Source organism: Hippocampus guttulatus, chromosome 6, assembly GCF_054856545.1.
Source record: "Hippocampus guttulatus isolate MCC_2025c chromosome 6, RoL_Hgut_1.0, whole genome shotgun sequence".
In the NCBI taxonomy this organism is placed as follows: Eukaryota; Metazoa; Chordata; class Actinopteri; order Syngnathiformes; family Syngnathidae; genus Hippocampus; species Hippocampus guttulatus.
Window position 1 is genome coordinate 4,932,158 of NC_141266.1, and position 72,089 is coordinate 5,004,246.

Genomic DNA, 72,089 nt, shown 5'->3' on the forward strand with positions numbered 1-72,089 from the left:
TTCCAGCAGCTGGCTATGGATTACAGTTCAGTTCTCTTGTCAAGTTGTCAAGTAACCACATTAGTGCTCGTATTAATGTTTTGCACAGTAACTGTTTTACTTTTAGAATGGATTTGAATGAATTTGAAACAGTCCAAATAAAACCTCCACTTGCCCAATGCTAGCTGGGAAAGGCTCCACGTTCCCTCTGAACCTGAACAACATAGAATATATCGAAATCAACTGATGAAGACTGAACCTCCCACATGGTAATATGACATTTGTGTGAGACGCAATCTTCATCGTTGTGATGGTGCAACAACCATAAACTCATTGAATTTTGTTGAGAATCTGGATAAAAGTATGCTAGATGAACATATTTTTGCTGAATGAATGACTAAAGGGTCCAATTGAACAGGCAACATGCATCTATTTGTAATGTCATCTCCCATGAACCAGGAAGTACTTTGCCCACCAACAAATCGATGACACTTAATGGAATGCCATTCTGTTTTCCATATCATCCGAGTTACATGGAAAATCGCTTTACTCTTCTATGTATACAAGTGGATTTGAATGGCTTCATTGTCTCCCGCTTGATCTCTTTCGCATTTTTCAATTGGCTCCATGTGTCGGGCTCTAGCTGCTAGGGTTTGTGTGTACCTACACTGCACTATTTTAATAAAAAACACATCTTGTTCCAACATTGTCTTACAGGGTTTGTTGTTTTCATTTCAATAGAAACATTTGTTTTGCAGATAAGCTAAAATGGTAGACATTATTAAATTATCATTAAATAGCTGGGGATGTTAGCAGCTTTTTTGTTGTTGTTACTGTTGTAAAACAACATGCGATATTGATTCTTATTAGCCTCATTAAAAGAGGCTGGTTTAGAGAGAGAATATCTCCCTTTTGAAGTGCAAAACACCCACAATGAAATACAGTATGTTTGTAGTAGACAAGTGTTAAAAAAAAGTGCTAAATACAAAGCAGAAGCACAAATAAAATTAAATCAGGAAGTAAAAAAAATAAAAAATAAAAACCTGCTGCGATGAGCTACGGCTCTGAAGTGAGCCAGACAAAATATGGCCATTCGTGCTTCATGCACTGATGACAAAGGCAGCGCAGAGCTGCAAGAACTCACATGAATTGTATGACATATTGACCATCGACACTTCATACATACTTTGCGGAAAAATGCTTCAATTTGCAGACTCGGGGCTCTTTTTCCCAGTAGGTTGTGAGTGATTTAATTGGTGAGATGCCGATTGGACAGAGCGAACTCTGGAAAATGACATTGCAACTATTTACCAACTTTTGTTGTTTGATTTCAACCTGTTTGAGCAATTTCACCTGTGATTTGTATTTTTTCATACACTTATATTTAATAAGTGTAACGGACGTAATGAGTTTGTGAATACTGCACTTGTCACCATGGTGATGAACAAGGGACAAATTGACGGTTGCCATAATTAACAGAGTGAATTAACAACTGCATGCCTTTTATTGATGCATTTTTCTTCGCACTCCATCAAACAGGTGCCAAATAAACATTTCCATTTCTTTGTATAAGGTGAATATGAAAATGCAAAACGCTGAGTGGGTGAGAGCAATGCGCAATTGCGCACGTAGATCACTTGAGCGGAGCATTGCTCAGGAGAATCTCTATGGGTGGCAGTGTAGATACAAGTCAAACTGCACCATTTGAGGAAGAGCTACAAAATCTAAGTGGTCAACAGTGAAAGAGAGGCATCCTGTTGCATTTGGGGCTCCATACAACGATAAGAATAAGGTCACCATTGGTGGTCTTTGCACAATACTGTTCTGGAGCCAAAGATCCTCGAGAAAACATTCACACACATCTTTCGTGACAAAAACAAGAATCCCTAAGACAGATGGCATGGGTCATGACTGAGCCACCTGATAAGGTCCAAAGTATTGACACAACCCAGTCAGGCAATGAATCAATCAAAGGTTGAACTTCTTGCTTTCACCTTACAAGCCATTTGACAATTTGATTTATTTTGGGGGAAGTTGGTAAGTTGTCTGTACCAGCATCCAGACGTGTCAAATCCAGTCCAAGTCCAGAAAATAAAAACCCTGCCACAGTTTGGCTTTAACCACAGGCCCTTCTCATCAACCGATAGATAAGCGAGCTACCGGAAGCTCCCAGCATCACTTTGCACCAACACACAAAACAAGGTCTATTAAGTTATTCTTTGGTGATTTTGACATGGGAAAACATGAAAGCCCTGGCTTCAAACTCATCAAGCTGATCAACTAGAACACACATTTCGAGCCAGATCCTCTCTTCTAAAATCAGTAACCTCTGATCTCACATATACTTTTTAGAATGAATGGGTGGGGGGGGGGGGGGGGGTCCGACTGACACCTTTTACAGCTACACAAAAGGAAGAGGGACTCCATATTTTGTTCCCTTTTCACTTTTTGTAAGTTTTGGCCAGGCGTGCTCAAACATTTCTCCCTAATATTATATGTATTAGAGCAATATTGCGTCCCCCAAATTTCAAAGGCACTGCATTAAGTGAATGCAAAAGACATAACACGGTTCACACAATTCCTTTTCCAGACTAGCTCTGGGAAACATGGCTCGAGAAAATTTGATTTTGTCGAGACAAGGCAGTGAAATAGCAACTACAGAGGCTGTTCTGTTTTATTGTCTTAGCAGCCGTTTGCTCTGGTTATTTTGGCCCGAGTGTGTCTCCCGGGAGGATAGATACACCTGTTCAGAGAGTGTTAACGTGCGTGCGGTTGGAGAAGTGATTTTAGCTCTTTGTACTTTGTCTTTCATGTGTTTTTGAGCACGCTTCAAATTGTAAAATCTCACACATAAACCATATACTGTAAAAAGCGACTAAGTGCCTGGGTCAGATGGGTCAGGCAAACAGTTCTCAGCAAGGTTTTCAGTTTATTCCTTTTCTTAAGTGTCATTTTAACATTTAATCACAAATAAGCTGTTGTTAAATCAACAACACAGGAGCAACCTATTGCAACAGGCTTAAGGGACTCGTGGTGTAAGTGAGGCACATAATGGTTCGCTTTGGTGGTTTGAATGTTGCTTGCCAAATTGTTTTTTACATTTATTTTAATCGCAGTCATATGGATCTCTACCAACACCCCAAACTTGTAATTCTTCAAGCTAAGAGTACCGGTAATAGTTTGTACAATGTGCTGTCTGCTGCATTGAGTGACTCATAGAAGTCAGGCATTCAGCTTTACAGTATACTTTTGAGCATACACTTCGCTGGATAAGATTTGGCAAGCTCATTATGTTGGCCCTGTGTTCCGCCATTCATGAATGAATGTGATGTACTCACTCATATGCAAGACTTAAGAACTTAAGACACCAACAATTATCCACTAATACAACAATACTAATAACGTCCCGTTCAGAGCTATTTCTAAAATGGCATTTTTCTCAGTTCTCAGATTAAAAAATAAATAAAATAAAAACAGTCCAGTCTAAAATGACCTAAAAGTCTGTTTTAAACTTCATAGTCATGACATGGGTTCCTGTGGCTGTACGTGACTTACATGAAGCACTTGTCGCCCAACAAGCCCATGAACATTTAGTTCCTGGAAATATAAATTCCTGGTAATGCAAAGTTCCTGTGGCATAGGTGGTTGACATCTCCACCGCATCTCATGGTTCAGGGTAGTTAACGCAAATGAGACTGGTGATGTGTACAGGGGCAGGTGTTGTATTGCTGTGTTACTCATTTCACCCTATGACCCTGAAACATCATTGCAGTTAACAGAAAATGCTTCAGACAGTGACCTTTAAAGTGCAGGATTTAACGTTTAAATGTTTTTTCCTGATTTTATGTCCATTGGCTGGCAAACGGTTCAGGGTGTCCCCCGCCTACTGCCCGAAGACGGCTGGCATAGGCTCCAGCACCCCCCGTGACCCTTGTGAGGATAAAGCTGATCGGAAAATGGATGGATGGATGGACTTGCAATAGCTGAACCTATATGTAGCGTGGCATGGAACTTTTATTCACCATGTGCAATGATATAACCCAACTCAACTCAACTGTATTTATAGGTGTAATATGTGTCTTGTGACTACATCACATCATTTGTATATGTATTTGTTTTTATTTTGCCATGCTTTACTCGACTGCCTGCAGCATGGCCTGCTTTGCAAATGCATTTCCTGGATTAGTAAAGGTTTATCATCAAACTGGGCATGATAATGGCCCAATTGCAGAGACTGGAAACAAACTGGAGACTCATCAATACGAGGCAGAGGGTATCTGTTTTTTTTTTTGGAATATTGGTGGGGCCTCGAAAATAAACAAATGGTCAAAGGGTCTTGTCCTTTTTGTCCACAAAGAAGAACATGCTCCCCACGGGTGAGAACGAAGGCCGAATGATGCCTATGTCCAAGGTCTCAGAGATTTACTCCTCCATAACCTGCTGTTCCCGCCATGAACTGTTAAACAGCCGACCATTGGGAAGGGGTGTGTCATGAGGGTCTGTTTTCAGTCTGGCCAGCAGGTGGCATGAGCGGACTTCGGTACGCACCTGCTGCCAATCTGTGATTAGTAGACTCTGTATTTAAGGACTCATCTGCCGTGCACCTGTTGTCGGAGTATTGCTTCTTGCATTGCTGTTTTCTCTGCTCATAGACTATTTGGCTATTGACCTCGTCGTGTTTTGCGTTTTGTACTCTCGGTACCCCTGCTTTTTGTAAGTACGATTTTTGTTTTGTGATTTGGCTATTCGCTTGCGTGTATTTTGATACATTGTTTTTAGTTTGTATTCGCGGTCTTTATTTTTCTCCCTTGCCTTTTGTGCAAGCGCTTTTTGTTATTCGTTTTATGTTTCCTCTGGTCCTTGTTTTGACCAGCGCTTTATGTTACCTCTTTGTCGGTGCGATTATTTGCATTGAAACATATTTTTGTTACGGAGACCTTCTTTACGTCTACGTTTTGGGATCCAGACTGAACTCGGCTTGTCCGAGACGTGACAGGGGTGTACCTGGCTTGAAATCTATGATCCAATCATACAGTCTGTGTGGTGTCAAGGTGGTGGCACAGGGTTAGCCAAAAAGAGGAGTGAGGTCATGATAACAGGCAGGAATAAGGGAAAGATCCAACTCTTCTGATAGTTGTGGAAGCCAACTCGTCTTTGAGGGACTCATTTAGTCCCCCCGAAAACTCCCCTGAAGCGCCTTATCGGTGAAATGACTTTCAGCGGCAAGTGTTCAGAAGGCAACAGAAAACTCAGCCACGCTGCGGGAAACTTGTCATAGAGACATGAGCCATTGACCAGGCTCCTTATCATGGACTGGGTGGTCGAAGACCTTCCTCATCTCATCAGTGAATGTTTCATATGACGTGCGAATTCGAGACAGCCCTTCCCATTCAAAAGTGGCCCATGAAAGCAAAGAGCCTCAGAGACAGCCTAAGGAATGCGATTTTTGCTTGGTCTGTATAATATGAAACGGACTGCTGCCAACACCAGTGAAGAAAGCACAGCAGCCCCCCGGGTTGCACATGTGGTTCGTTAATAATTTGGGAAAAAGGTGAGGGGCTGCTCTGGTCGTCTGTCACTCTTCACGTGTCCTCAGTCTCAAGGGCGGTGGTAAGTTCGGGTAATGAAATGAATAGAACCTTCTTGGAGAATTGATCAACCACGGTCAAAATGACTGTGTTTCTATTGGGGAAAGGCAGAGCAGAGATGATATGGATTAACAGGTTGGACCTGGGACATCTGGGGATGGGTAGAGGTTGCAGGAAACCCCTGGCACGATGGTGACAGTGCTTCCCTCGAGACCAGATGAGACAGGTGGCGACAAACTCCCTGACATCTTGGGCCATCCGGGCCCACCACTTCCATTGCCACTGGAACTAGAATGACACACCAACTTGGAGGAATGACCCGAATGCAGGACTTAAAAAAGAGTGGACAAAATATATAAATGCACATACACACACACGCAAGACTTTGAACAATAATCGCAGTATATCACATCATTCAATTTGGGCTGACGTTAACCGGATTACATTTGTTTCAAGGTGGCACCTATTCAACTGATACCACTTTAAGAAAAGGATCAAATCACTAGAGGTGGGCCAATCCATCTGTGATCATACAAGGGAGTTGTTTCGAGAGGAGGCCCTCCTCCGACAAAAAATGATAATAAATGGGTTTGATCCTGAGCCCCGGGGAACATTTGGAATGTCTTTGAGCAAGACATTGCACCCTCTGATGCTCCTGATTTTGCGTCATCTGTTCTGTGAACGAGAAGATGGTGTTAAAGCGCTTCGAGTGCTTTGAAGGATGAACTGCACCAGGGAAAGCTACTTTACCATTGATTAGCGTAACTTTGACCATATACAGTGAAACTCCTATACAACAAAACCTACATGAGCGAAAATACGCCCTAGTGTGAAAAAAATATTCATGCATTATTAACACCATTTCCACTCTCCTGCCCCCCATACAACGAAAAAAAAACCCTATTGCGTTATATGGAATCTCTTGCCTCACGATGAGATTCACTACAATCCAACAGCGACCTCTACTGCTTCGTTCGGAAATGGTGACAGCAACCACCACACTGTTTTACACATGCGCAGTAGTCCAGGAAGTATTTGTGATTGTTAGTTTCAGACGCAGCAAGAACGATGCATTGCTAAAATGGCTACAAAATGGACCTTTGGATGTCAAGCAGCTAAGACAAGAAGAGCTCTGACGCTGGAAGAGAGGGTGAAAGTGATCAAAATAAAAGACGGAGGAAGCAAAATAAAAGACATTATCCAAGAAATTGATGTACCGTATTTTCACGACCATTCGGCGCACCGTATTTTTGGGCGCAGTCTCATTAACGGGTGCTATTTCTGTATTTGACACATAGACAAAACGCACTGTATTATTGGGCGCAGTTTTACAGTGGTAAAACATACGCCACCTTAAACATACGGCATACATGCGCGCACGCTAAAAACACGTTAGCTTGAAGCATACGGTAGCATGCCAAGACATACGGATACACGCTAAAAACACGTTTTTAAAAAGGCAACGGAAGCAAAACTGAGTTCGGGTGTATTTTATTTAGCCATCGTACAATGTACTCACGTTTTTCGATCAATCATCACCCAGAAATCCATCAAAGTCCTCATCTTCTGTATCAGAATTGAACAATTGTGCAAGTACCGGTAATCCATCAAAAACGCCGTGTTCCCTCTCGTTGTCAGAGTCACTCTCATTGCCATGTGGCTCCACAGAAATGATGCCGGCTTTGCCAAAAGCTCGAACAACAGTGCAAGCAGACACGTTCGTCCAAGCAGCCACAATCCATTTGCAAATTGTGGCGTAACTCGCCCGGCGCTGCCTCTCACTCTTTGTAAAGTTGTGTTTGCCATCGATCATCCATTGTTCCCATGCCGCTCGCAACTTTACTTTGAATGCCCGGTCGCAACTTTGCTTTGAACGCCCGATTGATGCCGATGTCCAGCGGTTGGAGTTCTTTAGTCAAGCCTCCGGGAATGACGGCAAGCTCAGAGTTCATTTGTTTGACTTGGTTTTTCACCGCTGCTGTGAAATGGGCACGCATGCCAAAAGCATAACCGATGGCTTGAAGTTTGAACTGAGCTTCGTAGGCGTGTCTCTTTGTAGAATTTATTTTCCGGGGGTTCTTAGAAACCAAAACCGAAGTTGTTTTGCAATAATGCACATAGCCACACTTTATACAGGTGTTGGTACCTGCTTGGTACCTACCCTTTAGCGTCCACTTACACGCCCACCCTTCACTCATTGGCGGACTTCTTCGCCGCATGGCTGTCCACACTCACTTCCGCCTTTTCTCTATATAAACAGCGTGTCGGCTGTCAGTCAGGTTTTGGAACTCAGTGCATACACAAGGCGCTCCGCATCATCAGGCGTCCTGTCCATTTTGGAGAAAATTTAAGACTTTTAATGGCGCCTTATAGTCGTGAAAATACGGTATGTGAAAATGAATGCTGAACGTAAATTTCGCAATTTCTTTCCCTTTTTTTCTTTCTACACTGACTATATGAAGTGTCAAATAAGTGTATGCTCATACTTATCCACTATTGGAATAAAAATAAAGAGTGCACATACGTTTGTGTGTGTTTGTGTGTGTGTGTGTGTGTGTGTGTGTGTGTGTGCGTGTGTGTGTACATCTGAGATAAAATTTGCTACAGTGAAAACCCCCCTGTTGTGAAAAATGTCTTGTTGCAAACATGATTTCGTTGTAGAGGAGCTTCACTGTCGTAATCACAGAGCACACCGCACATTCAACCCAAATGTGCAGACATTAGAATTTTCCTTGCAGTTTTTGGTGCAGACTATTATGTGACATTTGGTCAGTGTTAATCATGTGATGGATTGCCCAACATGTTAGCACTTTTAGAAAAACATTAGTTGTGAAATATATGGTTTCGAATTGAGGTTTACCACCCATGATGAAGATAAGCAAATCCTAAATCGAGAATTGTGTGTGAGAACACACATGCGCATTCAAATAATGGCACTCATATTTGCTTAAAACCAAGACTGAAACACACAGTAGAATGCTATTCGTATTATTTTGGTTTGCAAACAGTGTTATTATTGTTGTGGCAATGATAAGGGTTTATTCTTTGTCAGCGGTGTCGAAACAAGACTAAAATATAGCTCTGTAAATGTGGCTTGTGGTCATTATAGATGTAAAACGATGCTGAGTGTGAGGTGAATTATACTCCCATTTTCTCAAAGTTCCAGCCAGACAGTTCTGTGGGAAATAAAAGTGGGTGGCTAATGATGAAATGAGCAACTAAAACTGTGCAGCAAAAATTTCCCATTGAAATTATTACCAACATTAATTTCAAGTCCACATTGCATTGGTAAATTTGTTTCTTTTCAAACTGATATCATGCATGGAAAAACCAAGGACGACCTAGAGGTTAACATGTACATTTACCTTCCTGTTCAGAAGTTTGGGGTTTCGCAGCTTCGGCCTTCCTGTGTGGAGTTGAAATTGCTCTCCTTGTGGTTAAGTGGGGTGTCTTCGGGGACTCAAGTTTACTCCTATTTTCCAAAAATATGAATGTTAGATGAGTTGGGAATGGGAGTGTGCATGAACGGTTGTAAATGTGCCCTGTGAGTCGATGATGACCAGTCCAGGAAGTACACAACCCCTTATCCAAAGTCAGCTGAGATAATTTAGGCTGGTGCTTGCGCATGACGGTATAGGACAATCGGAATGAATGAATGAATGAAAAATAAGATAAGAAAAACCTTTAATAGTCTCACAATGGAGAAATTCCCACTTCACGGCAGCAAAGTTATGAGAGGAAGAAGTAGAAGAACAAAATAAATAGGAGGTGCTAAAAAGGCAGCCACTCTCGCGGCACCATCTTGAAGTCGAAATAACACAACAAAACACATAAGACACAGACAGTCGTGCAATCTTAATCACTTTTCCTGCATACACTTTTTTGTTTGAAGCAGTTATAGATGAAAGAGGAGAGGATCAAAGTGTCCTTTCACCAGTGGATCAGAGACGTCATGCTGAAAATATGCACACATCTGCTACAAGCTAAGTTTTGAAAGCCAACACGAAGCTGTAGCGTCCACTGACGAAAAAGAGATAGGCTCACATCTCCTGTCCCACGTAATCCGCTTCAACTCCAAGCCGCGTCTCCCAGTTCCACATCTGTATCGGCCCTACTGCGCTGACGCTCCTTTCTTCTCATCGTCGGTTGCTCAAGCCTTGCATCCATCCAGCCGCAGACTGTCCAACAGCACCGATCTCTCCGCTGAACAAAGAGGGGCTGTGTAAAATGCTGCCCATTACAGGCGCAAAAAAATGTAGTTGTGCGTACAATATTAACTTTTTAAATGTGTGCGTCCTGGCGCTCACATGGCTGAAAGTGACAAAAATCTTTGTGCCGGAAATGTTTCAGATTATTATTATTTTTCCTGGAACGGGGGGGATTTATTTGCATGGTACCAAACCAATCAGTTCTTTACTGATTCCTGGCACACGGGGAATCATAACCGCTACTCAACGGTATAAATTTTCAGTACCTGTACTTTTGTCTGTTATGTGGTATCCATCCATCCATCCATTCATTTTCCGACCCGCTTCATCTTCACAAGGGTCGCGGGGCGTGCTGGAGCCTATCCCAGCTGTCTTTGGGCAGTAGGCAGGGGACACCCTGAACTGGTTGCCAGCCAATCGCAGGGCACACAGAGACGAACATCCACACTCACCCTCACACCTAGGGACAATTTAGAGCGTTCAATCAGCCTGCCATGCATGTTTTTGGAATGTGGGAGGAAACCGGAGCACCCGGAGAAAACCCACACAGGCCAGGGAGAACATGCAAACTCCACACAGGAATGACAGAGCCGGGATCAAACCCTGCATGTCTGCACTGTGAGATGGACGCGCAAACCACTGGACCACTGGGCTGCCCTCCTTTTAAACTCTGGTCATAAAAACAAACAAACAAACAAAAAAGAAAGCGAATGAATGGTGGTGGCCATTTTCAAAATAAAAGTGTCAGCAGATGTGCTGCATTAAAATTAAATTTAGATTAAAAGAAAACAAGTTTTCCTTTTGCTGTGGTGCAGTATCAAAAGTTTGGGGAGAACATGCAAACTCCACACAGGAAGGCTGGAGGGGTTGCAGGGCATGCTGGAGCCTCTCCCAGCCGTCTTCGGGCAGTAGGCGGGGGACACCCTGAACCGATTGCCTGCCAATCGCGCTCACACTAACACCTAGGGACAATCAGGAGCAGGGGCGCCCAAACATTTTGGACCGAAGATCAACTTTTCGATCAGCAAACCTCCCGCGATCAACCCGTTACCATGCACGCGCACACACAACACACGCACGCCATGATGAGCAACACCTGACACGGAGGCCCGCTACGCACTTTTGCAGCCTGTTAACTATCATAGCTCACATCTACCATTTTACAGTGCTTCCCTGGGCCCTCTAGATTCCTATTCTTTGCCCGTGCCCTCGGTGAATTGTACAAGAAAACAAACTCTGAATGAGAATAATGATAACGATAAAAGATATAGCGCAACAGCTCTGATCACAAGCTGCAATTGCAGATTTACCTGCTTTATTTTATTTTATTTTTGAAAAAACTTTTTGTGAAAATCAGACTGATAGGATGGTTAGGGTGCAGTGTACATGAACACAAAAAATATATTACTAACATGCACAAAGACACACAAATGGTTGGTTGTTTTTCTCCTCTACACCCCTCGCGATCGACTGGGGACCAGTCCGCGAGCTACTGGTCAATCGCGATCGACGTAATGGGCACCCCATACACATTCTTACTCTTGCTGGTGTTGCTGCCAGTACCAGCACCACATTTTAAAGCCATTTCTATGATGGTAGCAGATGACAAGTCACAAACACAAGCAAGCGCGCCAATGCTACTTCCGCAGGAGTTGTAAACCGAATCATACATCGGAGGAACTCTTCAACCTGGAGCAAAATTTGACATTGAAATGCTTCCTCATACTGGATGTCCCTCGGTGGCCTTGTACTTTGCGTTACAGATGTTGCAAGGGACGACATCTGCGGTTCACGTCAAGAAATGGAGCCATACTTTTGAGCACTTTTTGATCCTTGTTAGTTTGTTGTGAATGTGATTGAAGCAGTGGCTGGATGGCTTCTGAATGACAGCTAGTGTGCTTGCACTGCTAACATTCCAGTGCACCATGTAAAATCTCCAACTCTTCCACTCCCGCACAGTCACACAACACACACACACACTCACACACACTCACACACACGTGCTTCGGTAGCAAAACATGGTACCGTTTGATGTTATGTGAATCTGTACTTGGTTGTACAAATTGGTCTGTACCAAAAGAAGACTCCCTATGAATACCTGTATAGTATGAATGTACTTGGATATGCTATGGTGTGGAAACAAATCAGCAACATACCCGCATTAAGGATGGGTCATTCCAGAAAAATCCGTCACCATGCCGGAGTGCTGTACGCCATGTGCTAATTATCTTGTACTCAAGATAAGCAAAACTAAGGCGCTATTTGTGGTCTTAAGAGAGGGACCAGGACCTCCACTTAGCCTGTTACCATCATGGAAGAGGACTTGAATATCGGACTGGACTGGAATATCAACAAAAGAGTAGACTTTTTCCTTGAGGAATCTCAGATCCTTCAATGAGTGTTGCAAGATGTTGACGTTCTACCTGTGGTTGCAAGTGGCATCGACTTTGCTCTTGTCTACTGCGGGAGCAGCATCAGCACCAGGGATCCCAAAGGCATCAATAAATTCATTAAGAAGGCGGGTGACATCATAGGACTGAAGATGAAGACGTGTGAGTCGGGGAGGAACCAGAGATTACTGGGCAAGTATTCACATCCGCTCCATTACCCGTTGCAGCAGCAGAGGAACTTTTTTTCCTTTTTTTTGAGTCCCTCTTCAATGCTGCTTTTGTTTTGTTTGTAATTCGCTGGTGTCCCCTAAAGCAAAAAGGATGCTTTCTCCTTGGAGGAAATCAACGGCTGGAAGGCACTCAACCTCTTGAACGTCAACAAAAAGGAAAGAGAAGTTGGAAGAGTTTGGTCCCAGTAGGGCTTGCACATCTCACCCTGTTCTCAAGTGCTCTATAAATAAAGTAGAGTCGATACAGTATCTCAAGATAATGTATCTACTATCACGTGGAAAAATAAGATATGGCCCATTTTTAATCACATGTTGAAGTTAGCTAACCTTTGCTTTAGGTGTGTGTTTCTATCATCGGTGGTTTTACAGAGTGGCAAGGGGTGGCAGCTGCCTTGAACCCACCCAGCTGCTACCCATGGCTGTCGGCAATAAATCTATCAATACGAAATTGAAAATGTTATTAGAAATGGTCCACCTTGGGCTCACAGGTCATCTCCCCACTGTTGCCCGGGCAGGTGAGGAGGGGATTCCGATGAGGCATTGGTTTCCATAGCAGACCGGTGGATCACTCGGCGTCTCGGCCTCACTGTCAAGCAGGCGCATTCAATGTGGAAGTGGGCGTTGCTGGCACGCTCGCTTGTGACAGTGCTGGTGCTGAAGAATAACCCATGGGTTGGAGGAGCTCTTGGCGGAGGCCCTCCGATGGCGGGTCATGGCTACCGATCGGTGAGTGTGGTGGAGGGGCAAGCAAGCCCATATTTGGGCAAGGAGGTCACTCATGCTGATTATTTTTGGGCTACCCAGCTTAGGGAGTCACCCCAAAGACATACGTGGGCAATTGACAAAGTGGCACAAAGCTCTGTGCAGGTGGCCCACTCCTCGGCCTAAGTGGCAGTTTACAGGGCATATTCTTGGGTTGCCCAGCTCAGGGAGTCGGCAACCTGAACTGAACATTTCCAAAGTCCCACCAAGCACCGGGCGGGACAGATTCCGCCTCGCCCCTTTATGAAGCAAAGCCACATGCATATGATCCGATTAATCGACCAATCACAACTGCTATCGAGGACTAGTAGACAAACAAAATAATCATTTGTAGCAACCATTGGTGAGAATTGTCGTTGCATAACCTACACGGACCGGGTTAGTGCTCAACATTAAGCTATGTTGTGACAGGGAACACAGAAAATGAAACCTGAATTAGAATGGTGTGCGTGTGTGTGTGTGTGTGTGTGTGTGTGTGTGTGCGTGTGTGTGTGTGTGTGTGTGTGTGTGTGTATGTACGTGAGCGTGTGTATGTGTTATAACCTCCACCTTTCCAACTGGACCTCTTGCCACCCCCTCACCACCAGTGGTTTCTATCAATGCCTTTATTTCTATCAATGCCTTTATTCTGAGTCCCAGTTACATCCACCACACTCACAACTAGGGACAAGTTTTTGAGTGTTCAGTCAGCCTGCCATGCATGTTTTTGGAATGTGGGAGGAAACCGGAGTACCTGGAGAAAACCCACGCAGGCGCGGGGAGAACATGCAAACTCCACACAGGGAGGCCAGAGCCGGAATCGAACCCTGCACCTCTGCACCGTGAGGCCGAGAGGCTAACCAGCCGACCACCGGGCCGACATCACGTGGGCTCAAACCTTCGAATATAACTGACTTTTATCTCGACCTGCACCAAACTTTAATGGGGTCTGCCCATGAGCCACCTCTCCAAAGCTCCGTTCAAATGAGGCTCATATTTCGTGAAACTACCCAAAGAGTAATAAATGTAATCTTAATCTATCATGATTCAAAGCTGACAGAGGTTAAAATAGAATTATTCTGGTCCATCCAAAACGTCAATTTTGTCCTGCAACCAGAACTTTCCTTCATAGTGTACATACATCCAAACATTTACAATATTCTTGACCTTTATGAATATAAACATGACTCATCGGAATATATTTGAATTAAATGTCATATGTATAGTGTCGCTCATTGAGCAATATGCATGGGGAATACCATTACCGCATAGCTAAACACTTTTTTTTGGTTTTGTTTTTTTTCCCTTGACATGAGTCTGTATCTAAAGCAACACACTGGTGTGTTTCTTGGCACCAACAATGTGAATATAATTCTCTTCCTCATCTCTGGCTGCAGTCCCAGAAACATACGTAGCATATGGCCGACATAACAGTGGAGCTGCGGAGCAGGGCTGACCAGAGAGAGAGGGATGAAAGGGAACTATCTAAATATGAAAACATTCTGAAACATCCTGTGATCACAAAAACACTGGACACAATTGAAGATTACAATGAAACAGACACTGTGTGATCTATTTTGGCCCGTGAACATATTCAACGTGTAGCGGCTGTATATGCTCCAAATGAATGTGGAAACTGACAGTTATTGTTCCACTGGGGATAGCTAACACCAGCATGTGTGAATGCTTCTCATGAAATGACGCAAAGCCACAAGCTCAATGACAACATTTGAAGCACACCTCTGAGTGGTGCAAAACACGTCACTTGGAAAAATTCCTCTTTGTCTTACTTTTTCTCAAAAAGTCTTATTTGGAGCTTAGAATGGTTGTAAGCTATCCAGGATAGGCAATGCTTGTCAATGCGATCAGCATGATGGATTTAAAATCAAGTGGTGAGTCAAGATAGATCTGTCATGTTTGTTAGTTCCAGTTAATTAAAACAGTTCAAAGAACAACTACTGTAAAACCGCATAAATACATTGAAACCTCGAAGGTCGAAGACACCCTGTTCCAGGTTGCTGGCCGACTTCCAGTTTGTTCGAATTTCGAAAATAACCCCCCCCCCCCCCGCCCCCAACAGGAAATACTCATAAGGTGATCATCTGTTTCAGAGTCAAACTGTCACCATCGTAAAAGCTTTGTTGAAAGTGAAGACAATATTATTTTAATGTCATATCCAACACAAAGTTTTAGACAAGGTTAAACATAAGTTAGCCACCTGTGATCAGTTCCAAACACACTGCAATTAAAACATCCAACATTAATTTTGATACCAAACGGCAACAGTGTATTCTGATGTTTGAGTCTTCTTTGGATATGAGTCTGTTTACTATTTACATAATGAAACACGTGTGGCTGGACTCGCAAATTGTGCCTAGGTCAGCAAATGACATCCGATTGAATTGGTAACTTCATGACATATTTCGGCGGCCCAGTGGTCGACTGGTTAGCGTGTCGGCCAGAGTGCGGAGGTGCAGGGTTCGATTCCGGCTCTGGCCTTCCTGTGTGGAGTTTGGATGTTCCCCCTGTGCCTGCGTGGGTTTTCTCTGGGTACTCCGTTTTCCTCCCACATTACAAAAACATGAGTGGCCGGTTAAATTGTGACTACACCACACTCCACCATAGCACAAAGCAAACAAAAGACAGAAAAACATTTCAACCAACAGTAGGAAATAATTTTGTTGTATGCATGGCATAGAATGACAATAAAGCCTTTGATTTGAAATCGGAGGCGTGATAATGCAACCTTAGTTAATATTTATTCAACAACATCACCTTTAATTATGGGCTCATCTGTGCAGAAAAAAAAATTCCTCCTATCATCTCCTTCACAGTTTTTGTCCTCTTGGGGAAAGGTAGTTTCAACAAAAGACTGTGATGGATGTGCCTGACACCTCCTTGGGGGGTAAGTTGGAGAAGATGTGTGTTGAAAAGAGTGTTGCTCAATCATAAACATTTTCCAAACCTGACCAAGTAAGCTGATCCCATGATTTGTAAGCAGTTCCTGTTGGGAATGGCAATCATAAAACCACATGGTCCCTCTTGTCTCTTCCTAGAAGCTTTGGGGCTATTGGCAGTTCCTTGAAACACCATTCGAAATGTGCAGTCTTCATATAAATGTTGCCACAAACGCTTTTCCAAACATTTCTCTCTCTCTCTCTCTCCTGAGAATTCTCTTCAGGAAACTAATAATATAGACTAATAATTCATATTGTGCTGTACATGTTAAAATAGAATGGAACATCTTTTTGTTTTCTTCTAAAGATGGTGCCATGGAGGTTTCTTCATGTGGAATCATTTACCACTGTGAAATCTAGAAGGCTGAGTGATTTCTTCACAAGACAATAACTTTTAAAAATGTTGTGTAAGCTGTTTGTTGGGAGGACTTCGGGTTGTGATTTTTTTTGTTTCTCTCTCACTTGAATGGACATGAAAGTGACCTTAAAACAAAATTTCAAAAAATAAATCAAATGATCATCTTTACAGATTACCCTCATGGCACAAACGTTTCGGAGAAACAATGGTGCATTTTCACAGTTAACGTCTAGAATATTATCCATGCACATACTGTACTGTGGCAAACTGGCCACATCTGGCAAACACACAGTACAGTCAGTGTCTGTATGTGTCAAATCGTTAGTAATGTCATGCCTGAGCTAACATGATTGACAGACTGGTGTGTTGCTTGCACAATTTTGATGAATGTGCAAAAAAAAAAAAGTTGCTTCACTGGAGACAAATCAAATATGACAGCATGAATCACACATGATTGATGATCACTGACGATGAATTCGAGCAGCTTAGTGACCACCGCCATCAACATATTTGCAATGCATAAACAAAGAACTTGACTTCATATTTTTGCACTTTGTGAACGTTGGTCTCGACAGTGGACAGCTATTAATGCAACTGGCTTGAGAGTATCTCGGTAGATTCTCAGTCATCATCAGGTCATGGAAGTCAACTGGAGTCTTGTTTGTCGCTTAAAAAGCCGGATCTCACTAAGAGGTGAAGCGTTTTACGAAGAATGCTGATTTTTCCTCAGGGTTTGTTCAAGGAAGCAAACGGTCGCAAAGACATTTGGAAAATGTTCAAAATGACAAGAAAAATGTTTTGCGACTGTTGAAACACTTTGTGAATGTCTGCCGAACGCTTTTGTGACCGTTTGCGAGCTTGAACGAACCCTGACGAGAAATCAACATTCCTTCCATTCGCAAACCCTTGCTGCCCAATGGGAAACGGGCTTTTACACCAAACAACAGTCCAGTTGCCTCCATTCAAACTTTGTCGGCTAACTTGTGAATATTCATTAGTATTTGATAACTCATCATTTACTCATTTTTATTCGGATGGGTGAACCAAATGCTTTTGTCTCAAACACTTTTTTTAAAATTCATGTGATGAATGAGTGTATATAATAATCAAACATTCCACACATTTACTTTGGTCTCAGATAGCATGCTGAAATGGGAGTTAGCATGTCTGCCTCACAATCAAGAGTTTCACGAATTATGGCTCCGGAATTCCGAGGTGATTTTTTTTTCTTATCCCCGCTCTTGTGTGGGCTTACTATTGTATTCCAAAAACATGTTTTTTTTTTTTGCCTTCCTGAAGACAAAATTGTTCATCAGTGTGACTGTAAATACCTTAATGAGGACAAGCGGTGTAGAAAATGGACAAAGGGTTAGTTTGGTGTCACATGTAAGTTATTATCAACAACAAAAAAAAATATCTGGCACATAATTTACCAGAGTCTGTCAAAACCACTTGTCATTCTCTATCGCGGGAATTTTGGAATGGTGTACATATAACCAGAAAAATGATGATTTAAGCTTGCTATTAAAACAGTCATCACATGAGACATCATCAACAGATAATGTTTATGACTGACCGTTCCACTCCAACTTTGTCCATACTGACTTTAAAAAATATTATTGGAACGTTGAGTAATGTTTAATTGTTGACTCCTCACGGCAGCTGATATCGGAAACAAATTAGTTACGTTGATACCAAAGAAGTGAAAATTCAGAACCCCATTAGTTTTTGACAGCAAACTTCACAACAAACTTTTGTTTAAGGGGTTAATTTACAATATGATCAATCAAACTGCTCGTCATTCATGAGTTCAGATTACATTTTATATCATGACTTCTCAGTGACATCCCTCAATTACTAGAATAAAATATATGTCCATTTAGTAAGCGTAGAGGAAGCAGCTGAGGTTTAAGAGAAGCCTCACGGGCCTTATAATCCCTTAACACTATGTGAAAGCTTGTTGGAAAAAAAGTCGACCTCAACATTCCAGCCAAATAAGAGTGCCATGCTCTCACCAGACATGTGATTCCAAGCGATAAAGGGCAAGATTAATGATGTGATTGTGACTCTGATTCTAGAATCAATTTTCCACTTTCAGAATTTTCCTCCATGGCTTGCTTTCACATCTGCTGAGAAAAATAAATAAATAAAATAAAAAACCTAACATGGACAGAAATGGAATAAAATGATATTCTCATTTTGTCAGGAACAAAGACAGATCCCACAATAAATCAAATCCAATTGGGAATTTGCTGGTTACTTACCCCTGTAATTCATTCGTTTTCCATCACGAACACGTTGAAAATCATCAGGGCCAAACCACACCTAGCAATCCAAACCTCAAACCCTCCTTCACTGTTCAGGTTCTGCCTTTGAGTGGCAACTGAGCCAGCAACTGTCCGCATTTAGACACGGATTGTTCCAAGACAAAACCCAAGCCTCCGTACTTTGCGCTACTACTGTAAATCAGTCCAATCTCTCAGCTTTTGTTGCTCTTCAAGCCCAAACCTACTCAGACCTAAAATGCCGCAGCTTCAGATCTGATTACATTCTTCAACAGCGATCCAAACTTCTTACTTCTATTCCTCCCTCATCCTTGCCCTGTTGACAGCTCGGCCCAGTCAAACTTAGCCTTTGCGTGTGTAAAACAGGGTGCACTTCACGAAAGGGTGATGTCAACCGGCAGCAGAGACAAGAATGTTCAACCTTTGTGTATAAGTATTGCTTGTATGCATACGAAGATGGATGTGACAGTTTTTAGCTGCTTTACACATAACCCTGCTTGGAGATGAATATCATCATGGAGTGGTAAATGGGCTTTCATTTCTTCCACGCTTTTCTACCTTCAAAGTGCTTTTCACACTGTCTGCTCATCCCCCGAGTGCCGACGCAGCATCACGAGCAAGTTTGGGTTCAGCGTCTTGCACGAGGATACGTCGACATGGGCAGCAGGGCTCACAATCAAACTCACAATCTGATGTTTTGCTGAGTCGAGTTTCCACTGCAGTACAGTAATCTAAATGAGTGCTGGTAAAAGGGTGGATTAAAAAAGTCACGTCGGGATAAAACAGGTTTGACTTTGGCAAGTTGATGCAGCTGAAAGAAGCTGGACTTCAGAGCAGCTCTGTTCTGGGCATCCAGTCTCAGACGGGGTCAAGCTTCACTCCAAGGTTTATTTCAACGGGTCTCTCAACCTGGGTTTGCGAGTCTAGCTCCGTGGCGCTGTCTAGAACCACCTCCGTTTGTTTTTTCCCGATTAAAATGTACAAAATTAAAAACCATGCATGCTTTGACCCCGTCCAAGCACACAAGTAGCTTTTTTCCCTGTTTCAAAGTGACATAAGTTTGGCAGAATAATGGAACGCGACATTATATCTACGGATGGACTTGAGCAGTAAAAAGATACGGTGAAAAAAAGTAAAGGACCATTATCCAAGTCATGTGGGTCACGATGACAAAGCTCCTTTCAACGAAGCATTTCCGTGTGCTCGGGCATTTCGGCCCACTGTGACACTTGATGCTAGCCTCTCCCAGAACAGTTTTCTGGATGTTTTGCTAAAATTATTACACGGACTGGTACATATTTCAGGTCACGGCGTGATGGACAGCCAACTGCTTGCTGTACCTGGAGTGCGAGAGGAAAAAGACAAGCAAGGGTGGTAACACAACATCACACACACGATCCTGAGGGATACACAAAAAACTGACAAATAGGCCGAACTTGAGCATTCTCCCTCCCTTATAGTCAAAGTTCGCAAAACAGATATCTCATAAAGATTGCCCTGAGTGATCTGTCCCAAAGTTTCGGAACATGGTGTTCCTGTCTGTCCAATTTCCACACATTCAGGAAGAGGTAAATCCAACAAAACAAGACGAACAAAAAGAACATGCTCTATCTGTTACAGGGAAAACACAATTTAGGATATGAAACCGGAAGTGTCCAGTAGCCACAACTTTTGAAAACAGGATTTAAACATTTTGATGAAAATATAGACTTAGCTAACCAGGTTTTTATCTGTTAGGTTTGCTGCAAATTCAAAATAAAGACTGGCCTGGGCAGAATCGGCCACCCAATTTCCACAGCGGTTGGCCTCACTGGCGTCACAGTTTGGCTAGAGCCTATCCCAGCTGACTTCAGGTAAAACGCTGGGTAAATCCTGGTCTGGTCGCCAGCCAATCGTAGGGCACATAGCCAAACAGCCACACTCACATCTATGGACAATTTAGATGATTCATTTAACCTAATGTGTATGTTTTTCTTATAGGAGAGGAAGCCCACATGGGCACAGGGAGGACCATACACACATGAAGCGGAGCCGAGATTTGAACAACAAACCTCACAAGTGTGAGGCAGATGTGCTAACCAACATTTGTTTCTTGGAATCCCTCCATTCTTCTTCCCTTCTTCCATCCTGGGCTCCTGTAACCTTGTCTTTATCTGACACTGGCATATTGATTGAGACACAGTCTCGATGAAGCACATTCTGGTAGAATTTACACACTGATGAGGTTACACCCATGTTTTCTCTGGCCCGTTCCGACTGGACATGGTGGACAGGTTTTTACCATTTTCCCATCCAATGATTTTGATGAGGGCAATTTGGAATTTTAAACATACACAGCATATAAAATGTAAACACATGAAGATGTACTGACAGATGTCACATCAAACATGCCAACTTTCCTCTGATTCCGCCCTTATATTTACACAGATTGTACTGCACTTTCACAATGGCTTTCCAAAATATTACCTAATGTCTGCACACATTTACAATTTTAGGTTTATTAGCAATATTTACTTATCCTAATTTGGCTCACATGTATGTGTCCATCCATCCGTCGGTCCATCCACTTTCTAATCCGCTTATCCTCACGAGGATCATGGGTGTGTTGGAGCCTATCCCAGCTGTCTTTGGGCAGGAGGCGGGGTACACCCTGAAGTGGTTGCCAGCCAATCACAGGGCACACATAGATGTAAACACATTCCCGCTCACACTCACACCTAGGGACAATTTAGAGTGTTCCATCAACCTGCCATGCATGTTTTTGGAATGTGGGAGGAAACCGGAGTACCCGGACAAAACCCACGCAGGCACGGTAGAACATGCAAACTCCACACTGGAATTGAACCCTGCACCTTTGCATTCTTAGGTAGGCGTGCTAACCAGTTATCCCTTGTGCCGCCTGCATGTATTCAGTTTGTGGTATCTCTCAGTCGAGGCAAATTTATCATTTTTATTTGTGTACAATCCAGTGCTCTTCAGTGATTTTTGTTCATCTTGGACTGCACAACTTGTAATTTTTAGTCTGTTCGGGGACCCTCGGAAAGGTACTAAGTCCCTCTCGAACCCAACAGTTTTAAAAATTCTGGTAAGCAAGAAAATATTAATGCGTTCTTTTCCGAAGCAAGACAGTAACTTGGCTCTGGCCGTTCACAGCTGTCCCTTGCACTGGTGTGTGTATGTGTGCAAAAACATTAATGCACATACTTATCGAAATACGATCCATAGATTTTAAGTATTTTCGTGTGAACCATTATGTATGGATAGACACTTACAGTCTTACTGACATGATGGTATCTAAAAGCATCTAAAATCACTGTAAATGACTTTTGATGCTTGCAAAGTGGGCGCACACCACTGTGTAGGAGTTTCCACCCGAACAGTGTTTCCTAGAAGACTAACAGGCTGATATGATGAGTGGTGGCCTGGCCGTTGGGCCCGAGAGCAGGGATTTTTCCCCGGCAAACTAATTCGACCCATTGATGATGTCATAAGGCAACCTTGGGTCACTGTTGTCAGGGCGATTGATAGCGTATGAACCAAGTGCCATACAGACACAGTTTAGCAATTGCATTTTACTGCACCAGGCAGTTTGTTTTAAATATGGAACGAGTCAGTAAACACAATGTTCTACTTTCCTCAAAGCCAACATGTGAAGCATTTAATGCCACCATCGACATGACTTTCACTGCTGCTTTTTTCCCGCCTCCCCGATGGACATGTGCTGATGTACTGAATATTGACAGAAGGATGCGATGATCGGGTGAGGTCTGGTCGGTGACGGACTTGTAGTGTGACGTCTCGTCCGGTCCAAGAATTCAGAATGATATTTATCTGGTAGTCTGATGACGCCACCATCGTGAATCAATAAAAACGTTGTGTAGTTTGAGAAGGCCATAAGAACTAGGCTGATTGTCACTGAAATTAGATATGAGCAGGAGGCTCCTCCCATCCACACTTCACAATTGCGACTTTGCGACTAGGCAAAAGAGACAAGACACAACAGGACGCAGAAAAATGCCCGGTTCATATTGGTTATGGTATGGCATGGCAACGGTTGGTACAATGCTTGGCCTCATCCCAGAATTTCGCCTCTTACAGTTTTAACTTTTAACAGACAACGATTTTGAAACATTTGCATGATGCTTTCAGACTTTTAGCTGAACTAATTTTGTTTCATCTTGCAAGCACATGCACATGTTTGCAAATCAGACACACGGATTGAGTGTGTTTCAAAACAATACTGGCTTTCTTTTTGCTAAAGGAACTTTAAAGGACACATGGCCAGATGTTGTCCGGTGGTTGTGTATTGTGTAGTTTTACATGCACACACACACACACACACACACACACACACACACACACACACACACACACACACACACACGCACACACTTTCCCTCAATGTGTTCCTCATTTGATCATTCAAAAAGACACACCACAGGCACACTATCTCCATTTAACAAGAAACACAGATGAATACGTTCTCTGCCCTTGGAAATACAGAATACATAGAAACCTGTGTATTCACATAGGGAAACTTCCATTCAGATCCACGTATATTAGTCATTTTCCATCATGCATGACTTTTAGGCTCCTGGAAAGTTCCACCTGTCGCTGAACCTAACCCTCAATTAAAAGAAATACTAGATATGTTACTCAATTAGTTATTATTATCATTATTATTATGATCATTATTATAAAAACCTGATGTGCTGGAGAAAAAAAAACACAAACAGCCTGCACTTGTCCATTGCCAGCACTGAAATAGCGATGTGCCCATTTTTGACTTTTGATTTTGGTGACTACTTCCTGTGGCCCAAACACGCGTGTGACTGGACTTGTGCTGACATGAAAATGAAGTTGTGTCCTTTTTTACGGCAAGCGCATGGTCACCAGTCTCGTGAAATACACCCCAAAAAGTCGACAAACCCCTGATCAAATGCCAGGTTGTTGTAAAATGAAAAAAAATTGAAAAATTGACCAAAATGAAATAATTTCAAAACTTTTTCCACTGTTTATTCGTCCTATAACCTATTATTTATTATTTTATTCACACTATTTTTCTGCCAAACTTTTTGAGAGAGGAAATAATAATAAACTGAAATTTAGTTTGCTGTACAACAGTGCACATCCATTCAAGCTCATGTTCAACACACATTTGCCACAATTAGGTGCTGTGTTGAGTCCCAAATAAATTTCAGCTGTTCTAGTAGGGCTTTCTTCATTGTGTTCCTTTCCAGCGGAAGCCTGACAATTTGGTGCTCACATTGGCTGCTAATTTGAACTGTTCATAATTCGTTCCACCTTGTTTAAGGCCTCAGTTCCATCTGACGAAAAACAATCACAAAGCATGACACAGACACCATGCTTCACTGTTGCTATGGTGTGACTTGCAGTGCCAACAACTGCTGTGATTTTAATGGCTCTATATTTTTCTGGTCATTTAAAGCTGATTTAATGCTGAATGATTTGACCAAACTATCGTCTCTCTGAATGAAGATGGACTTCCACCGCCGAACGTTGAGGTTGTCCACGGAGTATGCCTCACAGCAAATAAATAAATTTGATTGCATGGTTCATTTTGAACCGGAGCCAAGCCATGGTGTAGGGCAGGCTTTCCAGAGCCACTTTCTTAAGTGGGATTGGCACGGCACGGTATTATTTTGGTGCAGCACTGTTGTGTTTGTACCAAACATAGTGTTTGGAATTCTGGTCAAAAAGTTCAACCTTGGTTTCATCGGATCATGACAAAGTCTCCCAAACCAAAGGCGATTGCTCTAAGACTGCAAGGGAAGCTGAGCTTCTCCTAAAACGTCAAAAGATAAGTGATCAAATATATGTGTGTACATACAATTGTGTGTACATGTCATTGACTAAATATGCGCTACAACGCGCTCAACTTTTGTTCCGAATCCGCTTTTTATTACTAGTTACGACACGACTCTCTTCTCATTCATTCCCGGAGCTTCACTGTGCTTTAAACTGTGTGGATGCTGAGCGTCTACAGCGTGGATGCTGGGTGTCTAGAGAGTTCAGTGTAGGTTGTCCCAATTCATTGAAAGGAGACGAGTCATTGGATAAATGCTGGTTTTGTCCCGCCCACCGGACGCTCAGCATCTCTGGGAGTCTATGGACAGTGGGCGTTTATCGGCTGAGCTTTTCTGCATGATGATTGGATGATCTGTCTGAGGCTGAATATCTTTTTGATTGACAGCAAAATGAGCCAATCACCGATCTTATGGTGTAGGCATCCGTGGGAGCCTCTTTCAATTCTCATTCTGTTCTAAGTTGAACTGGAGACTTCTTCTAATCATCTTAACGACACTCTCTTTGTTGAAAATGACTAGCGACGAATTAATCTTTTATTTCTGGTAGGTTTAATTGTAGTTGCTGTAGTTGTAGGACACGAGTTAAGTCCCTGGAAAAGATGCCTTGTTGGTATGACAGGGTCAAAGATAATTTTCTTGAAAAGGAGCGGAGAGTAGAATTCACGTAGAAATAAACGGACACATTTTATGATGTCGGCCAAAATTGAGTTTCTCCTCCTTGACAGACCAGCATCTGCCACTGTCCCAAACATATGGGAAAATGTGTTAAACTTGAAGACATTCGACGCAACATGCTGCTGTCTAACAAGGAGTTGATTGTCAAACATGGCAATCTCTAAATCAGCTAATGTATTGGTTGATTCCTGGTTCAATTTTAATCTGGATGTAAAGATTTTGCAGTTCATATTTTGACATTTTGGGATCACGTTATCCTGCCACTAAAAATAGAATGCAACAAAGGGTTGTCAGCCAGTTGCAACAGAAGTACAGAGAGGCCCAAAGAGTCACAGAAAGGTTTGGAAGTGGATGTCCACTAAAAATGCATTGGTTCATCCATGGATCAAACACCTGTTGTGACTTTGACGTTCAACTAACTAACTAATTAAATCCCAAAGGGTCAGATTTGGCCCTAATCCTAAATTAGGATTAAAGCATTGAATATTTGAAAAAACATATATTTTGGTGTTCAGTGAACATATAGCAGTCATTTAAATGTCTAATTCATCATTTTCCAAAGAAGAAAAAGGTTCTGCAGGGTTAAAAGTTAAAATCAGGTTAGGGCGGGGGTCGGCAACACACGGCTCCAGAGCCGCACGCGACATCTAGTGGCTCCCTGGAGCTTTATAAAAAATGTTTGAAAATGGAAAGATATTTTGACAGTAGGCTAATATAGCTCAAATAGATATAGATACATGTTGCAGCTCCGAAAAAGGAGAGCTGTGGTGTGGGTTTTTTAAAACGTACACTTTATTATGCTTTTAACGGACTCGAAAAACACAGACACGTCTGCGTCCGACTCCGTGCCTTCTCTCCTCTCGTTCGACTCGAGAGGTGTTCAAAGACAGCCTCAGAAAAATGGAAATTAATGATCACTTCAATGACACTATGAAAAGCGAAAATAATGCACCAAAACAGAAAATCAAGCGAGGAAATCGCAAAATAAATTATATGGGGACGTTTGACACAACAAAGGAATAAATAACATAAACAATTCTGAGACAGTCCAGTCTCCAACATACATACAGCATGTGTTTCCTTCATTGTAAGTTTTATAGAAGGCTTTTATTTTTTTGTGCCTCCAGACATATTTGTTTGTTTGTTTTGTCCTATATGGCTCTTTCAACATTTTGGGTTGCCGACCCCTGTGGGTTAGGGTCACCTTTAAAGGTTATAGCGCATTTTACTTTCATCCAGAAATTTCCCACAATTATTTAATGATTTTAGTGAGTTTTTTACGATCAGTAAGACAGACATTTTTAAGCATATACTCTACTTGAGTGATGCATTTACAAATCCACTGACCACAATAACTAAAGTAAATTACAATAGCTGTACTGTTCGATCATTTTAGTTCGTGCTGGTTGGAATAATTTGATGGTACTGGTCAAATTTACGTTAACAGTAGTGACTTGGCAATGATTGCCCCAGTCACGATTGAGTTGTTTTACTGGCTGGGACTCCTTGGTCATTAACACTTGCTAAAATCCCTTGCATGTTTGGCCACAGCACACCAACGTGCAATCATTATATTCACCACATATCTTATACATGAGTCTAGGGTTAACTGATAACGTCCAGCATGTTGAACTTCCTGGCATCTGTATGTGTCACCTTATCCTCACTACAGCAAATAGCTGCTCGGGTTTGATGCATCGTCCCTGTATATGTGACACGTTGAAACTCACTTTCAATAACGACATATAGTATCGCATATGTTGCAACAAATTAACATAGATGAATAAGAGGATTTTGTAACTGTACTGGGTTTCCCCATAAACATGTGCAAAGTTTTGCAGCAAGGACAGAATGAAGTTACTCTAATGGGGAAATTAAGCAAGTTACAGCTGAAATGGCCCGGAGGAAACTCTGTGGTGGTCCAGTCTTTCTCAGCAAAATAAATAGAGGCTGAAGAGTTTATTTTCACTTGGGCTAAATGGAGGAGGGGGGTCTGGAGTGAAGGGGAGGCAGGAGGGTGGTTGTGCGAGAGAGAGAAAACCAAGGGGGAGATTAGTTTATTTTCACTGCGGCAAAATAAGGTTGCTTTAACTCTGCTGTGTTTGGAGTTGGAGTTAGCCCCTGTGTGCGCCACGCTCAAAGTCAGCAGAAATAGACGCAAGATAAAGGAAAGTTGACACAATGACATGAGGCGAAATATAAGAAGGTAAATGTGAAACTTGAGGAAAACTGAGGAGGAAAAACAATGGCAAACTCGTGCTGGTCCTTAATGTTAAGAATTTAGGGAGGAAAATGAGACTGAAAATACATCCCAAATAGAACATGGCAAAAGACGCAATCTCTCATAGCGAGGCTTTCTAGGTCAAAACACACCCACTAGTTCCCCGAGTGAATGAATACATCTAAAAGAGTCAGAGTGTGAATGAGTACATCGAAAGGAGACTCCACTGGTGACGCATTTACATCTTTGTGACGCTGCTCCCCTAATCAATCCCTGCATCTCTCAAGGACCAAAAAGGCTTCTTTCTGTGTCACAACTAATCACAGAGCACTGGTTTTGTTGTGTATGCACAAATGGATTCAATTATGAAGCTGTTGCCATAGTTGTTACAAAACAATATACACATGCAACCACATGTACTACTTTCCAGGAAATCTGGGGTGAAATATAAAGCACTAATTACTCTAGAAATGATGCAGAAATAATTCTTAAATTTTAAAGATAACATAGATGTGCACCTTTATTTTCTCATGGCGAAAAAATAAATCCATACGCCACATAATAAGCATCAAACTAAGATCTTAAAGGGAAGGTCATGAAATTATGCTAACATTAAAATGGGTCAGGATGAAACAACTGACAAATACACTGACATTACCATTGATTCTTTTCAATTGGCAAAACCAGGGAGCCAAAGTGCTTGTTTACCATGAAGTAAGTAAATCACTTATTGCTTTTTGCAACTGCTTTGCCACTGAAACCTTTGATGGCAAGAAATAAAATACCAAACAATCATAAAATAAGCTTACCTTCCACAGGCTCCATTTTACCGTAGTGGTTTTATTCACTCTTGTGTGTGGATGCTGATGCAATATTCATTTGAATACAGACTTAATGCAGTTGATGTGTTTTTTGGCAGACGAGTGGGAATGATCACTGCAAAGAACTGGCCAACGCGTGTACCAGCACTGATTTTGATTGCGGGGAATGTCGGCGCCATTTGACTGTCGGTGCTGGACAGCCCCGGGGTGCTTGTGTATGGGCGCCTGTCATGGGCAGCATTTTACACAGCCCCGTTTTGTTCAGCGGAAATGTCGGTGCTGTTGAACGGTCTGCGGCTGGATGAATGGATGGCTTGTGGAGCTGACGATAAGGAGAAAGGAGCATCAGCGCAGGGCGCAGATGCGTATATGGAACTGAGAGTCGCCGCTTGGAATTGAAGCGGATTTACAGTACATGGGACAGGAGATGTGAGCCAATCTCTTTTTCGTCACTGGACGCGACAGCTTCTTGTTTGCTTTCAAACTTAGCTTGCAGCAGACGTGTGCACTTTTTCAGCATGGTGTCTCTGCTCCACTGGTGAAAGGACACTTTTATTCTCTCCTCTTTCATCTATAACAGCTTCAAACAACAAAGTGTATGCATAAAAACTGGTTAGGATCACATGACTGTTTTATGTGTTGTGTTGTATTATTTTGTTATTTTATGTTGACTGTTCTGTTGATGGCGGCGCGAGTACCCGCAGTGGCTCCTCTCTCTCCTGTGGTTGAGAGGAAAGAAATTTCATCTGTGCTGTATGTTGCACATAGAGCACATTTGACAATAAAGTTGACTTGACTATGCATATCACACCACTATATTCCGTGATAAAAGCCTGATTCACGACAATTGATTTGAAAATATTACAACAGTTATTTTTGATTGTGTATGTTCTACCTATGGATATGATTGCCAGAACGTTTCAAAGGAAATATATTTTTTCATTCCTCACCCCCAAACTTCTCCACCTCGGTGTGTCCCCTACGATCTGCCAGTGGATCCTCAGCTTCCTGATGGGACGGACACAACAGGTGAGACTGGGAGCAACAACATCATCAACAATACGCACCACCAGCACTGGAGCCCCACAGGGATGTGTCCTCTCTCCACTGCTCTTCTCCCTCTACACAAACGATTGCACCTCAACATGTCCAGCTGTCAAACTCATAAAGTTCGCAGACGACACCACGGTCATCGGTCTCATCAAAGACGGCGACGAGTCTGCGCACCGCCAACAAGTGGAGCAGCTGGAGCTCTGGTGCAGCCGACACAACCTCGGGCTGAACACGCTCAAGACTGTAGAGATGATCGTGGACTTCAGGAAACATTCTTCTCCACAGTTGTCCCTCACACTATCCAACTGCCCTGTGTCAACCGTCGAGACCTTCAAGTTCCTGGGAATCACAGTCTCCCAGGACATGAAGTGGGAAGTCAACACCATCTCCATCCTGAAAAGGGCCCAGCAGAGGATGTACTTCCTGAGGCTGCTGAGGAAGCATGGCCTGCCACAGGAGGTGCTACGACAGTTCTACACGGCAGTCATCGAATCAATCCTGTGTTCTTCCATCACGGTTTGGTTTGGGGCCGCCACAAAAAAGGACGAAATCCAACTTCAACGGACAGTTAGGACGGCGGAAAAAATCATTGGCACCGCCCTACCCACTCTTGAGGACTTGCACACTGCAAGAATCAAGACAAGGGCACGGAAAATCCTCCTGGATCCCCCGCACCCTGCCATGCGCACCAAATCCAGCAGACACTTAAACAGCTTCCTCCCTCTAGCCATTAACTCCCTAAACAGTCACTGACATAGTCACTCTTCTTGTACAACAAATACTGCTACTGGTCACTCTAAAATGGTTCAATGATTTTCTGCACCAACTGTACAAATTGTCATAGTATTGTATTCTACCACTGATCACTTTAGCTCTGCTTGATACTTTGCACATTGTCTCACAGTTGTCACTGGGTGGTACCACCGCACGACGGTTCACTTACATTACGAAATGTCCTTCCATACCTATTTGTCATGTCCTTGTTTACGATGATACTAATGCAGCGTGTTATACCCGAGACAAATTCCTTGTGTGTTCTACATACTTGGCCAATAAAGATGATTCTGATTCTGATGTTTCACGTGAGGAGTGGAATTTTGACCCCAAAGCAAACAGGAGACGGAAGTGGCAAAGTAAAAGTCTTTATATGCAAAAATTCATAGTAAAAACATAAAAATAAAAACCAGCAGGGCTGAACCTCGCAGGCATAGGAAGGCTTCACGCTCTCACAAAGCCCTGTGTGACCAAATAAAGGGGCAAAGCAATGAACATGAAGGACCCAAGAGTCAAACTCTGTCATCGTCACAAAAGGATTTTTCTATTGAGCTCATTTTTTTTCAGCTCCCAACAGAATTTGCAAGAGATCACCATGTATTGGTTGTTCCAATAGCTTCACAGTGAGAGATCAATGGGATGGCTGGTCAACAGGGTGGAAAGATGTCCAAGACCATGTTTTGCTGTCTTATCACTAACAACAGGCACCCTAAAAGAGGGCTCTTTGGAATGACAGCGCTGAGACAAATAGTTCCCTTTATAGTGAGAGAAGGAAGCAGGCTTTACAAATCATGGATGTCAGTGAGATACAGAGCAGACAGGTCTCTCTGCTGGTGTGCTTTGGTCCTTCCGGTGGAAATCAGGAAGGTCCTTGGGGTTATGTGTCACATGTTAGTCAGAAAATGACTTGTGTGTGTCCTTTCTAATTTTGCTCGAGCGAAACGAACCCTTGCCTGCCAAAGAGGAATTTTGATTTGTTTAGTACTACAGTCATTCTGCAAACTTTGTAATAAACTAGTGAACTAATGTCCATAAAACCTTTACATTTTTTTGTTGTCTACCTTATGTCTTCTTTTTTGTCCAAATAGTCAAGATAATTATAGCGAAGCAACTAATAGACTGTATATCTTGAGGCATAGGGTATGGACAAAGCCAATACATTTTGGTGTGAGTAGATTAAAAGAGGTGGCCCGGTGGTCCAGTGGTTAGCGCGTCGACCTCACAGTGCAGAGGTTCAATTCCAGCTCCGGCCTGCCTGTGTGGAGTTTGCATGTTCTCACCAGGCCTGCGTGGGTTTTCTCCGGGTACTCCGGTTTCCTCCCACATTCCAAAAACATGCATGGCAGGCTGATTGACCACACAAAATTGTCCCTAGGTGTGAGTGTGAGCGTGGATGGTTGTTAATCTGTGTGTGCCCTGCGATTGGCTGGCAGCCAGTTCAGCGTGTCCCCCGCCTACTGCCCAAAGACGGCTGGGATAGGCTCCAGCACCCCCCGCGACCCTTGTGAGGTTAAGCGGATCGGAAGATGGCTGGACGGATGGATAGATTAAACGATTTTTTTACTTCTGTAAAATTGCACAATAATTTCTTGGAGAATAAATAAACGTTGCATTTTAATACACAAGGGTCAGGTATTACTGAGGGGCAGCCCAGTCAAGTGGCAGTAAGAATGGCTGTGAGTGCTTCTCTTTCCTGCTCACATTCATTTTATCCAGATACTCCTGATTCCCACTCTTCAAAAACATGCAAGTTAGGTTAATTAAAAACTCTAAATTGTCCATTGTTCAAGTGTGGATATTAGTCTGGACCGTTATTGATTGGCAACCAGCCCAGGATACACCCCACCTGTTATCCAAAGTCAGCTGCGGTAGGTTGCCTCACCCACAATCCAACTAAACATGCGCTATAGAAAATGAATAGATGAGTGAGTATCAGGTCATAATTTCGTACAGATTTATACTAGAATTGTTCAAACATAGCGGTCTGTGCTTTGGAAAGTAGCTGTTTGATTTGATGTTGGAAATGTTTAAAACGATACACCCAAAATACATACATACATTAATGCCAAAAACAAATGAAATCAATATATCTAATGCAAAAAGAGAAGGAATATTTGTAACATCTGTGACAAAACAATAGCATGGCATGTTAGTGTGTAACTGCCAAAATTGAAAATGAAAGGAATAACCACCTTCTGGGGCAGAATACGTCACACCATAGGTCAAAACATTTGTTCAGACTAACATACTGCTGTCATGCAGGTTGCCCATATTGTGCTGGAGGCTTTCAAATTTCTTCATTTAGCAGCTCTTTCATACGAGGCTTTCCAGCTGCTTCTGTGACTGGCGCCTTGAAGGATTATATGTGAACCCGGAGTCTCAAAGAATACATGCTATCCTTCAGCCTTTAAGTGCAATTAGCTTGGGCAACTGACTTTGGGGAATCAAAAGTTTGTGGAATTAATGCGTCAATGACTAATTATGATCTTCCAAGTACCAAATCAACTCAAGATTGAAAGGAAACAAAGTATTGATGATGGAGACCTTGACCCGCTGTTCTCCTGTCACTAAACAGGTTCAGTTCATGTTCAATCTGTACTCAGATAAGGCTGATGTGTAAATACCCACAGCGCCTGACTGCAATGTACAGTATTGGGACAATGTGGGAGGTTGACTCCAACCTTTTTTTTTTTTAATAAGGCAATTTCAAACGCTTCATTAAACAACATTAATATGAGATAATTAAAAAGTGACATCCAGGCTTATTGTGTCAGACTCTCAAGTTTATTTTTAATAAGGGAACTCTTCGATCAATTAGCAATATGGCGCGTTCTAGAAGTGTTTGGTGCACATCAAACGAACTCGTGTCCTCAGGTTCATGCACAGTTCATGACCAAGTTCGCAATTTGTAATGGTCCCTAAACATGCTCCATATGACGAGTGAGATAACTAGTTGTGTGCATAGAGGTATACGATGTGGCCATGTCAAGTCATACTGACAAATTTAACACTGTGTGACAAAAAGTGTTTTGTTTGTTTGCTGTTTTACCTGGCAAACTCTGCCTGATTAAATATAATTGAATCCGAGTTAAGGTAGCATGGAGAGCTGTAGATATATTGGGGACAAACACAAGATGGATGCATGGCATTGGAGTAATGGCAAACTACCACACAAATCAGCGCTTTGTCTTTCTGATTGCACCTAAGCAGACCTCTTGAATAATCAACTTTGGAATACGGAGATGCTTTGATTAGATATCTGTAACTGACGTCATGGGGACTGTACGTTTGTTATTGACACACTGAATACAGTACACCCAGCGATGCTGTTTTTCTTTTGCTCTGGTATGCATTCCCATGTTCCCTTGGATCACTGTGGCTGCTCTTGATTCACAAGTTATATGTTCAAGATTACGGGTGGATTGATAGAAATACGGTCAAATTTGACACAAGTTGAAAAGATTATAGTTTTACCAAAATTACTTGAGGTTAAATCAGGAAAAATGTTGATATGATCAAGGTTGGCGGATTTGTTTTAGTGGATAATTCGAAATGAAAAGGTCAAGGTTTGTCCCGGTAAATTGTATCACATATTATGAAAGGAAGGCTTCTTTAAACTTATACGTGTGGCTTGATTGGTAGTAGTTCATTAGTTGAGCTTCAAAAGACGCATAAGAGCTGAAAAATATGCTTCTCTATTGATACAGTATATTTCACTTTAATGATTTTCAACACGAGGGTATGGTATGTCCATAATGGGTGCAACAAGACTTAACGTGCAATGTTCTGCTGGACAAGGGACACACATTGGGCAAAGAAGAAGACACAAAGAAAAACAATGCCATAATGCATTGCAGAAATTTGCAAGTGGTTGACCAAAAACAGCAAACAGTGTGCACACTGGCGTGTTATTCACCCACTTTCTCCAAAAAGTGTACTCTCCTACTCTTCTGACACATTTTTGAATTGTTTAAATTGTAGGCCCCAAATCTATTTTTTTGAGTGGAATTATGGAAATAAAAAGAGGTTTTCCATCCATTTTCTGATCCGCTTATCCTCAGAAGGGTCGCGGGGGGTGCTGAAGCATATACCAGCCATCTTCGGGCAGTAGGTGGGCGACACCCTGAACCAGTTAGCAGCCAATCGCAGAGCACACACAGACAAACAAACATCCACGCTCCATGATACTGAAATTGTTTGGAAAAGGTCTGCAAATACTGTATAGGAGGTCTTACTAGCCTAAGGTTTAAGGTCTGTCCTATTGGTCCCTGCCCTGTTATCAAGGAAAAGGTGGGCAGCCGTGATAATTACTGTCATTTAAAAAAAAAAAAACTTCTCATCCCCCAACCTTCATCCCAAAAATGGGCGTCCGCCCGGGACGGACGGACGGACCATTCCGTCCCAGGGACGGAATGCCTATCTCTGTGTAAAACAGCTGGCCTGTAAGATTGGTTGCATGGTTGTGAATTTTTCAGTGGACTAGATGTGTGTGCAGAAGACCTGGTGATTTTCACCCTCAGTTGTGCAGACCTCCATAAGATGCTGAATACATGTTCAGATCATCATAATGACATTAAACACAATGCTGCCAAGACTGTTGTAATGATCTGAAAAAGAAAAGAGGATACATTTGTCAATTTCCTGGTGTTTACGCGACTGAAAAATAACCTCACACTTTGGTAAAGTCAAGCACTGTACCTCTGTCATTTCATCACGGACTGATGATGATGATATTTATAGACAGCGCCGTGTGTGGTCTGTACAAGAAAAATGCTTGGACGCAACTTTAATGCATGTACAAATGAGGTAAATCTGTCTTTGTTTCTGCACTTGTTTTTATGTAGCAATCTGTAGAAAATTAAGATTTATCCATCCATTTTCTATCGCTTATCCGGGGTGGGTCGCAGGGGGAACAGCTTTAGCAGGGAAGCCCAGACTTCCCTGTCCCCAGCTAGTTGTTCCAGCTCTTCTTGGGGGATCCCGAGGCGTTCCCAGGCCAGCTTGAAGACATAGTCTCTCCATCGTGTCCTGGGTCGTCCCCTGGGGGCTTCTGCCGGTGGGTCATGCCTGGAACACTAGAAAAACTAAATCAGAAACACAAAGAACGTCCTTAAAAATCCCGAAACTCAAAGTAACAAACAAACAAAAACCCACGAGGGTGGCACAAAACAACAGCAACAGAAACACAAACCAATGTCAGTCACACAACGATTCGACAAAAACTGACATAAACCGGTGAACTAAATACAAGCAAACCGACGGGACAACAAGGAACACCTGGACAAAACACAAAGGGTTGAGCGAGCTGATTGGTTAGCACTCGGGACCAGGATGACAAGAACAGGTTTAGACAAAGAAGACACATGAGAAAATAAAACCAAATGTAATGTAAACAAAAAAAAGAATCATGACAAAACGGGTGAACAAGTTTTTTATCAACACCGGCCAAAATGAATTTTGACTTGCATTTGGGTTGGCAGGTGCTAATTTCAACACTCGCACATCATCTGTGAGCAAGCAAACGTTTGAAAACACAACACATAAAACTAAACACACCACAAAACCACTGCAATAGAAACCAATAAGACCATTATTTGCCTCCTCGTCTCCCCCTCCACCCTTCGCAACCTTCCCCCCTTTAAAGTCACTGGGGATTCCGTGTGAGTGGAACCATTAACGGGGCGTTCTGATAACAACGACTCTTTGAAGCCAAGCACAGGAAAGCAGGGGTTGTAAAGCACCACCAGCAGACTTCCTGTCTTTGGTTCATGCTCGCGCGTGTGTGTGTGTGTGTGTGTGTGTGTGTGTGTGTGTGTGTGTGTGTGTGTGTGTGTCTGTGTGTCTGTGTTTCACTGACATTAGCCCCCCCCCCCCCCCCCGCCCTCAAACCACTGGTTCAGAGCAGGAGTGTTACGCCGCATTTGTGCCTCAAAGCTGCAAAACATACACAGAGATGAGGTGAACCAGAAGATTAGAGTGTAGAAGCTTTGCTAACACCATATGATGTATGTGTGAAAGGGAAAGCTGGGACATTTATCTCAGGGGTCCCCAACCTTTTTTTGTACCACAGACCGGTTTAAAGTAGGCATCATTTTTATGGGCCCGTGTTCACGCTGTGAGATATAACAAATACAGGCAAAAATAAAATAACACAAACAACCGGCATGAAAACGAATGTTAAGTACATGAAAAATACAACTCATCATAACGCTGAATCAGCAGGCCTTGTATAACCTACTACGATGCTCTCAGTGCACTCACTGAGTTGATGTGGTGGCCGTCAGTAATTGCTTCTGTCTTTCTTGCACACTTTTTCTTCCTTTGAAAAAACTCCAAAAGCTTAACATAATCCAGCGTGCATGGTCACCATGTGCCGAAGCAGTTTTGAAGGCTCATTGGTTTGTTTGCAGCCTTGTCACCACATATTATGCAGAACAGATAAGATGCATGAGTCATCTGGTTCGATAAATCCAATTATGATTCTTGGTATTGTTCTGTTACTGTTACCCATGGTCTGTTGAAAAAAAGCTTTCTTTTGGTTGTACCCTCTTCCTTTGTCTCCTCAGTTGGCCTTTTTGTCTTTGCCAAGAAGCTCTCCAAAGACATAAATTTAAAAAAAAAACTTTTTTGTTAGTTTGTGTGCTTATTTTTTGAGTTGACAACATGTAAATGACACGTCTCGATGTGTCAAATAGGACGCAGGCGAATGTTGCTGTTCAAAGTAAAACCTCTTTCAGCCTGTAATAATCACTACAATGGAGATTAATAAACATATAAATAAAGATGTATTTTCTTTCTGTACAGCCCATTAAGAAATGCCTTCTAAACTGGTACCAGGCCACATCCCCTTGGTTGGTGATCACTGATTTCAGATTTCAGGGGCACCAATTTAAGCAGCAAAGCCCTGACTTCCCGTTCCCAAGCCACTTCGTTCAGCGCTCCTGGGGTGATTCCAAGACGCTCCCAGGCCAGCTGAGCAATAAAGTCTCTCCAGTGTGTCCTGGGTCTTTCTCCTGGTGAGGTGTACCTCACCAGGGAGGCATCTATGCCATTTTAGGTGGGTTCTTTGGATGCTGGAGCTCCTCCTGGATGACTGAGCTTCTCACTCAATGTCTAATTCGAGGTTCAGACCAAACACGAAATATCATGTCGTTCTGCATGTCTCGCATCCATTTGTTTATGGGGAAACTACAGTAGGTACACCTCAGTGCAGAGGTTGTGGGTTCGATTCCAGCTCCGGCCTCCCTGTGTGGAGTTTGCATGTTCTCCCCGGGCCTGTGTGGGTTTTCTCCTGGTACTCCGGTTTCCTCCCACGTTCCAAAAACATGCATGGCATGCTGATTGAAGACTTCATATTGTCCCTGGGTGTGAGTGTGAGCGTGGCTGGTTGTTCGTCTATGTGTGCCCTGCGATTAGCTGGCAACCAGTTCAGGGTGTCCCCCGCATACTACCCGAAGACAGCCCCAACACGCCCCGCGACCCTTGTGAGGATAGAGCGGATCAGAAAGTCAGTCGATCTGGTGGCCAGTAGTTGTTCTACTTGCTGATAAATGCTAATTGTTTCACAGTTCTACAGCTGTCATTACACTCACCACATACCCAAACTTCCTTGCTCCTCCATGCTCCAAGCCTGATCCTATGGTTCGTTCCTGGACATTATTCTTTGTTGTATAGATCTTTGTGTCAACAGATTGCAATGATTACTTTATCCTCCCTCTCCAGTTCACCACTTTGCGTGTGTGTGTGTGTGTGTGTGTGTGTGTGCGCGCGCACGTGCGCTATGTGATGCTGCTCTGTGTGACCAAGTATACTGTATTTACTTTGGCTATTGTGATGTGGTGCAAGGTTTGGCAAAAATGTTTCCTTTTCAAAAGGTAGCAAGCCCCGCTTGCTTCGTGGCCAGCGCATCATCTGTGCCGCTTATGTGCGTGATTCGAATTGAATTGAATTGCTCGTCTCCTTCTTCTTCAACAATCTGCCTGTTAATCTCCTGTGCCATTCTTCCCCTATTTGTGAACAAGATAGCAAGATAATTGAACTCCTCCACTTGGGGAAGGATCTCATCCCTGCCCTGAGTGGTAGACTGGTTGTCTCCCAACACAGAGGTTGAGTGTTGAGTTCTCAGTCATTGTGACCTTGCAAAGTGTCCTTGAGGAAGATACTGAACCCCCAGTTGCTTTTGATCAATAGGTAAATAAAGAAACAACATAAAGCACTTGAAATTATCTCCCTAAAGATCCTGAGCAGAATCAGTGATGAAGGTCAGCCTCGATGGTGTCCAAGACTCTGAAAATGAATCCCACTTATTGCGACACTGATTGTTCAAAGATGGGACAGCCCATTTTTGGAGGTCCGGTATCCCATAGTCTCGGTGTACAGTTCACAGGCCACCCAGGAGACACAGTCGAATACCTTGTCGGGGTGTACAAAACCCTTTTAGACCAGTTGGGCAGACTTCCATCCACACTCCAGAATCATGTTGCGGGTGTGGTGCCGCTCCACTTTTCCACGACCAGTATGGAACAACACTCTTCTTCCTGAATCTGAGATTTGACTTCCCGATTGACCCCTCTGTCTTGCGCCTCAGAATAGACCTTGGCAGGGAGGCTGAGTGAGAACACGCCCTCTGGTCGCCCTTCTTAAAAAGGGGGACTACCAACCCAGTCTGCGAATCCAGAGGCACTTCCACGGATGTCCAGTGTTGGACAAACTACTTAAAAAATATATCTATAGTTAATCTATAGTTAATAATTACATTCCCCACTAAAATAAACAAATTAATCACTAAATTATGCCTACATAAATTAATAATAATAATAATAATTAGTTTTAAAAAACACATTTCATTACATTTTCATGACTTTTGTTAGAATCTTCAAATATATGAAAGAATTTGGATTTTTGAGCGAGTAAAACAGCATTGACACATACTTCCTTTAATTTAATATTTATTGGACCTCACACCACAGCTGGTAGACATACTGTAGAGCCTAATTCAAGTCTTCTTTTGACCACTAAATGTTTCAGCCTTCGGTGCTTTTAAAAGACTATGCCATAAAATAAATACAAAATGTCACACAGCTCCCAGCCAATTACTTCATACTATACTTCAAAAATGAGTATTTGTTTCTTTGACCAAAATATTGACAGTTACTTAAGTATTTTAAACACTCTGAACTGTCAGTTTCATGAGTGTGCTGTTGGGAGATGGTTCATGAAGGTTGAGTGAGGTCAAAGTTCTCAGAGTTCAGGAGGTGAACAGCCTGTGGGGCAAAGGTGGATGGATGTCTTCCTTTGAGGACAACACAACAGGCTTGCAGAAGGCGTGAGAAAAAGTCAGAAGGAGATTGCTGCTGGCAGAAAAGCAGTTCAGCTTCCTCAGCAAGTATATTTATTTCTCAAGTATTGGCACGCTTTAAAAACAAAAAAACAAACCAAAAAAAAAATGTGTAAAGTGAAAGGTTTGTGTTATTTTCTGTCTACACTACGGCACAAGCACAGCAAGCAGCATTGGCCTGAAAGTTCTCATTCTTGCTTTTCAATTCCTCTTATTTCCTTATTTTGTTTTATTATTGGCGGCCCGGTGGTCCAGTGGTTAGTGTGTCGACCTCACAGTGCAGAGGTTCAATTCCGGCTCTGGCCTTCCTGTGTGGAGTTTACATGTTCCACCTGTGCCTCTGTGGGTTTTCTCCGGGTACTCCGGTTTCCTTCCACATTCCGAAAACATGCATGGCAGGTGAATGGAACACTCGAAATTGTCCCTAGGTGTGACTGTGAGCAAGAATGGGTGTTCGTCTCTGTGTGCCCTGTGATTGGATGACAGGGGTGTCCCCCGCCTACTGCTTGAAGACGGCTGGGATAGGCTCAAGCACCTCCCGTGACCCTTTTGAGGATAAGCAGATTGGAAAATGGATGGATGGATGTTTTATTATTGAATCTTGCAGGTTTTGTTTGATGATTGCCTTGTCATGCGTATGCTCGTTCGTGAGCAAACACACTGCGGTCTTTTTATTGTGATAATTATTTCTTATGGGGGGGACAATGGCAGCCATCATCAACAACTGTCCAGAACACCCACCACATAATTTACAATACATGTCCAAGTTAAATGCCTGTCTAGTGTATGTGCATGTGGATGGGCAAACATGCTGTGCTCAGTGCGGCTTTGCTGAAATTCTCACAGAAGGCAAGCAGTACATTCAGATTTTCAGTGAAGACAAAGACATCAGAAGATCGAAATAATACTGGAGTATTTTACACAAGGGATACATTGCACATGAACATTGTGACACTTGATTTGGGTGAACACATCTGAAATGTTTTAAATTATAATCCAAAGCACAATGAAACTACAGGGGGTCCTCAATTTACGGTTACGGAGATTTCTGTGACTCAATGGTTAGTTAGTGGATGCAGCACTGTTACCATCATAATAAACTGTTTTTTTTTTTTTTTACATTTGCTTTGAAGTAATTCTTGTGATTGAGACTTTACCACTGTGTTTGCACAGATTAGTGACAGATTTAGGAGTGTTTTTTATTTATCCATATATTTTTGCTGCTGTAGCAATGGAACTCTGCTGAACCAAGGTCCCTCTTTATTTAATTTTCCTCAAGGCTGTCGAAATTATTGATCATCCTTGTATGCATGGCCATCAAGGTTTAATATCGGCATTAACTGTTAGTAATCATAACACCAACTCACTAGCTTGTATATCAACAAGTGACAAAGTAAAGACTTTGAAGAGTTATTTGATTTGATTTGATTTCATAAACATGCTGCCAGCTTGCAAACACATGTTGGGTGAAGTACATGTTCTTGTTTATTTTTGGGGGGGCTGGGGGGGGGGGTGTGGGCTGGTGAATGCATGTGACCCAGAAGTTGCCATGAGCTCAAATAGCACTCAGTATTTGCCCAGACATCAGACCAATGTGTTGGGGAAAGGAGGCGAGAAGGAATAAAAGCAGGAAGAAAGTTGTCCCTTAAAGCTGCTTCAGTTCTACACGGTGCACTGATGTTAGTTGTCACCGTGGCAACAATACCACAACAAGGAGGGTGGGGTGTATCGCTCTCTGTCTTTTAACACGGCTCACACACACTGACATAATCTGCACTGAAGCATACACTGCATTCCTAGCACAGCCCGACTAATGGGTGTTAACCCTCTCAAAGCAAAACAACACAAATATCATCATACCTCTGCTTTGTTAAAAGGGATGACGAGGGTGAAGGGGTGCCGTGCAACACGTGGAAATTCTGAAACAGCTCCCTGAGGAACACGAGACATGGATGCGAAAGGTGTTTCCCTCTCTGGTTCTAGGGTTAAATCTATCCATCACTGCCACAGCTCCACCTCAACTGACTCTCTGTGGAAGAATGCATTCAATGTTGTGAGCTTCATCCAGTATGTTTCTTTCAGTCTTAGACAAAGCAGACTGGAGGTGACCCTCATAATTGGTATCAAGTAGCTTTCCATTTGAAAATATGTCCTTCTGCATCCTTAACAAGAATTTAGTTTTGCGGGATGGGAACATTTATTATCACCGGAGACTGAGAGCGGCGCCCCATCAACCATCCGCACTTACACTCACACCGCGGGACAATTTAGAGTGTTCCATTAACTTGCCGCGCATGTTTTTGGAATGTGGGAGGAAACCGGAGTACCCAGAGAAAATCCACGCAGGCACAAGAAGAACATGCAAACTCCACACAGGAGGGCCGGAATCGAACCCTGCACCTCTGCACTGTGATGCCGACGCGCTAACCAGTCCACCACTGGGCCACCCAGCCATTTTTTAATATATTTTTTGAAAATTATTAAGATTTCCTCAACTGTAGCTGGTCAGATTTAAGTTACATTAACAATGTGCATCAGTAGATGGCAGACATCGCTTACTTGTGCCTCAAGCCCCAAGACAGTAATTTCTCTATCAGGGAAAAAGAGCATCTTGGTAAAAAGCAGCACCTCAAGCAAATTAGCTGAGAAAAAAATTTTCACGTATAAAAGGAAGCAGATAATGCGTTCACCAAATTTGAATGCAAACCTATCTGTCTCATTTGATTAGAGACACCTTTAGCCATGAAATATTTACTTAAAACAAATCTCAAAAGTACTGCATGCAATGTTACAAGAACATTGACAGTTCATTTGAAGTGCATCAGGATTTACTCTATTTGTGTCCTCCAAGAACACCTGACAGTGTTACAAATGCAGATGGTGGCTTGGACAAGCAGCGATACAGATGGTGCACCTACAATACATCCGAGTGATCTTTCCTGCCAGAAACTGCATGTTATACAGGTGAGTGAGATAGCTTATTCATTTGGGGATTTTAAATGACATAAAGGACAAATAGTATGCTATGAAAATCTTTGTGTGAGTTGATTTTCATGGGGAAACATGCACAAAATTAGTTCTTGAGCTTTATCTTGATTTGCTATTCAGCATTTTTGCACAATTTTTAATGGGAATTTTTGTACGAGTGCCCTTTCCACTTGGGGTGAGATCAAAGTGTGTGGTTATTTTTTGTTTGCTGCAAACACTTTTATGTTGAAAATATGTATTTAATCATACAAACATACTGAGATACAGGTCTTTACTCTTTGGATCACAAACAACAGATACATGCCCATATTTGGTCCTCAATTAAAGTTGCATTTTTGTCATACACCTGGTTAGGAAGTGCGCGGTCCACTGTGTCCCAGAGTACCAAAATGAAAAGGTGTGCCTCCATCGATTAAGTTGCCCGATCCCTGACTTCAATTATTGCTTTCTTGTCACATTTTACTGAGCAGCCATGACAGTGATCTGCTCGTGCAGTTTAGTTCGTCTTTGGTATTTTAACACACTCATCAGGCCACCTTAAAACGCTGAACTGTAAGGTAGAAATGCTAACCACTAGGGTGGGAAATGATAAACTTAACAAAGAGTTCTCACGGAGGCATAAGGTAGTCATGGACTGAAAGTTGCAATGTGTTTAGGAGTAGAAAAACAACATGGTAACAATAGGATGCGGACACGTGGAGAAACACTCAACCTCGAGGAGGAGAGAGCAAAGGAATCTCATGAAAGTCTTGTCCATAGTGTCACACCCAACTCTTTTTTTTTTTTATGTATACGTGTGATGTTTGTAACACAATCCAACTAGCTACATGACTTGGCATCCTCATCCAATCTGCAGCCTGTTTTGGGAGTCTTCCTGATTGAGCTGTCGCGGATAACTGCACTTAAAAACCACGCCTGGAAACAGAGCAGATTGTGATTCAACAACTGAGACGTGTTAATTAATACCATCCAGCCATTGATGCACAATTGGTTTTAAATCCATTTAACACCTAAATGAAAGTTCTGAACAGATGAGGGTATTAACCCTTTCATGAACCCTGTAATCTGATAACATGATAAACTGTCCATTGTAGTAAACGCTGTCCCTGTAATGGTTAATGCCTCAGATGCTATCTGAATATACAATATTTAATACGATTTAAAGGCACAAGAGGAAAACAAACAAAAAAAAAAAGATCAACTGGGTTTATTTGCAAGTCTCTGTATAGTTATGCTGTCAGTGGCAGTGTGAGGCTGAGGCTGCTGTCGAATCAGTTTGTGATTTTGGAGGACAACCTCAACACTCAGGAAGGGTGCTGGCCCAATAACACATCTCAGATGTGTTTTCAGCTGCTGATGGTAAAAAAACAAACAAAACAAATAAAATAACATGAGATGAAAATACTGTATATTCTTCTAATTTACTTTAAAAAAAAAAGGACCTTTGAAATTATAAATGGAAAAATTGTAAAACAAGAAATAGAAAGGCCTTTGCAGACAGCTTACTCATTGTCACTACACCAAAACAAAACCAGCAAACAGCCAAAGTCGCAGACATTGTTAGAGGGAACATGTCACGGAAAACTGACCTTTTAAGTGCTTTGATATCAATAGTTCTCTGCAGTGCCTACCCACCCATGAAGTGTGAAATTAATTGTTGACACGGTGTTGACACGGTGGGGTAGGGGCATGATTTTGTTGGCTATGTTTCCAACTGTGTGAATAGGTCTGCACGGTAATTGACAAATTTAATTTGGTGGGTTGGTAATCAAGTACAAAATATTGGTATAGTATTTAAGAAATAAAGATACCACCTATATCATGGTTGATCTCTTTGGGACCAACAAGTGGCTCTGTCAGGCTCCTCCTACAGTGGCACAACTGTTGGTCATCATGTCATTAGTAGGTTCTCTGTTAAAAGGACTCCCTGCCCGACCACTCGGTGTTGGGTCTCTGGCTCTGTCTCTGTTGGTTAGTGTTTGTGCTTTACTGCCATGGATTTTTGTTTGTATTGCTTTCACCTTGTTTTTGCGTCCGCCATGGGTTTTTCTTTGTTATTTTGGATTCGTGTTGTTTTCGGGACTTGGTTTGTTCTGGATTTAGTTTTCTCAGTGTTTTGGTGAATACGGTTTGTCTAGTTCACCCTGCTCCTCCCCCCTGCGTGCTTTTTGGGGTCCTCCACCACCACGTCCGTGTCAACCTAAAAGGAATGAGGACACGGAAGTCTTGGCATCTTTGGACCGTCAATGACAAAGAATCTAAGTGTCCAACATTCCTGAAGACCCCAACCATAAAACAAGACCTGGTTATTAATGTTCATGACAGGAGGGAAAAAAACCCACCAATAAAAGAGAGTAAACAAAAATAACGTGTATTGCCAGTAACTGCTTAAAATGGAGAGTAATCCAGATTCAGCTGTTTAGTTTAAGTGCGGCCGAAAGGAGGCAAATGACGACATGTTTTTGCTGCAGATGCGCTTTCATGTTGCTTTCAGATCATCTGACAAGGATGTGAAGTACATCAGTGCAATTTGTTTTGTTTTCAACCTGGAACACGAAAACGATGATGAGTCAGTATTAGTGGTTGTTTTAAAAGAGCCCAACTTCAAACATCACTGTCAGAAATGTTACGCAGACCACGCACACACACACACACACACACACACACACACACACACACACACACACACACTAAAGGTGAAAAAAACAAAAAAAAGTATTCAGGACAGCCCTTTGACCACATTTCAACGCCCCTGAACATCTGTTGCCTTTTATCCAACAAACAGCTGAAGGTAAAATCCAGCATTGGGAAAAACACTGACAAAGATAATGAAAGTGACACAGGTGAAACCGAAAGTATTTATTTTCGCACGATGGGGTCAAAAAAATCACCACTGACACTCATACTGCTTTGATCCTCATCATGATCACATGACACAGGCTGCATTATTCAAAAGCACAGGTTCACAGGAGGTGATAATGCTTGGAAACATTTTCTATGTTTTAATCAAGTCTTTATTTTTCAAAGCAAGAAGTATAAAATGATGAATTCCAAAAACCCAATTTCACTTCTACTATCAAACACGAATATAATCAGCAGTGCACATGTGTGATGCGCATCATCACTGGAAATTAAAAAAGTCTGTCATCGCACTGTTGTACAGTAAATAGGTCAGGCCAAAGTCAATTTGAAGTTAAGTCAGCCAACACCAGTATTGCTTTCAAGGGCCAGCGTCAAAATGAAAGCGAGGAAAGTCATTGCTATCCGTGTCCAGTATGACTTGTATCACTTTTACTTTGAAGTTGACCCTTGCGGGGCGTCGCGTAGTAGCTCATGAACATCCAGTGGCAGTTGGCTTGACTTGGCCCCAACTACATTCGCTGTGAGGGTGTGGCCGGACGCATGCATGTCTCTCTCGCTGTTCGTATCAATGAACGATGGAGCATATATATGTGTGTGTGTGTGTGTGTGTGTGCGTGTGTGTGTATAAAAAATATAAAAAATCCTCGTCTCACCCCTCGGGTGGTGTCCGTCCCTCATCCAGCTCGGGTCCTCTACCAGAGGCCAGGAAGCTTGAGGGTTCTGCGCAGTATCCTTGCTGTTCCCAGCACTGCACATTTCTGGACTGAGATGTCCTATGTTGTTCCCGGGATATGTTGCAACCAATCATCTAGTTTGGGGGCCACTGCCCCAAGTGCTCCGACCACCACAGGCACAGGTTTGGATATATATAAAGATATACTGTAGATATATAGATATACACTGTAAATATACTGTATATACAGTATATATATATTATATATATATATATATATATATATATATATATAAAATATCTGTGGTTCTGCGCAGTATCCTTGCTGTTCCCAGCACTGCACTTTTCTGGACTGAGATGTCTGATGCTGTTCCCGGGATCTGTTGCAACCACTCATCCAGTTTGGGGGGGTCACTGCTCCGAGTGCGCCGACCACCACAGGCACTACTGTCACCTTTACCTTCCAGACTCTCTCCAGCTCCTCTCTGAGCACTTAGTATTTCTCTAGTTTCTGGTGTTCCTTCTTTCTGATGTTTCCATCACTTGGAATCACTACACCCACTACAACGGCTTTCCTCTGCCCTTTATTATTGATCACGATATCTGGTTGGTTCGCCATTACCATCTTGTCAGTCCGTATCTGAAAGGCCCACAGGATCTTCGCTCGGTCATTCTCCACCACCTTTGGAGGTGTTTCCTATTTTGACTTTGGGGTTTCCAGTCCATACTCCGCACAGATGTTTCGTAGACTATGCCAGCCACCTGGTGATGGCATTCCATGTAAGATTTCCCTGCCAGCATCTTACACCCTGCAGTTATGTGTTGGGTTGTCTCAGGTGCCTCTTTGCACAACCTACAGCTTGGGTCTTGTCTGGGATGGTATATCTGGGCCTCAGTGGTTCTGGTGCTCAGGGCCTGCTCCTGAGCAGCCAGGATGAGTGTCTCTGTGCTGTCCTTCAGGCCAGCCCTCTGATAGGACTTCTTGAGATCAGCCACTTCAGTTATGGTCCAGTGGTACATCCCGTGTAGGGGCTTGTCCTCACATGATGGTCCCTCTATCTGCTTCATCCTAGAAAGTGGCTCTCACACTCACTAGTCTCTGGCCTCCTTCCTTACGGCTTGTGTACAGTCTTAGGGTGCTGGATTTGTGATGGAACCCTCCATGCATGGTTAGGAGCTTTTGGGTCTTAACATCCATGGTCTGAATCTCTTCCTTTGGCCACCTTATTATTCCTGCAGGGTATCTGATCACTGGCAGGGCATAGCTGTTTATTGCCGGGGTCTTATTCTTGCCATTGAGCTGGCTTCTTCGGACTTGCCTCACCCGTTGGAGGTATTTGGCCATAGCCGCTTTCCTTGTTGCCAGTTCGAGGTTGCCATTGGCTTGTGGTATCCCGACGTACTTGTAGCTGTCTTCAATGTCTGTGATTGTTCCTTCAGGGAGTGAGACCCCTTCAGTGTGGACTACCTTTCCTCTCGTAGTCACCATCCGACTACATTTCTCAAGCCCAAATGACATCCCAATGTCACTGCTGTAGATCCTGGTTGTGTGGATCAGAAAGTCTATGTTACTTTTGCCGTTTCTGAGGCGGTATCCATAGCCAGTCTTGGCGATTACTTGGCTTAGGGAGTTCAGTCCCAAGCAGAACAGCAGTGGGGAGAGTGCATCACCTTGGTATATGCCACATTTGATGGACACTTGGGTAAGTGGCTTGCCATTGGCTTCAAGTGTGGTTTTCCACATCCTCATCGAGTTCACAAGAAGGCACTTAGGGTCCTGTTCCCCTTATACAACTCCAAGCATTCAGTGATCCATGTATGTGGCATTGAGTCATAGGCTTTTTTGTAATCAATCCAGGCTGTGCACAGGTTGGTATGTCGGGACCTGCAGTCTTGTGCGACTGTTCTGTCAACCAGGAGCTGATGTTTGGCTCCTCTGGTATTTCTACCAATGCCCTTCGGTGCTTCGCTGTGCTTCTCTCTCAGCGTCACCTTATACATACATACATACATACAGTACATACATCGTTCATTGCTAGAGCCTATCCCAGCTGTTTTCGGGCAGTTGGCAGGGGACACCCGAAACTCGTGGCCAACCAATCGCAGAGACGAACAACCATCCGCGCTCACACTCACACCCAGCGACAAATTAGAGTGTTCAATCAGCCTGCCATGCTTGTTTTTGGAATGTGGGAGGAAACTGGAGTACCCACAGTATATATATAATATTATATTTTAAATAAAGTTGCATAAAAGTCATGTGTTCATTATGGGGTGTTTAACATTATGAGGAAAATAATTTAATAATAAAAAATAAAAATAATTTAATTTTTAAAATGGGCCTGTGTTTTGTACTGTTTTTCTCCAGTGCCTGGTTGGTGGACGGGCAGAGCTCTGCATCATGACATGGCCTACATGTGGTTACTTTAAGCATGTATAGCAGAAAAGATCATTTATTCTTTTCAGCACTTAAACGGCAGCAAACTTCAACAACAATGGGAAAGCAAAACACACAAACACACACACGCGCACTCACAAATGTCCTCATTTGTAAATGAAAAGGTTAATTGCTTTGTGGAAGAACTGCTGACTGCAACTGTGGTTGAGTGCATCACATTTTGCAATGTCAACATGGGTTCACACTGAAAATGGAGAATTTTTTTTCAGGGTTTTTATGTGAAAACCAGCATTCTCCTGGCTTGTCTACTTTAAATGAAATCATAGACAATGGGCGTCAGTATTTGATTCCCAAGCATGTTGATGTTCTGATTTTAGAGGATAATTTGCTTTTGTATTAACTTTGTTGTGATTGTACCACACCAAGAATGAGCCCTGCATTTGAAAAAAAGACCCTTAATTTCAGAAGTATTACAAAGCACTTATTACCCTAATTTTTATCCCTCCAAAATAATTTCTGTGACACAACCAGAGAGAGAATCGGACTGTTTGTTCACTAAGGCATGCAAGGTGAAAGATCAAAATGATGGGATGCCTCTTTGCTGTGTGTGGTGGGGTTTGGAAATTTGCTCAAGGGCATCTTGACAGTTGTCAAGATGCAAACGAGCATCTCTTCAACAGGTTGAAAATTCTGTTTCTTCGTGTAGTAAATCAAAGTGAATCTCGTTGCTTTGAAAGTCCCAAGTCTTGTGCAGATGAGCTCCTCCTACAGTCTTAACCAAGGTAGTCCAAGAACAATAGGGGAAGAAAGAGAAGAAATGACCAAAAACCTGGTGCGCTTCTGATGGTTATAGAGAGAGCGAGAGAGAGAAGCACTCTGGTGTGTAACAGGCTCTTTGCGGCTCCCATCGACGGCACTAACTCTTTGAGGCGAGTATAAAGGGACATGGATAATTTTGCAACAAACTCTTTATCAATAAAATTGTGGTCTGCTCCTGAATCTACCATCGCTTGAAGAGAGACTGAGTTTTTGGAAGAGGAGATAGTGACAGGCAAGTTAATCCGATGAGAAGATTCACTGGAGGTCTTCATGGCTGCGTTCTGTGGACCATTCACAAGAGATACAAAGATGCTGCGCAACCCACCGTGCAGGTTCCTCCAGTGAGAGGCAGGTTTTGCTGAGTTGTGTTGGTTCTTCCTCTGCAGCAGGCATCTCAAGGCTTCTGAAAGGCTGGGCGACCAGTTGAAGAACAGCGGGGGAGGAAGAGCAGGCAGGTGTGGCACTCCAACGACGTTCTCTGATGCGATTTGGATCACTAATGAAATTAATTGTGCGAGAGACTCAGGCTCATCCCAAGTAGACAGCTGAATTTAAAGCTTCTCAGAAAGTCCGGAAACGAAAGCTGTTTTTTTTTTGTCCAGCTTCATTCCATCCACTTTCAGAAGCGAAAATCATGAATTTGATCGCATAGTCCACAGCTGACTGAGATCCACTGATGGAATGACATTAGCCATTTGCCTGAAGATTGACTAATGAAGGATTAATCACCTATAGACACTGGATGGATGGGAATATTCACAATCATGTTTCTGTAAATGTGCTGTATCTGTAGAGATCACTTTGCCATAGGTAAACAAACAAACAAACAAACCATAACAAATTATAGTTCACAAAACCCCACAGCAAATTTAAAAAAAAAGCTGATGTCTCTATTCCAGGTCCTGAGAAAAAAGTGGCATGAAGTTTGCAGGAAACTAAATATATTCCTGTACACTTCAACCCCAGACCCATATTGTGGATGAGACAACCTGTGTTCAAGTCAGTACCTCATAGGAGTGTGCTTCACCGTTGGTAACACCCCCCAAAAAACTGTAGTGTTTAAACACACGCACACACACACACACACACGCATGCATGCACGCACGCACACACACATGCGCACACACACAACATTGAAAGATGAGTGTGGTACTCTCGTGGGTGTCTTTTCAGAAAACGCTTGGCACCAAAAGAGTTAATATAACTTGTTTTTCCCTAATTGTGAATAATTTGTGCCTTTGAATAATGTCATCTTAACTTTGTGTGAGTGTGCGCGCGTGTGTGTGCGCGTGTGTGCGTGTGTGTGTGTGTGCGTGCGTGCGCGCGTGTGTGTGTGTGTCTCCCCAGCAATAATGTGTTATTTGAAGGAATATCACTCCCAAAGTTGATGCTAATTTCCTACAAGCATTTTAATGGGATCCTCCATTTACTTTAGCATTAGCGCTAGTCATGTTTAAAAACAAAGCATGTTTGTTTTTAAAATATACAACGTGTGTAATTCTTTTTGTTTTATGTTTAGTTTTGCGGGGAACTCCAATTAGGGTGTCATTTAACAGCTTGAAGCATTCAAGTATGGCAGAATCACTCACGCCACATGCTTGCTGCGAAGCAACATGGAGCATTCTGGGTACTTTCACAACGTCGGGATTTATAAATACAACGCGCCGTTCTGCACATGGATCGTTTTTCTTCATTACGTTTTAAAGATCGAGACAAACCAAAATCGAATTGACGATTTCAATTTCAATATAACTTTAACCACTATGTTCGAGTTTTTCATACATCATGCACCACCTGTATGGAAACCACAATGTTATTTTTCTTCTAAATGCTACCATACAGAATAGTGGAGCTGCCAATGTGGGGGAATAATATTTTGACGAACAAATCTGTTGAACCGTACTTGCAAGTACATTTGAACATACTCGCAAATATATTTAAGATAACCTTTTATTTGTCCCACACTGGGGAAATTTACAGTCTACAGCAGCAAGATTGTGGGTAGAAAGAAGAAATATGAAAAACAAAGTGTTTGCATTCACAAAATAAATGTTACAGTTTCAATGTATTGAACTTATTTGTTGACTGAATGCCACAAAGCATTTTTCCATGCCACAGGGTACTGACTTGGACATGTGCAAGTAAAAAAATAGCTGTTTATTTTTATTTTTTTTAGCATGTGGCCTACATTATATCAGTACGTTCAAAAATCAAATAAGTAAACACCGTTAATTTGTAATTTTATGGTTTTATTGTCTGCAGTGCGTGTTTTCTCCCATTTTTAAAACTTTGTGTGAGTGTGTGTGTGTGTTTTCAAGATGGCGCCTGAATAGGCATCCTTCGGCAAGTGCTATTCAAGAGCCTTGCTTTTTTGTTCTTTGTTGTTGTTTTTGCCTTTTGTTTTGTCACATGATGACATGTGTTTTTGGCGCCTGTAATGGGCAGCATTTTTCACAGCCCCGTTTTGTTCAGTGGAGATGTCGGCGCTGTTGGACAGTCTGCGTTGGTGCGGCTGAAGTTGAGGATGAGGAGAGAGGAGCGTCGGAGTGGAAGATGCGTATTTGGAACTGAGAGTCACTACTTGGAATTGGAATGGATTTACATGGGACAGGAGAAGTGAACCAATCTCATTTTTTCGTCAATGGATGCTACAGCTTCTTGTTGACTTAAAAGTTTAACTTGTAGCCGACGTGTGCACATTTTGAGCATGATGTCTCTGATCCACTGGTGAAAGGACACTTTGATTCTCTCCTCTTTCATCTCAAACTGCTTCAAACAACAAAGCGTATGAGGGAAAAGTGGTTAGGATCGCGCGACTGTCCCTGTTTTATGTTATGTGTTGTGTTTATTATTTTACTTTATGTTAACTGTTTTGTTAAGCACTTTGTTACAGCTGTAGCTGTTGTGAAAGCGCGATATAAATCAGCATGTATTGTATTGTATTGTATAATGCTACGGGCTAATTACTTTCACATGCACATACACTGTGCGCATTATGGGGAAAAAAACTAAAATATTTTCTCATTTTAACAATACAAATACGAAAAATAAGTTAGTATTGTTTATTTTTCATGCAATAGTTTTATTATGGCTGCAGTGCGGGATTTACGTAAGGCATTTTTTTTCTCAATGTACACACAAGTCAATACCTCGTTTGATTTGGGGGGAAATGCTACATTTGTCACATTTAGCCTCCAATATGCTCGAGCGCATTTGCCAGTACATTCGAACGGACTCACTTGTATGTTTGTACCAGAGGCGATTGCTCTAAGACTGCAAGAGAAGCTGAGCTTCCCCAAAAATGTCAAAAAGTAAGTGATCAAATATATGTGTGTACATACAATTGGGTGGACATGTCATTGACTAAATATGCGCTACAACACTCTCAACTTTTGTTCCGAATCAGCTTCTTAAAACGGGTTACGACGCCACTCTCTTCTTATTTATTCCCGCAGCTTCACTGCGCTTTAAACTGTGTGGACGCTGAGCATCTACAGCGCGGACGCTGGGTGTCGAGAGAGTTCTGATTAGGTTGTCCCAATACATTGAAACGGGACGAGTCATTGGATAAACGCTGGTTTTGTCCCGCCCACCGGACGCTCAGCGTCTCTGGGAGTCTATCGACAGTGGGCGTGTATTGGCCCATGATGATTGGATGATCTGTCTGAGGTGAATTCTTTTTGATTGACAGCGAAATGAGCCAATCACTGACCTTTTGGTGTCGGCATCCGTGGGAGCATTTTTCAATTCTCATTCTGTTCTGAGTTGAACTGGAGACTTCTTCTAAGCATCTTAGCGACACTCTCTTTGTTGAAAGTGACTAGCGACAAATTAATCGTTTATTTCTGGTGGGTTTTATTGTAGTTGTTGTGTTCGCAGACTGACTTATATCACCACAGGGCCACAGATCATTTTCTTGAAAAGGAACGAAGAGTAGAATTCACGTATAAATAAACGGACACATTTTATGATGTAGGCCGGAATTGAGCTTCCCCTCCTTGACAGACCAACATCCGCCACTGGTTTGTACGTACTCGCAAGGTACGTTCGAACATCCTTGTGAGTTTATTTGAACGCATTTAAATATGTTTGAACGTCCGAGCAAAGATGTTTGAACGTATTTGGCAGTCAAAATACTGTATGTTCACACCAAATTCAATTATAATAAACTCCTCCATCACAAAATACTTTGGTGAACTTTGTATACTCGTTAAAAAAAAAAAAAAGCAATGTTTTACAGGTGGCTCCTGTAAAAATAAGGTATGTTCCACTGACTAGCAAATGATTTAAAAACATCAGGATTTTCATAGAGGTCAGGATTTTTGTCAAAGGTGTGCCCATAGCAGTTTATCATTTCCAGTCAGTCGTGAGATCACGTAAAAAGCAGTAGGACAACAAGTCTCTGTTTAGAACTCTTCATTACTATTTCTAGGAAGAGAAAATGTTGGGTTTATTTGCAAACACAAAGAGGAAGTGAGATCGGATCCCAAGTGGGAACGAAGGATGCTTGTGAAGACACATGTTAATGCCAGGTGTGAAGTGTGGCCTCGGAGGCATACAACTCTGAGGAGGAATTTTGGTTGAGATGACTCATTTTTCCAAGAGGTTGAAATGATTCCTGTCTCACTGAGGCTAAACTGACTGAATGGTCTGACTATGATTTTTCTTCTCTTTCTTTCACATCATATTCCTGCTTCTCACAAAACAGACTTGGATTGGACATTTTCAGGACACCTGGCTGTCATAACAAAAATAATGGAAACATTCTGATAAATCCTCTACACATCTCCATCCATCCATCCATTTTCCGAACCGCTTGATCCTCACAAGGGTCGCAGGGGGTGCTGGAGCCTATCCCAGCTGTCTTCGGGCAGTAGGCGGGGGACACCCTGAATCGGTTGCCAGCCAATCGCAGGGCACACAGAGACAAACAACCATCCACGCTTTGTTTGAATGGCCCATATAAGCATCACCATGAGGGATTGCTTTGTTTAATACATGTCCCTAATGCTAAACAATACATTTACATTGTTATCTTTGGGCATGTGTGTGCTAAAATCCATGCAGCGATGTGGATGTTGGCTACGTGTTTGACTTACCGGTATTTCATCTAAAAACGCCACTATTGATTTATGACCTCGTTAAATGCAACCAGTGGGGAACAACCTTGCTTGTCACCAAATACTTTACATTGATATAAGGTCAAGTGTGAATTAAACTTGACAAATCATCCATCCATCCATCCATTTTCCGAACCGCTTGATCCTCACTAGGGTCGCGGGGGGTGCTGGAGCCCATCCCAGCCATCTCCGGGCAGTAGGCGGGGGACACCCTGAATCAGTTGCCAGCCAATCGCAGGGCACACAGAGACGAACAACCATCCACGCCCACATTCACACCTAGGGACAATTTAGAGCGTCCAATCAGCCTGACATGCATGACAAATCATCGTTTGCATAATATGTAGGGCTAAAACAATTTCAAGCATCCATCCATTCATTTTTCGATCCACTTTGTCCTCAAGGCTCGCGGGGGGTGCTGGAGCCTATCCCAGCCGTCTTCGGGCAGTAGGTGAGGGACACTCTGAGCCGTATTCAGGGTGCCCCTACTATTTCCAGCATACTTTTTTTTAATGCACCCCACTCAAATTAATTATCAGACCCATAGCAACGCACTTAACAACGAAAATGCTTTTGTTCGACAATCCCGGGTGAGTGACATTATTTCCAGAATGCCATTCAGCCATTGTACTCCATTGTTGATTGTCCTGTTAACTGCTCTTTGCTGTTGTGATCAAATTGCTTTGTTTGATCACAAAGCAATTTACCCAGCGTCCTGGGTACGACGTTAGTCCTGGGTACGACGTTAAACTGCATCCAACTGGTCCTCCAGGTTGGGGGTTGGGCGTGAGGTTAACAACCTCACCCTGTAAAACAAAACCTGTTACAGAAACGACGAGAGGAAGCCATTCCGGTAAACCACGGCGAAGAAGAGACGGCACATCCTTGGATGTATCTATGACGGGGCCGGGTGAAATCCAGCAGGAAGCCCGACCCCTGATGACCCCGATCTTTGGAACCAAAACCAACACCAGAGTAGGCACCTGGAATGTGCGCACAATGTTCCAGTCTGGTCGCATGGACCAGGTGCTGAAGAATATGAGGGACTATCGCCTGGACATCTTAGGCGTTAGTGAAATGAGGTGGACGGGGCAAGGGCGTCTCGTGGTTGATGGAGCAACTTTTCTGTACTCTGGGAAGCAAGACCACCATTCCCATGGAGTCGGCATCATCCTCTCCAATAGTGCAGCAAAAGCATTGATTGGATGGAAGCCGGTGAATAAACGGATTATTACAGCAAGGCTCTACACCAGATATGCCAAAGTAACCATCGTACAAGTCTATGCCCCAACCGAAGCTGCCTCAGCGGACGATAAAGACACCTTCTACAACCAGCTCCAGACCGTGCTTGAGGAGATCCCCAGACATGACATCAAAATGCTGATTGGAGACTTCAACGCAAAACTGGATAATGACAGAAGGGGCCTGAATGCCACAGTTGGACCACATGGGTCTGCAGGCTCCACGAACGACAACGGGGAGAGACTGTTGATGCTAACCAGTACCAACGGCCTCAGCATTGGCAACACCTTTTTTGAGCACAAGCGGATCCACAAAGTAACCTGGGTTTCACCTGGTGGCGGGACCCAGAACGAACTGGACTACATCTGCATCAACACAAGGTGGCGCTCGTCATTGCTCGACGTTCGCTCCCACAGAGGTGCAGATGTGGGTTCAGACCACTTCCTTGTGGTGAGTAAAATCAAGCTGAAGCTGAAGAAGGTGAAAAGGGTGCAGCCCAAGAGACCTTACGCAGTGGACAAGCTAAAGGATAACAACATCTCAGAAAGCTTCTGTGAGGAGTTGAGTAGGAAGCTCAAGGTATCACAACACCTTGCAAACATTGAGGAGCAGTGGAGTATGTTCTCTTGTGCCATTGCTGAAACTGCAGAAGCAGTTATCGGCAGAAAGAGGGGTACCAACAAAGAGAGATGGATAACAGACAACACCTGGAAGTTGATTGATGAAAGGAAAGTGGCCAAGATAAAAAGAGAACAAAAGAGGAGGCTCCGGAGCTGGAGGATGGAAGACGAGGAGTACAGGCGCTTGGACAGGGCAGTGAAGAAGAGTTGCAGGAAGGATAAAAGACAGTGGCTAGAAGAAAAAGCAAGAGAGGCACAGGAAGCAGCCGAGAACAACAACACGACGACCCTATACAAGATCGTGCGGGAGCTAACCAACTCCAGGAGCAGCTCTAGCGTGCCAATCAGGAGCAAGGATGGCAGGACACTTCTAAGCGACGAGGAGCAAGAAGCAAGATGGCTGGAACACTTCAGGGAGGTTCTCAACCAACCAATGCCTCCCGTGCTCTTCAATTTCGATCAAGAGACACCAGCTCCAGCTCTAAATATTACATCGAAAGAGATATCCGAGACTGAGGTTGCCAGAGCAATCAAGGGCCTTAAGAACAACAAGGCACCGGGACTCGATGAGGTAGCTGCCGAGATGTTGAAACACGGCCAAGACGCTGTTGTGGAGAGCCTTACCCACCTGTTCAACCTGATTTGGCATGCTGAAGAGGTTCCTGCCGACTGGAGACGTGGGGTCATTGTCACGCTTCCTAAGAAGGGAAACCTCGCAGACTGCAATAACTGGCGGGGCATTACACTGCTGTCAATCCCCAGCAAGGTATTCTGCAGTGTCCTGCTACATCGCCTTAAAGATGAAGTGGATAACATCTTGAGGGAAGAGCAAGCCGGTTTCAGGAAGGGAAGGTCTTGCGCCGAACAGATCTTTACCCTTCGAAACATCATAGAGCAGTGCCAAGAACTTCAGACACCACTCATGATCAACTATATCGATTTCAAGAAAGCCTTCGACAGCATCCACCGGGAGTCACTGTGGCAGATCGTCCAGCTGTATGGTGTACCCCTCAAGTACATCAACATTTTCAGGTCATTGTACCACAACTCAACCTGTTGTGTCAAAACCAACAGTGGCACAACTGATGATTTTGACATTGTCACTGGTGTAAGACAGGGTTGCATTCTGTCACCCCTACTCTTCATCATCATAATTGACTTTGTGATGAGGAAGTCCATCACAGGAGAAGAAGTTGGTATCAAGTGGGGAGGGAGCAGACTAGCTGACCTGGAATTTGCAGATGATTTGGCTCTGTTAAGTCACACCCAGCCCGCACTCCAGGAGTTGACCAACAATCTGCATGAGCACGGAGTTAAGGTCGGTTTACGAATCAGCCAGGAAAAGACCAAGGCCATGGCCGTCGGACAGCACCAACACCTTCAACCACTCACTCTACACCAACATGACATAGAGTACATTGACAGCTTCACATATCTTGGGAGTAACATCTCAAATACAGGTGGTGTGGAGAAAGACGTCAACAGTAGACTTGGTAAAGCTGCGGGAGTGTTCCAACGCCTCCGCAACATCTGGTCATCGAAAGCCATCACTACGACCACCAAGCTACGCCTCTATATGTCAGTGGTTATCCCAACAGCGATTTACGCCTGTGAGACATGGATGAAGACAGCCAACATTACCAACAAGTTAGATGTCTTTCATCGGCGTTGCCTGAGATCCATCCTGAGGATCTCATGGAGAGACCACATCACCAACGAGGAGGTGATGAAGAGGGCAGGAGTGGCTGAAGTGTCAGACATTGTCTCTGAAAGGAGAAGGAAAATGATCGGCCACGTACTCCGGTTGCCAAGAGAGAGACCGGCAAGTGTGGCCATGGACTGGATGCCAGAGGGTGGAAAGAGGAAGAGAGGTAGGCCAAAGAAGACGTGGAGACAGACTGCCAAAGAAGACCTCAGTGAGATGGGTGTCAGCTGGCATGGAGCAAGAAAGGTCGCCAGTGACCGGAACAAATGGAGGAGGCTCGTCGCCCAATGTTCCAAATAGGAGCGGGCGGAACTAACTAACTAACTAACTATTGTACTCCATTGTTGATTGTCCTGTTAACTGCTCTTTGCTGTTGTGATCAAATTATTGCGAAAAGCCATGGCGCTGCGTGGCGATGCCAAGTCCACAACAGCGCACAATGGTGCAAATGCCCTCTTATTCGTGGAAGACACACACACACACATATATATATACACAGATATATATATATATATATATATATATATATATATATATATATATATATATATATATATATATATATATATATATATATATATATATATCACAACAGCAAAGAGCAGTTAACAGGACAATCAACAATGGAGTACAATAGTTAGTTAGTTAGTCAGCATCGCCACGCAGCGCCATGGCTTTTCGCAATAATTTGATCACAACAGCAAAGAGCAGTTAACAGGACAATCAACAATGGAGTACAATAGTTAGTTAGTTAGTCAGCTATATATATATATATATATAGCTGGATAGCTCAGTTGGTAAGGCATCGGCTTGGCATACGGGAGACGGTGGTTCGAATCCCGCTTGGGGCAAAATATTACACATTACATAGCACATAACACCATCCAGTGTGGGTCCTTGGGCAAGATCCTTCACGCTAATGCCTACCTCATACAATGATGAGAGACAATAAAATGAATGACATGCTGGCTCAGACGTCGCCCGGCCAAACAAGGTCTGCGTCAGGTGCTGGGGAACCAGAGCACCTTGATGAAAAATGGGCTACTGGAACAAAGCGGAGATGGGCGAGATGCGATAACATGGCTCTGTTGGAATGCTACTACTCAAGCAACCCTAGTCAGAGGGGTCACATGCAGAGAATGTGGGCTAAATGGTTACTTCGAAACCCACAGTCACGGTTGACCACGAAACAACTAGTAGCTCAGTGTTCCAACATCCACAAACGGCAACTGCTGTCACAACTTGAGATTGATGAGGTACAACGCAGGTTCCATGGTGAAGGGCCCCAGGCTGCCAGATCAGAGGAGGAGGTCATACCAGCGATTGGGAGGCAAGCCCCAATGCATGCAGATGATGAGATTGGGAGGCCAGCCCCAATGAATGAAATGCTGAGCGAGGCAGCAACTGACCTGAAAGCTAAGATCATGGCGAGAATGTAAGCTGGGCAACCTAGAAACCGATTACAACGGCTATGTGAAGTACCACCTGAAAGTCTCATGGAAAGTGTGAATGCAGCACTGAGGGCGATCCCGACCGTAACGATCACGTGAGCACAATGAGCTGATATACGCTTCAGCATCAGTGATCCTTGAGATGCTTGGCTAGAAGAGCAACCATGGAAGCCATGAGATACGTTACCCACCATGGAAAAGACGGTTGGAGGCTAAGATCAAGGCGGCTCGGAAAGATGTGAGTCAATTGACGGAGGCCCAGAGAGGTGTGATGAAAAGGCCGATACCCGAGAGGTACATCCAGAAGACCATACCTGAAGCACTCGAAACTGCCAAACAAAGGCTCCAAGCCTTGTCCAGCCGCCTAAAGCGGTACACGAAAGAGAATGAGGCCAGACAAATAAACAGGCTGTTCGCAACACAACCTGCGAAAGTGTACGCTCAGTGGCAGGGTCCTAACAACAGAGCTGACCCACCAAGACTGGAAACTGAAAGGTACTGGAAAGGCATATGGGAGAAGGAGGTTGCACATAACAGCAGTGCACAATGGCTGGTGACCCTGAGAGAGGAGCACAGCAACCTCCCTGAACAGAACCCAGTTACCATAACAGTGGCAGACATACAGGAAAGAGTCTCCAGCACCAGGCCCGGACAAGGTCCACACCTACTGGCTAAAGAAACTCACAGCACTCCATGAGCGCCTAGCAGCACAAATGAACCAGCTGCTGAGGGATGGGACTCACCCAGGATGGCTAACCGAAGGGCGAACGATCCTGATCATGAAGGATCCCTCAAAGGGTGCAGTCCCATCCAACTATCGGCCAATAACCTGTCTATCCACAACATGGAAGCTCATGTCAGGCATCATTGCGGCTAAGATAAGTGGACACATGGATCAATACATGAGCGAAGCACAGAAGGGCATTGGTAGAGATACCAGAGGAGCCAAACATCAGCTCCTGGTTGACAGAACAGTCACACAAGACTGCAGGTCCCGACGTACCAACCTGTGTACAGCCTGGATTGATTACAAGAAAGCCTATGGCTCGATGCCACATACATGGATCACTGAATGCTTGGAGTTGTATAAGGTGAACAGGACCCTAAGAGCCTTCGTTGCGAACTCGATGAGGATGTGGAAAACCACACTTGAAGCCAATGGCAAGCCACTTACCCAAGTGTCCATCAAATGTGGCATATACCAAGGTGATGCACTCTCCCCACTGCTGTTCTGCATAGGACTGAACCCCCTCAGCCAAGTAATCACCAAGACAGGCTATGGATACCGCCTCAGAAATGGAGCTACAATCAGTCACCTCCTCTACATGGATGACATAAAGCTGTATGCTAAGAGCGAAAGGGACATAGACTCCCTGATCCACACAACCAGGATCTACAGCAGCGACATCGGGATGTCATTCGGGCTTGAGAAATGTAGTCGGATGGTGACTAAGAGAGGAAAGGTAGTCCGCACTGAAGGGGTCTCACTCCCTGAAGGAACAATAGCAGACATTGAGGACAGCTACAAGTACCTCGGTATACCACAAGCCAATGGCAACCTCGAACTGACATCAAGGAAAGCGGCTACGGCCAAATACCTCCAGCGAGTGAGGCAAGTCCTAAGAAGCCAGCTCAATGGCAAGAACAAGACCCGGGCAATAAACAGCTGTGCCCTGCCAGTGATCAGATACCCTGCAGGAATAATAAGGTGGCCAAAGGAAGAGATTCAGACCACGGACGTTAAGACCCGAAAGCTCCTAACCATGCATGGAGGGTTCTATCCCAAATCCAGCACCCTGAGACTGTACGCAAGCCGAAAGGAAGGAGGCCGGGGACTAGTGAGTGTGAGAGCCACTGTCCAGGATGAAACATCCAAGCTCCATGAATACATCAAGGAGAAGGCTCCAACGGATGACGTACTCAGAGAATGTCTCAGACAATGGGGAACAGAAGATGAGGCGCTGGAAGAGGGACCATCATGGGAGGACAAGCCCCTACACGGGATGTACCACCGGACCATAACTGAAGTGGCCGATCTCAAGAAGTCCTATCAGTGGCTAGAGAGGGCTGGCCTGAAGGACAGCACAGAGGCACTCATCCTAGCTGCTCAGGAGCAGGCCCTGAGCACCAGAGCCATCGAGGCCCAGATATACCAGACCAGACAAGACCCAAGGTGTAGGTTGTGCAAAGAGGCACCTGAGACGATCCAACACATAACTGCAGGGTGTAAGATGCTGGCAGGGAAAGCCTACATGGAACGCCATAACCAGGTGGCTGGCATAGTCTACCGAAACATCTGTGCGGAGTATGGACTGGAAACCCCAAGGTCAAAATGGGAAACACCTCCGAAGGTGGTGGAGAATGACAGAGCGAAGATCCTGTGGGACTTCCAGATCCAGACTGACAAGATGGTAATGGCGAACCAACCAGATATCGTGATCATAGATAAAGGGCAGAGGAAAGCCCTTGTAGTGGATGTAGCGGTCCCAAGTGATGGAAACATCAAAAAGAAGGAACACGAGAAACTCGAGAAATACCAAGGGCTCAGAGAGGAGCTGGAGAGAGCCTGGAAGGTAAAGGTGACAGTCGTGCCTGTGGTGGTCGGAGCACTCGGGGCAGTGACCCCCAAACTAGATGAGTGGTTGCAACAGATCCCGGGAACAACATCGGACATCTCAGTCCAGAAATGTGCAGTGCTGGGAACAGCAAGGATACTGCGCAGAACTCTCAAGCTTCCTGGCCTCTGGTAGAGGACCCGAGCTGAATGAGGGACGGACACCACCCTAGGGGGGGTGAGACGAGGAATTTTTTTATGTGTGTGTGTGTGTGTGTGTGTGTCTTCCACGAAGTAAGAGGGCATTTGCACCATTGTGCGCTGTTGTGGGATGGAACACAGCTGACTCCGGGATGGTCAAAGCGCACACATGGTTGACATAGCGAAAGCAGAAATAGACTTACAGACTCACACCGACCGAAAGACCCATGGCCGTGCTCTCGTCATTTTAGATCAGACGTATCGGAGGCCTTTCATTGCAGTCTACTACACTTAAAACCAAATGCAGTGCCTACTATATTTCCTCACCAGGTGACTTAACGCCCACAAGCGATGAGTGAAAACCTTTCTAAAGATGCAAAAGACGGGAGGCGTTGGACATGTACCTGGACCATGTTCTTCTTCAGGAACTGCAGTTATGGTTGACCACATTTTCAATGGAAGAACAACGCTAAATGTCATCCAAGCAGCCTGGCAGCTGTACAGTAAGTGTACAGTGGTCAACGCTTATGACATATGCCTCCACTCAGACAGAGACAAGCATGTTAAAAAATGACCAGCTCCAGAGCTCCGGTGTTCGATTCCGGCCCCGGTTTACCTGTTTGGAGTTTGCAAATTCTCTCCGGTCTGCGTGTGTTTCCTCCCACATTCCAAAAAAACATGCATGGTCGGTTGATTGAACGCTCTAAATTGTACTCAGGTGAGATTGTGAGTATGACTGGTTGTTTGTCGATGTATGCCCTGTGATTGGCTGGTAACCTGTTCAGAGTGTACCCCGTCTGCTGCCCGGAGACTGCTGGGATAGGCACCAGCCCCCTTGCGACCCTCATGAGGATATGCAGTTTAGATAATTGATGGATGGATATAAACACACACACACACAGGCTGCGGCTGGATGGATGGATGGCTGGTGGAGCCGACGATGAGAAGAAAGGAGCGTCAGCGCAGAGCGCCGATGCGTATGTGGAACTGGGAGTCGCAGCTTGGAATTGAAGCAGTCTTACATGGGCCGAGGAGATGAGAGCCAATCTCTTTTTTGGTCGATGGACGCTACAGCTTCTTGTTTGCTTTCAGCTTGTAGCAGACGTGTGCACGTTTTCAGCTTGACGTCCCTAATCCACTGGTGAAAGGACACTTTGATCCTCTCCTCTTTCATCTATAACTGCTTCAAACAAAATAGAGTATGCAGAAAAGTGGTTAAGATTGAATGACTATCTGTCTTATTTGTTGTGTTCTATTTATGTTATTATGACTTCAAAATGACGCCGCGAGAGTGGCTGCCTTTCCAGCAGCTCCTACATTTTGTTGTTCTACTTCCTATTATAACTTTGCTGCTGCAAATTGGGAATTTCGCCATTGTGAGGTGAATAAAGGTTTTCTTATTTTTATTCTTATTATTTTCACAGTCAGTTATATAATCTGAATCAGGGGTCACCAACATATGTAGCCCACCAGAACCACATGAGTAACCCGCAGGGCTGTTCTAAAAAAATAGCTCACCACCAGTCATAGGACATTGTGATTTTCAAGTGGTTTTAGAAGTGATCATTTAAAAATGTGAAAACTAGCTGAGATTTAAGAATATAGTATTGGCTGTGAGACGTAGTTTTCTGTTTCCTAATTATTGTGAGAAATCATAAACATGATCAGTGTCTTAAAAAAGATGAATATCAATACAGTTCAGGATTACCGATAACACATGCTAATAACTCAAGTCACATCAAATGTATTTAAATAGCCCCGAATCACAAAAGGGTCTCAACGGCTACACAAAGCCACAGTTGACAAATATTGATGACATCTCCTGATCTTAACCCCACAGGAGGCTAAAGGTGATTTGAGCAAATTTATTGCTCTCGAAGTAATGTATCTACTCAGAAGCCAAGACGTACCTCTCATTTTCAAAACGGTTGATGACCCCTGATGCTTTATGGCCTGGAATGGCTTTCATTTCACAGCTGTGCATTATCAAGAGTTAATTTCTTGAATTTCTTGATCTCTTAATGTGTTTGACACCATCAGTTGTGTTGTGAAGAGGTTTCGCTTAGGATACAATGAACGGATAAATTTGAGTTATTCAAGTCATATTATCGTGGGTGGGGGCCGGCGGACGGGCACACAAAACTAATCCAAGCAGAATGACAGTCCATCATTAATTTCAAAAATGGCACTCCAAAAAATGTCAAGAACTTTAAAAGAATCCCAGGGTACACTCATAAAGACCATTTGTCGTTATCTTTGTGCTCTCATCAGGACCAACCCAAGAAAGAAAGACCTCGATTGATTGCGCAGGGGTAGTTCATCAGAAATCATCTTCAGACAGCATTAGTTACCTTAGGGCACTTTACACATGGAGCAGGTCAAAGATCACACTTCTGACTTATTTCAAGACTAACTGAGCACCAACTGAACACCACATGAGCGAACATTTGGCAACAGAGGCAAGGTAACATTCACTCATGGGAAGAAACGTCGAACCGACTCAATGTGGGCAGACGGCTGGTTGAGTTAGAGAGTAGAAAAGGACAGAGAAAGAGAGAGAGAGACATAATAGCTGTCTATTAGTTCATGCAATCAGCCCATGAGTGTCCAACACTCAGGACATTAAGTCACAAAAATGAGTGAGGCAATACATCATCCCTGGCCATGTAGACAAATAACCACAGCTGGACAAATAAAAAATCACCAGAAAAAAAGTGCAAGTACTGGGGAGAACAGAAGGCCAGATACTAAAAACAAACCCAGAAGATCAGAAGCAGACATGCTAACCATTACACCGTGCTAACCCAGCTTGAAATCTATCATGCAACATGTTCATCAACCTTAGCAAGTCAAGGACCAAAATATTAGGACAAACTGTCAGCTTGATAGGGGGCAGTTTGACACCAAACAAAAACTAACGCTAATCATAATTGTTAAAAGTGATTCGGTTGGACAGGTAGTTTCAACCCTCATATTATGTTGAAAAAAAATCACATTGATTATGTTGTGGGTCATTTTGACCCATACTGTAAAAATCCACACAAAATAGTCAAAAGACAGGTTACACCAGTAACAACTTTGTTTAAGATGATGTAAACATTCAGAAAAGAGACAGACAACAGATTTTTAACCCCAACAGTATATTTAAATATATCTTTTTTTTTTGCTTCAACTTTCACATTGGCTTCAGCATCAAATTGTTTAGTTCATGTAGTCATCTTATTGAACCCGCATAATTTCAATCTCAATTGTGTTCAAATATTACACCATTGTTGTAGTTGTCTTTTGCTTGATAAACGTGGTAAACTATCGCATTAGTGACTGACTCCCAGTTACAGTAAGCTGTTTTATGAGTCTTGCCATCAAGGGAGCGTATTTCAGCACTGCCTGCTGATCGGATCTTGTAACTGCACCAGCAAAAGAGCCCGATTGCAGCTGCACAACTCCAGCTGCATTTCTCACACAGATGACTGTACTGTTTCACCCCCCCCCCCCCTCCCATCCAGCTGGTGGTCCATGTAGTACTTCTGAACATTTAACAAAGTCTGTCATCTCAAGCATCAATTTTAATGCCAAGTATTATACTGTATAATCAATCAGACTGAAACTCGATAATCGCATTTGGACACCGTCAGAATACATACCATTTATTATGAAGTGAATCATTCAAAGAAGAAAAGAAAAACTACGAAGTCACTGTCCTGCTCCACTCTGATGGAGAGAGCAGACACCCCTCCTCTTTTCCTCTGAGCTTGAATGTCTGGGTCCCCCCATCACCCCCGCCTCTCTTTCCTCTCCTCCTCATCCTGCTCGTCATCACCCCAACCCCCAGCCCGAGCCACAACGCCCCAAAAACTCCCCCTTCCTATTAAAACAACACGCCAACCTGGTGCAACCCGGTAAAGGGGCTTTGGGACAGCTGAAACAGCACCAATGACTGGTGGCCACCTCTCTTCTTCGTGAGACTTGGATGCTGGGGCTATCCTCACATGAAAGCCCCAAAAGACTCACAAGTACAACTTTGAGTTCTAGAATGATTGCTGGATTTTTTTTATGTGACGCTGTCAAAGCTGATGGCCACTTTTCTAAAAGGGTTTTCAACCGTGCATGAACACGTTGATGGAGAATAATATTTATCATTTTCATTCCGTCATTTTTTGGGCATACCTTTTTACATTCATGCCGAAGTTGACTGACAGATTTATTTATACAAGAGGCATGTGGTGCCATGATAGTGAGGCACAAGAACAAATTGGTCATTTGTCTTGAGCATCGACGTCTGAGGAAACGCCACTATTAACTTTTTTTTCTTTTTCTTTCGTCGACTTTTTTTGTAATCATCGCATTGAGAGGCTTCATGAGAGACACGCAAGTGTCCTGTGAAACACCGACAATCTATCTATCGAAACTTTCCCTAACACTGGAGCTGTACCGCAAGTAGCGGTGTTGACCGCATCTTTCTACCGAGGACCAGTGAGCAGACGTCGGCTGCCTCAAGGTAGGTGGCATCACCACAGACTCTCAGTGAAGTCTGCCGCGCGTCGGCAGTTATTTCGTCTTCAATGAGAATATTTCAGTCCGTAAAGGTTGATATGTTTCAAGTTTGGGGGCTATGCCATTTTTTCTGCACGCAGACTGAGAGAGCACACGTGCGTAAAAGCGTATTTCTGATTCCTTCTACACTTAAATGAAGGCGCTATTGCTTTATTGCTTTTTCTCCAACGCTCGACGAATGTTTGGCTTGATGCAGTCTAGTGACCTCATAAAACGTGCACGTGTAGATGACTCTTTTCATTCATGTAAAACCACACACGGCTGAACCGATAATTCAAACCAGAGCCGAGATGCAACATTTGGTCGAAGACGTCAGCGTCATACGTCATTCATTTAGAAGTGTGCACCAATGGGAATGCTTCGTTTGGGTCCAGTTACGTCATTCACGGGGCGCGTAGTTCGACCCGAAACAGGATCATTTTAATGGAAATCACACCGAGCTTTATTACAGAGAAATGATTTAACAATGCAGATATAAACTGCTCAAAAAATAAATGGAACACTTGGAGTTACATTATGCTGTTTAAGTGCTCCCTTCATTTTTGAGGCAGAATAGTTTAGCCACTGATCCTCTTCAGAGTCAATGTTAATTGCGTACATGTAGGCAACGGTATCGTTACATAAAAGCCTTGTTCAAGTTTACTCTCGATGACAAATGTAACCCTTCCAGTACAACTACAATTTAACACCGTAATCAATCACTGTTGCCATTGCAGTGTACTGTACAACAGTGAAACACAAATGTTGATCTCTCGCAGTCATTTAAACTTTTGAACTACAACCCGTAATATATTAAGAATAAACACTACCATTCAAACGGTGCCTACTTCAAATAATTATCGAACATTTGTTGCTTTACCAAAGATTTCCATTAATATTACTTAGATGGATGAAGTATGGATTGAAAAGAAAATGAATTCTTTAAAAAAATGAAACAACACTGGATTTGAGGGTGTTTCCTAACCTTTGATTGGTACGTTATATAAAATACAATGCCAAGAGAACCTCTGTATTGTAGTTGAAGCACATTAGAACAATGATAAAAATGTAATTATGCACTTCTTCTGTGTGCACAGAACCACCTTCAACCAAATCCCATTCACTAAACACTCCCAGTATCTACTCTATTGGTAACATAGTAATTAGGAAACACGTTAAATCGATTGATCATCTCTTAGTATATCATATACTGGCCTGAGCTCATTATGCCTGAGTCTTTCTTAAAGCATGTACATGCCTTTTGTTCACTTTTGTGATATAATATATTATCTCAATAATGTCAGCCCTCCAAGGAGTCTGTAAATTAGTGGTACAGTGAGGACTTTCTCATGTACATTTGTCGTAATGTACTACAGATGTGTCTTTGTAAGCTGAACAAGGAAGGCGGTGCCACAAAGCGTTATAAGACGTCTTGTTTCACAGTCAAACACTCAGCTCATCTGCGTTACAGGATGTGCATCCAAATCGAGCAGAAAGCAGTTTGCTATTCAAGAAAGGAAGGCATTCCATGACTGGTCCCCATTAGGGCTCCCAACACTCACGTGCCATTAGCCCGTGCAGGGTCCTTCATTGCATAGGCCTCAGGGTTTTGAAATTACAAGTAGTGAAGCTAGAAGGGAGCGCCTTGAATCCCTCCCAAACATACATCACCACCTACCTCATCTATTTTGCGTCAAAACTGTATTTATTATTTTTTTCATTAAATTTTTTTTCCAAGTTACAGTAGCACAAAACTGTAATTGCAGCCAGACAGGAATAGTGGAAATGTGATGTGAGCAAGGTTGTGTCTGAGCTGTCCATGACCTCATTCTGAGTGACATGGGGACGAACGACTATTGATTGACGGCACTGATGTCCAAGAGTGACAGTGTACTGTAAACTGACCAGAGATGGGGAACTTTAGTCAATTGACTTGACTCGAGTCAGACTCGAGGTGCTATATTTAGGACTGGCGACTCGCTTGCCAAAAACTTGAGAACGACTTGACTTGGGATTTGGTATCGAATTAACTCGACTTGAACTACATGCCTTTACAAGTCACCTTGTTTATAGTTTGACATTTACATTTTAACGCAGCTTGCCTTTTTAGGAAGGAAAGCAAGACAGAAAGAAGCATGAGTGTTTTTGTTTCATTCAGGCCATCGTGACAATCCAGTCAGCGTCACTTGTTGGTATGCGACCTCAACAGAAATGGAAGAAACTCAGAGGATCATTAATTTGAATTACGGTAATGGATTATTTAGGTGGTCAACTGGTTAGCACGTCGGCCTCGCAGTGTAGAGGTGCAGGGTTCAGTTCCGGCTCCGGCCTTCCTGTATGGAGTTTGCATGTTCTCCCTGTGGGTTTTCTCCGGGTATTCCGGTTTCCTCCCACGTTTCCAAAAACATGCATGACAGGCTGATTGAGCACTCTAAATTGTCCTTTGGTGTGAGTGTGCGCCCTCTGCGATTGGCTGGCAAACCAGTTCAGGGTGTGCCCCGCCTATTGCCCAAAGACAGCTGTGATGGGTTACAGCACACCCGCTACCATTGTGAGAATAAGCGGATTCGAAAATGGTTTGTTGGATGGATTATTTTGTTGATGACTGCAAAAATAGGATGGCAAAATGCACTGTTAGCATCACACATAATGAGTACATAACCACAACAACGAACATCATCCATCATTACAAAACCCACAAATAGGTAAGCTAAAGTCACCGTGTAGCTAGCAATGTGAACATTGATTTGGGAGCAGCAAAGATTTGATTGTGAACATTTAATTATCGCGAAGTAATGCAACTCAATATGGGATGGCTTGTGCAAACTGACCAAACAGTTCGTTTTGACTGTGGCATTTCTGTTCGCATAGTCATCCACGTTCTCCCCCGTACCCTCTATTTCAGTGTTTTTCAAACCCTGTGCCGCGGCACACATTGTCAGGTGTGCCATGGGTAAATATCCAATTTGTATGCCTGTGTGGTCTATCACAAAGTAATCGTGTAGTAACCTTCCATACCGCTAGCAAGCAGCAACAGCTAGCCAATTGCCTTGTGTTGAGACTAGAGACAAGCGAATTTGTGACGCATGAATGCAGGACAACGGGAAACAATATGAAAGATTATAAAATACTCTTTTCTTTGTGTTTGTTTGATTCCAATTCAAGCTGTGACAACGTCATTCTTCAATGTTAAAAAACGGTAATCGTAACAATATAACACGTTAATTGTTAAAACAAGCTTTTTTTTCACATTTTCAGCTTGTAGTGTGTTATGAGATTTTTTCAATGAAAGAAGTGTGCCTTGGCCTAAAAAAGTTTGTAAAACACTGCTCTATTTAATAACAAAGTCAAGTGAAAGTAGCTCCTATGCAGCAAATTACATACGTCAATGTCGAAATGAAAAAAAAAGTGAAGCGACATGTTGCTAGCAGCCAACTGTGGAGAGGAAGAGGTGTGGAGCCGTTTTGGGATTCAGGGATGATTGTTTTGATGAAACTAGGAAAAAGACAACAGCTAGGTTTGAATCTCGAAAATAAAAGACAACACCATCGACAAATGACAATATTTCCGTTCATCTGTTTCAAGCACGAGAGCTTTGTGAACTTGAAGTAGCTTTATTAGCTCGACAGTTTAGTTCACACATCACTGGTCAAATTCTTCATGTCAGTTCTGTATTTAATTAATTTAGAAGCCAAGAAAGCAATTGATTGCATACCAGAGACACTTTAATCTTTATTTTTCTTCAGAATAAAACAGCAATGTTAACTAATGCACGTGAGGTTCACTCAACTTCAAAAACGGACAACCAACAGAGTACACAAAGTGAATGCCTTTCATTCATCTGTCTACACACACGAATTAGATTTGGGCAACAGAGTGGAAAGAACAATAACGTATAGTTTTTAAATTTGACGATAACACATGTTTACTCCCACATTCATCATATTTCAGTATTTGTCACCACATTAACAGTGTGCCACTCATATAAACATTAGTATGAAAAAAATATACAGACTTGACTTAGGACTTGAGATTTAATTGTATGTCGTACTCCGGATATATACAGATATATACACTGGCGCGTTTTAAGATTGTTGTTCCTGTAAAAACCAACTTCTCCCTCCCCCCAAAAAAACGTTTTGAATGCTGCTATTTATATTTTGTCGTAACTGATTGTGACTTAAGTATCTGTTATCTCTTTACCTGCTTGATAATACAGGACATATAAATAGAATTTTCAACCAAGTAGTCGGGAAACAGTTGCTTTACAAGGAGATACGTGATAACAGTGCAGATAGGACAACTGTCAGTGGGGCATAACAGAAACCCAAGTTGGAGCCATGACAGATCATTGAAAGCTTTGCTGAAATAGAATGAGGCCGTGATCGTGTAATGGTTGGTACTCTGCGTTGTGGCCGCAGCAATTCTGTTTCGAATCCTGGTCAAGGCATGTGCAAAGAACATACTTAACTTCTAGGGCAGCCCGGTGGTCCAGTGGTTCGCGCGTCGACCTAAAAAAGATGTCAAACATACGGCCCGCGGGCTGGAACCGGCCCCTAAGGAGGTTTGATCAGGCCAGCAGGATCATTTAAAAGGGAAAAAATACATAAGACACGGAATGAATATTTTTAATAACAGAAACCCAAGTTGGAGCCATGACCCACGAAGCACCCCCCACAGAACTCCCCGAGGGACACGGTCAAACGCCTTCTCCAAATCCACGAAACACATGTAGACTGGTTGGGCGAATTCCCACTTACTCTCGAGGACCCTGCTAAGGGTGTAGAGCTGGTCCACTGTTCCACGGCCGGGACGAAAACCACACTGCTCCTCCTCAATCTGAGGCTCGACTTCCTGACGGAGCCTCCTTTCCAACACCCCTGAATAGACCTTACCAGGGAGGCTGAGGAGTGTGATTCCTCTGTAGTTGGAACACACCCTCCGGTCCCCCTTTTTAAAAAGAGGGACCACCACCCCGGTCTGCCAATCCAGAGGCACTCTCCCCACTGACTATGCGATGTTGCAGAGGCATGTCATCCAGGACAGCCCCACAACATCCAGAGCCTTGAGGAACTCTGGGCGGATCTCATCCACCCCAGGGGCCTTGCCACCGAGGAGCTTTTTAACCACATCGGTGACTTCGACCACAGAGATAGGAGAGCCCACCTCAGAGTCCCCAGACTCTGCTTCCTCCAAGGAAGGCATGCTGGTGGAGTTGAGGAGGTCTTCGAAGTACTCTGCCCACCGGTTCACAACGTCCTGAGTCGAGGTCAACAGCGCCCCATCCCCACTGTACACAGTGTTAGTGGTGCACTGTTTCCCCCTCCTGAGACGTCGGATGGTGGACCAGAATTTCCTCGAAGCCGTCCGGAAGTCGGCTTCCATGGCCTCACCGAACTCCTCCCACACCCGAGTTTTTGCCTCGGCGACCACCGAAGCTGTATTCCGCTTGGCCAGTCGATACCCATCAGCTCCTTC